The sequence below is a fragment of the Haliotis rufescens genome, unplaced genomic scaffold, assembly GCF_023055435.1.
Source record: "Haliotis rufescens isolate VD_foot unplaced genomic scaffold, xgHalRufe1.0.p SCAF_6, whole genome shotgun sequence".
In the NCBI taxonomy this organism is placed as follows: Eukaryota; Metazoa; Mollusca; class Gastropoda; order Lepetellida; family Haliotidae; genus Haliotis; species Haliotis rufescens.
This window is the reverse complement of record NW_025964334.1, coordinates 16,926,500-16,989,817: the sequence shown is the minus strand read 5'-3', so window position 1 is coordinate 16,989,817 and position 63,318 is coordinate 16,926,500. Positions and strand designations below refer to the sequence as shown.

Genomic DNA, 63,318 nt, shown 5'->3' with positions numbered 1-63,318 from the left:
AAATTACAAAACACAACCAGTCAACCAGAAGCTTTTACTGACATCACACCGAGTTCCCATAGACTCTGTGATGATGGATGAAGCCTACATTTAGATTTCTACTAGATCAGGTAGATGAACCCGTCACTTAAAACAACTGCGTCTAGTATGGACATAGAGCACCACTGCATACACTGTGCCTACTCAACCCATACTCAGTAATGTTGAAGGCTACTGAGGAGTGGAATGGAATGCGAACAGTCTTTGTGAACTGTTACCTTTAGTACTGTTTTAATTGGAATTACTTTCTACGCTACTTCCGCCAAAATACTCATACACACATCTTTCATTTCCATGAAGTGCCTGGTAATGACCTTATAACGTTAATGTTCCCTTTCGTTGACATGAAGTATCCCTAGTAATAAACTTCGTCAAAAAATCTCCTGATGCATGAAACTATTGCACATGGTTATCGAACTCATGGTCACCCAATCATGACCAGATATGAATAATCAATACATTTAAACCCACATAGCTGTCGTGTAGAGGACGGTTACATGTTTTTACTGCACGGCTGTAGTCTAATATTTAAAGGATACACAAGTGGCGGAGTCAGGGTAGGTTGGGGTGTAATTTGACACAACTCCCATACCAATCACCTATTCCACTGGACTGAGCACTTTAGAACATATATGGCTTTAGGTAAACTCAGTAACCATCAGGAGGCATATGTATGTATGCTAAGATATTACCCTGTTGAAGGACTGTTTAGGTACGTTCTGAGGTGCCGCTGCAGTATGGATGAACAATACAGACATGTTAAGCCCACGATGTATATTCCCTGAGACAGAAAGCCTGTTGAGCACATTGACGTTTTCAGCGGCGTCGCTTCCCGTTGGACTGATGACCGCAGATAATTAAATTAGTCACCGATGGTCAACTCTGGCGATTCTATCTCCGTTAGTCCATCGTTTTCAATGTATCGCCTCAATCTCTAATAGACGGGAACACATTTTCGCCGCTTCCGCTTTGATATTTCTTCACGGGTAACAAATCATTCTGGGCGTCAAGTCGATGATTTGAACCCACGGCAAAGCAACACTTAACTCGGACCGTGTTGACCTTTGAGTGTAGTGAATCACCCACGGGGATGCTGATTATGGTGTTACACTTTAATATACGCTCGATCAAATGGAGTGAAGCTGTGCTAAGTGACTTAATGACACAAATATTTACAATAGTGATTTGTTTTTCATATGCTTTAGATTTATTTTAAAGTCTACACAACTTTGTTTTTGTTTTATAATATTATTTTCTAATTTCCTATTTTTTCTTGAATCACATATTGGAGAGCAATTTTGAAGTTTAAGTTGTTTGGCGTCTTTTAATGTTTTATTTTTACAACTTCACTTTTTCTACCAGATATTGAGGTAGGGAGTTTGAAGTTGATGTTATTGGATACTGGTGGTCATGGACGAGAAGAAAGGACATGTTAACCATTTCGGGGATCGAACCTGCCCTTTCATCGTTTCGAGTGAACGCTATAAGTACTAAGCTACCCAATCGCGGATTTTGACGACTCACATCTACCTCTTGGTTCTTGTGCAGATAATTCTAGCTGTTGACTTGATATAATAGCTTCATCAATCTGACGACCGAGAAAACTGAGGACAAGCATCATGTTGTTATGGTCAATTTAAAAATAAGCTTCTAATGGGAAACAGTTCAGCGGTCTTATGTCTCAATAGGGACATGGTAGGATTGAGTGATTACTGCTTTGGATCTCAGTGAATGAGTATGTTCGGATGTCGGGGGTATTGCATGATATAACTGAAATGCTATTCAAAATGCCATTAATCCGAACTCGCTCATTTATCAGCCATTTTAATTATTTTCAATATTTTCGCGTTTATATTTCTGAAATAAAAAGTATTGAAAATTAGATGCCGCTTAAAGGTGTTTAGATGTCGATAGAGAGAGAGAGAGAGATAATATTGCCGTTTGGGTCCTGAACCAGCAGGCACTCCCTAATTGTTTCATTAACCGACCAAAGGTATATGTCACACATCTGGTTTCTATCAATCATTGACGACTTTCTACTGTTAATTATTATGAATTTGAGACAGGGCTTTCACTTTGAGTGAGATCGTTAGAGTTTGGCCCGGTGAGAATGCCGCAGTTTAACATGAATACCCCCCTCAGACACAGTATACTGTCTACCATACCATACAAGTCTTTCGGTATGACGGGCCTTCCGCTGTACTGTAGCGGAAGTGATTGAATGAACAAGAACAGAATATTCATGAAGCTACCAGTTACACAATCACTCTTTTCTTGTTTTTCTTTCATTTCATTCTGACTGTGACATGACTACACGTGACTTAATTCGCATTCTTTGAACATCGCCGCACGATTCATTTCTTTGAACTCTCTAATCATAACGTTTGGCTTATATGCATAGTATGTTCAAACAAGTTGTATTCAGTTCGCTTGAGTTATTGTATCTTTTGGCCACAAAGAACAAACTAATTAGGCTTGCTATTTGGGTTTTTTCGCGTCTATATTCAACCATGTTTTGATCCGATTGAGAGAGTCGTATTAGTAGATTTATTCTGCTGTGGTGTGTCCATCCTCTGATTTGCACTGAAAAAAAGGTATATAAGAATAAGTAATTCACTATCACTTGATTGATCCTTTTCAGTAAATGAGGTACACAGTTATCTTGTTACCAGAGTTGGTTGGATGTTTGATTAACAGGATCCTTCATTTTAGGATCGAACAGCTGTAGGATGGTTTCAGATGATGCAAAACTGTTAAAACAAGTTAACCTGGACTCTGGCGGCCACACTGAAATCGTCAGGATTAACTCATTTCCGTATTAACAAACCACGGTTACAGGGGAATATTAGTATTGTGGATGTATGTATTAATGCTCGAAACTTGGGGACTAACTCATCTGAGTGAATACACCGGAGGTTAATGGTCAAACGCAGAGTTAATTGTTGTAATTTTTCACCAACAATAACTAACATTTCTCATGTATCGTTTCTGGACATATTATTACGAGGTCCAGACGATGGAGGTTTGAGTCCAATACATTCTTCCACTCATTCACACACTCATTCCAAACAACCACTCGGCCTTATGGATGACAACTTCTGGTTATTGCACACAGGGACGTTCCCATGTAGAGTCTTACACCTTATCAAGCTGGAGTGACAAGAACCAAGATGTACATCTGGCTTCATTACCCATGTGCTTCATTACATGTGTGCTATTTGTTATTCTTACTGTAAAGTTGGCTTCATTGAATTATCTGTAGGCTACTTGTTGTCTTGATGTTGTCAATGTCACTCTGCTGCCTATCACAACTTGTAAAGCATATATATCTCCCATCACTTGGTTGTTGTCACTCCAGCTTGATAACGGTGTGAGCATCTACATCGAAACGTCGCTAAATGCAACAACCAGAAGCTGTTATCCATGAAGTTGTACGTTTTCTTACCTACTTCTAGAATGCCAATCAAACGGTAAACCACTCATTCACTCACTCACCCACTCGGAGCAGAGTCATAAAACGAACCAACAAGCATCACGTTCCCAACCAGTAACTATCTTTACCAGTCTAAACTCTTTCTTACAATCTATTTCAGAGTGAAACAGACAATATTCCATTTCATGCACAAAATATACCAGACACGAATGCTGTATGTTTGTCAACAAACAGAGAAGGTTCTCTGTTATAATGACAGCTGTTTGTGGCCTGCGTCGGTAATCTGTTGAATGATGACGCCATCCAGTTATTCTGAAGCCTCCATGCACACAAGTAGTCATGCTCATCGGTAGCTGAAAAGGGATCACTCAGTGGGAGGAGAAATATAAACATTGCCATCTTCCATGATTCAAGTGCTGTGATAGGCCAAGTCTGGGACCGAAACTAAAGGTCAGCTTTCCTGTCTCTCTTCATTTTCAGAGATCAAAAATAGACGTGGCAGTTTTGTTCCCCATTGTATTATGACCTCAGGTCAAGAGGTCAAGAACTGTATCAATATTCATGAGGTACGGAGCCTGTTCGACGTCGCCACCCCCTCTGATTTAGGTCACGTGGCCTCTTGTATAGAACATTTGCCACTTTTGCTTTTAATTCGTGTTTTTAACATATACACCGGTTTCTTTAGTCGCTCGTGGCGAGAGTACACTGACCATGAAACTGTTACTGCCAGCTAATTTGTCGCACATTTGATTTATCGGTGAACGTGATGAAGAAATGAATGCGTTTAGGACATTGATCATGTCAGGGGCGCATGATGTTTCAATATCTTGCATTATTTAAGCCATAAACAACACGAGTTTTTTTCTTCTGAATGACCCTCTTGCTTGACACACTTACAAGTCGACCGAGGAGGCTTTTATCTAAATGGAAAGCTTCTTGACAAGTCACAACGCGCTTAATTGGCTCCTCTCATGCTGAGAAAATTTAAATGTGAAAGTTATTAATGTGTGAGTGAACTCTCATTCTCTGTCAGACAATGATGGCAGCCAGGCCAGGTTTTACCCCCGGCGTTTCTCGAGTATCTAAATGAAATTGTTGAATGTTTTAATTCACTGTAGATATTTGACACTTTTATACACATTTTAAGATCACATTCCATTTCTTCTGATTTTGACTGAGGGATTTACAAATAAATGTAGATTTTAAGGGCTTCTTTTTTATGAAAGTTCCCAGGCAGCAACGATTTTGGTTGAATATTACATGACATAAGGACCAATGACAAATGTACACTATATTGAATCGAAACATTGCATCGAAACACGTGGGCTATTAAAGTGACATTCAATACTATAACATCGAGATATAAAACAATGACCAGGCTTTCAGACACCTCTATCTGGTTTACATCAGTAAACATTAAATGTGCAGCTTGGCTGTATGATAGTGATGGATGTAGAATGTTTACCGACAGTGTTTGGTGGAGGTGATGTATGTGGTAGAGATATGGGCGATGGTGTGGATTGCAGTGATCCGGAGAGGAAAGTAGAGATGCTGATGATGGGAATGGAAGTGATGGAACAGTGGAGGTAGTTGTGGTGGTGATGATGGTGGAATGGAGGTGTGATGTGGGTAATATTTATTGTGATTATGACGACAGTAAGTAATAGTAGTGAAAGTCGTGATTCCGGTGATGGTGGTGATAGTTGGGTACGAGGCTACGAGTGCAATGAATGACGGCAACCTTATAATTGGACGAATCGGAATTTAAACGGACATCTAATCCCATATTCCACTGATTGTGTAACCAAGGTTTCAGTGGTGTCGCGGAATACCCACAATCTCCTAATGGAAACTTAAGTGAACCGGACACGTTACATCCTTATAATTGACAGTGCTACGCATTACATATGCAGCTGTAAGTTCATCTGGACTATACTCCTTGCTAATGAACTGATTAATAGAAAGGCGTAATGCGACATACTGATTCGGTTTGACCGTAATTGAAAGCCTGTTGTGTTTCCGGCTGTACTGATACCCCCAACTTTGTAAACAGTGCTCGGACCAAATATCTTTTTATTCGTGTTCATGTTCTTCGTGTCCTGTTCTCAAGCACAACTACGTCAAAGGCCTCAATCAATGACAACGACAAAGAACATTTTCAACTTTCAAAACGACACCACAAACGTATTCTCTAATAGAAGTAACCAATTATTTGTTATAAACATCAGTATTTCCATTTCAAATGAACGAGAGTTATTTTAAGGAAAAGGCGAAAGCGAATGTGGTACAACATGTTGACTTTATAATTATGTCGTTACACCCGCAGAAGGAACAAAGTCGATAGAATAACCACGGGAGAGGCACAAGTCGCGAATGGGGGTTTGTCCCAAATTTACAATCCAAGGTCACGAATCCGTTTGATGTTTCTTAAGATCTAAACGTAACTAGGTGTTACACTGTGTCGACTTTTTGCCCAGTATTTGATGATGTTGGGTTCACAGCGATTTCACTAATAGTTAAAGCGTTGGCTCGGCACGCCCGGATTCGTTTTCCCACATTGGTACAAAGTGTAAAGCCCATTTCTTGGTGTCCCCCGCCGTGATATTTCTGGAATATTTCTAAAATTGGCGTAAAACCAAAGTTTTAACTCACTTACTCACAACGTTCAATAGCCATCCACTGGAGCTAGTGAATACAAAAGGTCACCTGAAGCAGACCTGATGTCTGGTTTGTCAGGTTCTGTTCTTCCCCTTGACATTTTCCTTGCTAATACGTTACATTGATAGGTTTGCAAGCATCTAAGATTTCGATGAATTTAGCCAGTCAAGTCCTATATTAACGCTCAACTTCCTACCGTTTGAACGACCAAATAATACTTTACTAAATAATAATGTGGTGAACTTCACGCAGGGTTATGCGTGTAGTCTGACTGTCCCGTGTGGCTGACCTTTCTTCTATCATAGATTCACCTTCAAAGAATTAATTTGTGTTCTTGTCTCCTCGTATTCGGATCACATTCCCGCGATTCCTTCTGACTTGAATCGAAGAGTTTGTTCTCTAAATATCGCTTTTCCCTTTAGCATTGTGTTAGTTGGAAGACAAATACGATGTCAGCTAGCTGTGCAAAACACTACCCCCAATCGATTGCCTTTTCGTTTCAGAAAGTTTGTTTCAGTTACTAGCTAATTACTGTCCGATGGGGAGAATTGAATGTGTTATTCAAGGCAAAGCGCAATGAGGGTAATCTGCACGATATGACTGACTGAAATATTTACGGAGCATAGTTTCCAACGGAGATTGGAAGAGAAAGAACGTAGGGAAGATACGTCGTTGTGATCTAAACACAGCTTACAAGTATTTCTCAAAATAGATCACTGAATCACTGAGTTCGGATCTATACTTTGTTAAGAAGCACATCAGTGTTAGAATGATATTTCTTTTCGACATATTTAGACATCTGGATGTTGAGCATAGACGTTCAGTCTTTGTTAGAAAGTAGAGGAAGATAAACTATCAACATCGCGAGCTTGTAGTAAGTGATGAAAAGGAGGATGTGAATAGTCAGCAAATATAATGGTATGGGTTCCAACAATACTGACAAGCAATTGGAGGCATAGGCAAACAGGTATTGGTTACTTGTACTTGTTTAGTTTTATCATTTCAAACTTGTATTGACACACACCGGGTTCAGGTGGATAGTGTGTCTGTACGGAGAGCGGAAGGTCGGTGGTTCGGTCCACTGGACTAAGCACACAAGATGTTGGAAGATATCAATGCACTGGATAAAACACGTAGCCTTTCTGAAAGACCTATTGCACTAGAGTGAGTGAGTGAGTATGGTTTTAAGTCGCTTTTAGCAATATTCCAGCAATATCAAGGCGGGGGACACCAGAAATGGGCTTCACACATTGTACCAATGTCGGGAATCGAACCCGGGTCTTCGGCGTGACGAGCGAACGCATTAACCACTAGGCTACCCGACCGCCCACTATTGCACTAGATAAAACACGGAAACTGTTAGAAGACCTATTGCACCGGATAAAACACGCAAAATGTCTGAAAACATATTGCACTGAACTAAGCACACAACATGTTGGAACACCGTTTGCTTTGGGTCAACTCAGTATGCTAAGGCAAATGTATGCTAAGATATAGACGTCAGAGCTGTTTGATTCGTTTAACCGCTGTCAGCACCTAGTTCATTTAACACAATATCAAAAGCATGTATGATAAAAAAATTAACGAATGATCTTATCCGACACAACGGGCTTCACAGAGGTAATACCTGAGTTTTACCGGTTAAACATACTTTACGCCAAGCATCAAAAGAATTTCACTTGTGAAGAACAATAAATAGTACTGGTTTGTCTTTCCCACACAAGGATTCACATGAAAATTGAAACAAGGTAGAAAGAATACTCCGCATGCAAAGGCCGTATTGACTGAATTAGACAGATATTGTTTTTCACAAATGCAAAGTATTATCAAAAGGATGAATATAAATTGTGAGAAGAACGACGGTAGATCATCAAACTTTGCTAATTATGCTTTTCGGTAAGAACACGTTACATACAACGGTTGTCGTAATGATAGCAGCTTCGTCACGTTCGGCAAAGATGGCGACCACGACCGTGAGTGGGCATAGAACATTCGGGACTTCTGTTCAGACATATGTGTGCAGTTCATGAGGTCCGCTCTATCATTGTCTCTCAAATCATTGTACATTGACTGTTTCTTAATTGCATGTGTGAGTCCTTCATGAACACTCCCAACTTCGTCTTATTAGATCAACATTGTCCTAAGTGTTATCCAATTGTTATTCAAAGTGAAACATGTTCACACATACAAATGTAAGCTAAGCAGAAAAAAGGTCAACATTTTTCAGGTTGTTTGATTTGCCTGAGGCTACGACTGAGAAATTGATAATGGTAGAAAGGATCCTCTTATGAGTGAGTGAGTGAGTGAGTGAGTGAGTGAGTGAGTTTGATCTAATGCCGATTTAACAGCATTCAGTTGTATCACAGCGTGTCAGCTTCATGTGGGATGAAAGCCCAAGTGGCATTGGTCTTAGACTATTTCCAGCCACAGACAATGTAAAACATGTGTTAAGATTCTAAAGCTAAACCTAAACAGTCATTTATTGATGGGAACAAATCATTCCGTAATTGTACAGTAAACGGACAAGAAGTAAGTTCCCGTTAAATTCCCCAGAACGTGCACCATCTCTGTTCTACCCTTGTAGGAGATGGCTACCCACATCTTCACACTACCACCACCAAATCTTTCCATTTCCTGTATGCAGTTTCGTATATAATGTTGCCCGCGACGCTTTTAAACACGACGTCTACCTTCTGCACGGCGAAGCATGAAACGTGACTCCTTACTAAACCAAACTTGTCTCCATCGCAGTTGTGGCCACACTCTATGACCTTGACACCATTGTCGGAACAGCCGACGATGCAGGTCCGTCAAAATGACACCTCGAACTGTTCATCTAGCACGAATACCTTCAGCGCGCGAAGTCACTGACTGGGCACGCCGCGATATTAATGGAATAGTGTTAAAAGTGGCGTTAAACCCAACTCACTCACTGTCTGGGATGATACCCTACGCAATCATGGTATTGCAGTAGTTGTAGATGCGGCCGAGGTGGTTCTTTCACGTAAGTAATCTGTCCTCTGCTATAGTAGTGATACGTAGTCGACCGGATCTGCGAAGGCCAGTCTTGTATTGGTTTTTGGTACCACGTGGAAAAACCTGGCTACAGCTGGATGATTCCCCTGTTTACAGTCAGCCGATGGCGTTGTTGCGTTCGGCTTCCGTCAGTCGTGGAATGTCTTTGTTCACTTGCTATTAGATTGCGATGACATACAAATGAAAACCAAACGTTTGATTATTGCCTAACAAGTGATTGAGCACGTGCTTGTCATGTTGATGAGTTTCGGCGCCAGGCTCTCACGTGGTTGTGTTTTTTGCGATTTTGACATCGTTTCAACAAATTTATGCAGAACCTCATTCTTTTCTCAAAAATCAGATTGTCAAATATTTACGTTTTCACCACTTTTGCGTTTTGTTTGTTGCAGAGTATACATCCCGTATATTTGTAGAGCGCCTTCTCTTCGCACACGTTGCTTTGATGTTTGTTCACGGGTAGTGTCAAGGGATTCCTGTACTCCTCGGACTGACAAATCATTCTGGGCATCTGTCGATGACTTGAACCCACAGCAAAGCAACATATAATTCGAACCGTGTTGACTTCTGAGTGTGGTGAAACACCAACTGGGATGCTGATTAATGGTGTTACACTTTAATATACGCTCATTCAAACGAACTAAAGCTGTGACTTATCGACACAGCTACATACAATCGTGATTGTATGTTTTAGATTTATTTTAAACACTACAATACTTTGCTTTGGAATTATTACATCATCTCTAGTTTCCTATGTTTTCTTTTATTTCGTATTAACTAACCAGGGTTACATTGGAATGTGACTATTGTGGATATATGCATAAATGCGCGAAAGTGGGGTTCACCTCTTTGTGCAGAGGTTCTAGGTTCTACTACACCAAATCAGAACCAGTTTGGACAGTGCGGTTTTCGTAGCCTTCAGTGCAGATCGAGAGATATCTGCAGGCTGTGATTGGAGGGTATTCTGTAAGATTTTTATGTCTTTCAAATGTACATCCATCCAGTTATTAAAACTGACCATGTTTTTCTATTATTTTCAACATGATGACTTATGCTGAATGTGACCACAGCTATTTTCAAGTAGGTGACATTTGGTGCGAAACTGGGGGTGGTGTGTTTAGCTTCCGGTACTCGGAAAAGGAGCAGGAGTCATTTTTATTTTTTTTATTGCTGCTCTAAGGCCAAACTGTGCACACACGTACAGGTAATAGCTGTTGAATGCTTAGTTACTTAAAACAAAATCATAACGTTACTATAGAAGTCTATGGGAAAACATTTGGTTGTGTGTAACCTGTACTGTAAATTATACCCAAAGTACACGAGAACACAAGATCTGAGTGAATAAAACGGAATTTAATACTCAACACTAACATACGGCATGTAACGTTGTGAAATATGTATTATAAATCTCCATTTTCCCCATGTTAACACATTAACAGTAACCCCATGTTAACACATTAACAGTAACTGCCCGGTAGGGGACGGTTTCGGACTAAGGGGGTCCTGACTGAGGAGGTTTTACGTTATATTTCTTGAAAGCCCAATACATTCATACACACACACACACACACACACACACACACACACACACACACACACACACACACACACAGCAGCCATGCTCCTCGGTAGCTGAAACGGTAGCACTCTGTGAGACAGTAATACAAACATTGTCATGTTCCTTGATTCAAGTCTTGTAATAGGCCAAGTCTCGGACCGAAACCAGAAAATCAGCTTTTCTATCTCTCTTCATTTTCAGAGATCAAAAATAGACGTGACAATTTCGTACCCCATTTGAATACGACCTCAGGTCAAGAGGTCAAGAACTGTATCAATATTCACGAGATACGGAACCTATTTGACGCCGCCAATCCCTATGATTTAGGTCACGTGGTCACTTATGTAGAAGATTCCACACTTTCGCTATTAATTTGTGTTTTAACGTATACACCGGTTTCTTTAATCTCTCGTAGACGGAGGTGTTCTAGCGATGAAACAGTTACCAGCAGCTAATTTGTCGCAAATTTGATTTATGGGTGAACAGGACATAACTAAGGAAAAACAGGTCGTGGTTGATAAGAGACAGGACATTTAGGACATTGATCATGTCAGGGGCGTATCACGTTTCAATATCTTGCATTATGCCATAAACAACACAGGCTTTTTCTTCTGAATGACTCACTAATTTGTTTGACACGCTTACAAGCCGGCTTAGCAGTCTTTTACCTAAAGGTAAAGTTTCTTGTCAAGCCATAAGGCGCTTAATTGACTTCTTTCATGCTGAGAAAATTTAAATGTGAAAGTTATTAATGTGTGAGTGAGGCCCCGTTCTCTGTCAGACAATTATCGGAGACAGGTCAGGTTTTACCCCCGGCGTTTCTCGAATTTCTAAGGGAATCTGTTGAATTTGTTTTTCGATGTAAATATTTAACGCTTTTTACACATTTTAAGATTCACACCCTATTTCTTCTTATGTTGACTGAGGGTTTCACAAGTAAATGTAGGTTAAATGGCTACGTGTTTACAATAATTCCCAGGCAGCACTGCTTTTGGTTCAATTTTAGTTGTAATATAGGCCTGAACGAAATAAGGCCCCAAAACGAAATTACTTTTTTATGAATCGAAACCTTGCATCGAAACACGTTGGCTAAAAGGACATTCAGTACTAGAGCATCTACATACTCAGGCTTTCAGATACCTTTATCAGTTTTAAATTAGTAAACATTAAATTGAAGTTGGGCTGTATGCTGGTGTGTGAATGTTTTCTGACAGTTGTTGTGATGGTGATGTCTCTGATGGCGGTAGAGATAGTGGTGATGTATGGATTGTGGGGATCTGATCGGGAGAGTGGCGATAGTGGTGATGTCTGTGATTGCGGTAGAGATAGTGCTGAAGTGTGGATTGTGGGGATCTGGTCGGGAGAGTGGCGATAGTGGTGATGTCTGTGATTGCGGTAGAGATAGTGGTGATGTCTGTGATTGCGGTAGAGATAGTGCTGAAGTGTGGATTGTGGGGATCTGGTCGGGAGAGTGGAGATAGTGGTGATGATGGGATGAAAGTGATGGTGGTTATTCCTAGGAATGGTGGAAATAGCTATGATGGTGGAGTGGAGGTGTGGTGTGGATAATGTTTTTTTGTGATTCTGGCGATAGTGATGAAAGTCGTGATTGCGATGATGATGGTAATGGTGGTGATATGAGTGCAATGACGGCAAACTGACCATGAGACGAATTGGAATTCAAACCATGTACATGTAATCCCGAATACCACAGATAGTGTAACCAAGGTTCACGGTGTCGCGGAATACCAACATTCTCTTAATGGGAACTTAAGGGAACCAGACATGTTACTTCCTTATAACTGACAATGCTACGCATTACATCTGCAAGAGCAATCTGCTCGATACTCCATGCCAATGGGCTGATTAACAGAAAGGCGTAATGCGATATACCGTTTCTGCGTGCACGTAATTGACTACCTGTTGTGTTTAGGTAGTACTGATACCTCCAACGAAGTAAACAGTCCTCGGACCAATGTCTATTGGATCGACCTTATTTAGGTATCTAGGTCAATCAATATATTTTTCATAAGCCACAATAAACGCATCGTTGAAAATTTAAAATCTATTTTTTTACATCCGGCAAGTTTAAGAATGCCTGTTGCGCAGTGGCTGGAAAGCTTATCGGTAAGTTGTCTTAAGAGGGAAATCTGCACATTCCATATCACCATCAATTTGTCGTCTTCATGACTGTATGGGTGGATTCCACTGCAGTCTTCATCTGCTAGACATTCAGTCATAAAGAGTTATGGCATAAACGCGAAATCTATTTGACCTTTACGGCTTCTAAAACATGCACCTTCGTCAACACATACCGGCAACGCCTAATCCATAGTTCTACGAGATCGTGTCCTCTGGAATGTTAAAATTATATCCTGGCGAGAGATAGCATAGTTGTTAGCATTCGTCAAACACTTACCGGCTACTTTATCAAAACCATCAGGCACAGACAGACGCTTGATCATACATCTATATTACATATTGCAAGAGCATGCTTTATGTATGGAACTGTAAACATTGTCTGCCAAGTCTCTTAATTCTAACTCTTTGCTCTCCAAATATTCCCGTGTGCCCTTATAACCCCCTCTCAAGTGAACAATATGTCGGTCGGTCTTGAAACAACAGACAGAGAGGAGAACACACACTACAAGGGCCATGGGCGCCGTCTGCTGAGGATGCACGGTCATGGTCGCCAAACATCGGATCCGAATTCTCCATAGTTGTAACTTGCATCAGCTTCACATTAACGCAACCTGTCAACTTTGACGTTATTTTGAGATTGGCTTTAAATAGTTTGTAGACGAAAGGAGAGCAGTCGTGTTCTATGTGTCCTGATCTCAAACACAACCAAGTCAAAAGCCTCATTGAATGACAAAGACAAAGAACACTTCAACTTGCAAAACGACAATACAGACGTAAAACCTGTTCTATCTCGAAAGTAACGAATTTGTCAATTCCTTTTTTACAAACAGCAGAATTTCCATTTCCAATGGCCGAGATACCGATTTTATTATTATCCATGTAAGGAACCAAGGCAAAAGCGGACTTGGGACAACATGTTGAGTGATGTGTTCGTTAAGAAACGAAGTTGATCAAATTAACCACGAGATGGGCACAAGTCGGCAATCAGATTGTCACGAAATGACACGAGTGGTCACGAATCCGTTTGATATGTTGTTAGCTCTAAACGTCACTCGGTGTTAGCGATGTCGTCTTTTTGTTCATTTAATGTTACGTTCACCGTGATTTAACTAACAGTTACAACATTCAATAGCCATCCGCTGGAGCATGTAAATACAAAAGGTCACCTAATGAAGACCTGATGTCTGGTTTCTCTGGTTCTGTTCCTCCCCTTGAACTTTTCCTTGCCAACACAGACGTTACCTTGCTCGTTTTGCAACCAAGTGCAAGGCCATATTGTATTTAGACTTACATGGATTTAGCGTGTATGCATCATTTAATGCGGATAAATGTTCTTCTTCTATCAAGTTGGACGAAAAATAACCACAGTTGAGTGAACAGCTACAAAGTTTGTACTTGAGAGCCAGTCAAGTTCTATATTAACGTCCATTTGAAAAACTTACAATCGTATGAGCGACCAATTAATACTTAACTAAATAATAATGTGGTTAACTCTGAACACTGTCCCGCGTGGCTAACCTTTCTTCTACAATAGATTCTCGTTCAAATAATTCATTTATGTTCCAGTCATTTTAGAGGCATCAGGTCTCCTCGTATTTGGATCACATTCCCGCGATTACTTCTGACTTGAATCGAATACTTTGTTCTCTAAATATCGGTTTTCCCTTCAGCACTGTGTCACTGGAAGACAAATCCGATTCTACAAATACTACCTCCATTCGATTGCCTTTTCGTATCAGGAAATTTGTTTTAGTTACGTCACTAGCTGATTACTGTCCTATGGGAAAAACTGAATGTGTTATTCAAGTCAAAGATCAATGGGGTAATATGTACGATATGACGGGCGTGGTTTGTTGACGGATTGGGGTATTCAATGAACATGGATTCCAAAGGAGATGGGAAGAGCAAGAACATCGAGGAGATAACTCTATTCGATGTGATGTAAACAGCTTACAAGTATGTCTAAAAACAGATAGCTTAAACACTGAGTTCGGATGAATACTTTGTTAAGAAGCACATCGTTGTTTGAGAAAAATATTGAGACATTTGGGTTTTTGACCATAGAGGAGCATAAAGGAGCATACAAATAACCAGCAAATAAAATGGTGAGGACTCTTTCATTACTGACTGGCAATTAGAGGCTACCAGTATTTGGTACTTGTACTAGTTTTGTTTTATAATTTCAAACATGTATTGACACACTCCGTTGTCAAGTAGATAAAGCATCTGCCCGGAGAGCGGAAGGTCGATGGTTCGATCAACTGGCCGATCAACAAGCGTTCAGTGATGGTACCTACTCGTACCCCGACTGGCGTCCGGCATTAACGTGATGAAACAAGGACTGGACGGCCAGTCGGCACAGTAGGTATACTGTGTCCGAGTGGGTATCTGTGTTAAACTGCGGTTATGTTATCTCAGTGGGCTGTCACTATAAAACTGGCATGATTCCTGACAAGTACAAGCAGACACAAACACACGTGCATGCATGTTGCTATATAAGTTAAATAATCTTAAAGGCGACGTAAACCCCATTTCACCTCACCTAACTTCGCCTCACCTCACCTCACATCAAACATGGTTTATTTATCTATGTTGTTTTTGACATTTTGACTCATTCATTTTTTTTTTGTCTTAACTCATGAACAGTTCATGAACGCAATGTCTTTTTGAGAAAATGGGTTTCAAGAATACATATAAAAATTGTAGATTTCATCCTGGAACCAGGACACGCTATTGCTATCTTAATATACCTTATTACCTATTTTCTGTGGGCAATTCAGCATGGAAACCTAGATGTCATGACATAATGTTTCAACAGAGATTGTAAAGAAGTTCTTTTTAGAGGTTGTCAGAAAGTAGAACTTAAATAGCTGATATTGCAATCTGTTTATGAAATTAATACATTTCTAGATAGATCACTAAAAGATAAAGGAAGAGATGTATTTTGTGAAGTCGTTAAATAACAAAGAAGTGTTTCATTTTTAATGAATATGAGTGTTTCCGTTTTATGTCGCCCAAATTCTGGTTTTCATCGAACGAGTAAGTTGTTCCAGGGACTGAACTACCAAAGGTCAGACGATTTAGCGATAAAGCAGATCTTGAACTGATAGGTTTTCTAGACTTGAAATTTATTTCGTTAGCCTATCTTATGTTCACCGTGTCATATATATCTTATCAAAGACGGTCAAGACACGTCAGTAGATATTTCTTAGATACCTTATGCTCAACACGGCAGAACATACTAATTGGCCATGAAAGTACTTCAGTGAGGTTGCGAGTGCTGGAGTGTATTTACACTGCATGACATGGCCAAAGCGCACTACAAATAGTTTAACCCATTAACTATAGTAACCGAGTTGGGTTGTTAAGCCGTTTAATATCTTATGTGAGGTCATCATGCGAATGCGTATGACTGTCCATGTGGGTTCTCACTTGTGTAAAACACAAGTTGATGAAGCTATGCATCACCTTGACGAACCCCTGCGTGCAAGGCCAGTGCGCTTCTCCCTCTGACTATCTGGACTTGACCAGCACGCGGACATGTGCACAAATTAACGTGGCCTGGTTGAACACCTTTCGTGTCCGGACATCCATGAAGGAAACAAGACACGTGTTTGTGCCTAGTTTACTTCATTATATGATTTGTGTTTGAATTATGACAGCCACTAACATGCTCTGCATTCTGATTAATAGGTTGGATACGTGCGCGTGATTCATCTCCATCATCAAGCCTGACAGATTAGCGGGTGGCATATATCTCACTGAAGATTATCCTGCATATGGTATCCAAGCTGGTATGGCTGTGAGATTGGCAATTATGATCAAAGAGACGGCATATGGGAACCTTTACAGAACTGAAAACATAGCTATGAATGTCTAGGGAGACAATTGGACCATCTGGATCGCAAATGGAAAAAACGTTCAAACAGACAGACTAATTAATTTCACTTAAAAAGGTTATGTCAAAGACAGAGAGTTCGACCCAGACTGAAACATAGCCTTAAAACCTGACGTTGTCTGTAGGTATTATGTCATCCTAGGAGGTTGTGATTGTTCTTGTTTATTTTTATTCATTCACACATGTACCTTTTTCTTTTCTCTCAAAAGCATGTGGATGTGGTGAGCCAATTTACTCGAATCAGGAGATATACATGTAGGTCACATCTATAGGTCACGCTCGTGATTCTTTGAAGGAAATTGCCCTTTTCTTGTAATTCGAATGGTGTCTTAGCCAACCCTCTGTTGAGTGAATGCGGTTTTATGCCGCTTTTAGCAATATTCCAGCAATATCACTGCGAGGGACACCAGAAAAGGGCTTCACACATTGTACCCATGTCGGGGATCGAACCGGATTTTCGGCGTGACGAGCGAAGCTTTAACCACAAGGCTACCCGACCGACAAGCATATTGATTAATGCTGTCGTTATGCCCGAAGACGGAATCAAGTTGATAAAATAATCACGAGAGGGGCACAAGTCGCCAATCGGTTTGTCCCGGTTTGACACGAGTGGTCACGAATCCGTTTAATATTTTATTAGCTCTAAACCTCACTAGGTGTTCCCCTGTGTCGTTTTTTGTATTTGTATTTGATGTTAGTTCCACTGTGTTATTCACCAATAGTTACAACATTCAATAGCCATCCGCTGGAGAATGTAAATACAAAAGGTCACCTAATGAAGACCTGATGTCTGTTCCTCCCCTTAAACTTTTCTTTGCCAACACAGACGTTGCCTTGCTCGTTTTGCAACCAAGTGCAAGGCCATATTGTATTAGACTTACATGAATTTAGCGTTTTTGCATCATTTAATGCGGATAAATGTTCTTCGGCTATCAAGCTGGACGACCTGCTGGAGCAGAGGAATACAAGAAGTCCCCTGATGCAGACCTGATGTCTATTTTCTCTGGATCTGTTCCTCCCATTGAACATATCCCTGCCACCACAAACGTTGTATTTTGATGAATTTGTCGTTTTGCATCATTTATTGCTGATAAATGTTCTTGGGCTATAACTTTAGGCGAAAACAAACCACAGTCGAGTGAACAGCTACAATTATGTACTTGTATGCCAGTTAAGTCCTATATTAACGTTCAGTTGAAAAACTCTCAACCATTTGAGCGACCAATTTATACTTTGCTAAATAATAATGTGGTGAACTGCACACAGGGTTATGCATGGAATCTGACTGTCTCGCGTGGCTTACCTTTCATCTGCCATAGATTGTTGTTCAACGACTTTAATTCTGTTCCTGGCTGGGGTTTTTTGTTTTCATTTTGAATCATAAAAAAATATTAATGAATAATTTAGACATTTTATTGGAATTAAATTAAATGAGAAGATGCATTGGTGCTTTGCTGTTTCTCAGAAATATGCGCACAAGTTCCAAGATCGTAAAATGAAACGTAAACAAACTGCAGCCCAATGAACATATACGAGTTTTGTTTTTATAAGCCAGTGGCGTCTCTCTTTAACGTTTGATAGGAAAGTGTCTATCAGTTGGAGCGATCAATTAATACTTTACTAAAATATAATGTGGTGAACTCCACACAGGGTTACGTGTGTAGTCTCACTGTCCCGTGTGGATAACCTTTCTTTCACCATAGATTCTCTGTCCAAGACTTCATTTATGTTCCAGTTATCTTGTTAGTTCCCGAAGCATCGAGTTGTCGCCTCGTATTCGGATCACATTTTCGTCGATTTCTTATTGGAATTGAATAACATTGGTGTTTTTGCATGAAACGACTCCGTGAGAAATGTGCCCAAGATCCAAGATCGTAAAATAAAACGAAACAAACCACAGTCAATCTGACAGTCACAATCCAATGACATCTACGAAGTTTGAATTTGTATGTCAGTGGTGTCACTGTAAAAGGTTTGATTGGAAAATTTCTAACAATTTTAACGACGAAATTAATACTTAACTAAATAATAATGTGGTGAGTTAGTGGGTGGGTGAGTTGGGTTTAACGCCGCTTTTGACAGTATTCCAGTTATATCACGGCGTGTCAGCTTAATGTGGGAGGAAAGCCCGAAGTGATGCAGGTCTCAGACGTTTACCACTTCGGTGAAACCCACGAGCACGGGTATGGTGCTAACAAACCTTGAAACATAATCGGGGTGAACCGGGATTCGAACCCACAATCATAGGTTTCTGGCGTGCCCAAGGGACGCAACTCTGCACAGCGAATCACGGCGCCTTAGACGACTGGGCCACCCGTGCCCTCAATAAGGTGGTGAACGCCAGCTAATTTGTCTTCTACCTTAGCTTTTGTTCAAAGAATTCGTTTGTGTTCCTGTCTCAGTGTTAGTTTTCGAGGCATCGGGCTGTCTCCTCAAGTTCGGATAACATTATCGGCGATTCTTTTGAAGTGTTTGTTCTCTAAATACCACTTTTCCCCTTACCATTGTGTCGGTTGTTAGACAAAAGCCAATGCCAGCTAGCGGTGTAAATTCTACAAATACTACCCCAATCGATTGCCTTTTCGTATCAGAAAGTTTGTTTTAGTTACGTGACTAGCTGATAACTGTCCGATGAGAAGAACGGAATGTGTTATTAAAGTCAAAGCTCAATGGGGGTAATCTGCACGATGTGTCGGGCGCGTTATGTTGAGAGACTGAAGTAGTCAATGAACATGGATTCCAACGGAGATGGGAAGAGCAAGAACATAGGGGAGATAACTCTAGTCGTTGTGATGTAAACACAGCTTACAAGTATTTCTTAAAATAGATAACTGAATCACTGAGTTCCGATGTATACTTTGTTAAGAAGAACATGGTTGTTAGAAAAAATATTTTTTATCGAAATATTTAGACGTCTGGGTGTTTACCATGGAGGGTTGCTGTTGGTTAGAAACAAGACGAAGATGAACTAACAAAATCGCTAGCTTGTCGTTATTGATGGAAAGGCAGGATACAAAAAGATAGCAAATATAAGAGACCTCTTACAATTCTGACAAGCAAGTAGAGTCAAAGGCAAACAGGTATTGATTGCTTGTACTTATTTTGGTTTATAATTTCAAGCATGTATTGACACGCTCCGTTGTCTTGTGGATAGTGGATTCCGGTGTCCTCATCCCTGTTTGCCAACAAATAAAGATATTGATTCAGTTAAGGGAGGGTATTTTCCTTACCTCCCAAGTGCAATAACGTCCCCAAAACCTCATCTAATCTGTAGCCAACAATACATCCTAAACCCCAATACCCTACACCATAAGCAACGCCAAGGCACCCAGATGCACAGTTCAATTCGTCCTTCCACGCGGTATTTCTATAATTTAACCTTCACGAAACCTGCTATTCATCACTCTGTCCCAGAGATAACAGCAGTGTTACATATGACACATCAATCTCTTGATGAAGAGTTAAGTGCCTTTGGCACTAAATAAATATCCTTAAAACGAAGTCAGGCCATATGCTTACACTGCAACATAAACGATGCTATGACAGTAACAGAGAATACAGAAAGCTATGTATCACTTACTAGGCAGACATGGCGGAAGTATCGAGGACCAATGAATTCAGGAACATTTATTAGATGGATATATTTCGTCGCTTGATGAACGTGATACTTTTGTCTGTCATTACTTACTGTGACACATTTATCTCTAATCACACCGCAAACCGGTCATTATCATATCATCATTTCTTCGATGAATCATAAATTTTCCAAATGGGCGGGTTCTGAATGAAAGGTTTGTCATGCCTCCTCAATCAGAACAGTGCTATATATTTAACCAGATTGCTGGACGATAGGACGTCACAGAACACACAGCAGGGGATATGTCCTTTTTAACGAGAAATGCTGCTCTGGTGAACGATGATTAGAGTTTTGAACTTGCAATGATTGATATACTTTAGAAGCACGTGCACAACACGTAATTGTCACTGTGCTGATATCAATATTAATCATAATGAGGACGACGAGTGGTGATCTGTTCTAATTGCAGTAATAATAACGGGTATCGTATAGCCAGATAAATCTAACAGATCAGGAAGATGAACCGGTCAATAAACAAACCTTAGTCCTCTACGGACATATAGCACAACTGCATACATTGTGCCGATTCAACCCCGATCTCAGCCATGTTAAAGGCCACTGAGGAGTAGAATGGAACAGGCTTTTTTAACAGTTACATTTAGTACTGTTTTGATGGGAGTTATTTCATAGGCTCCATCCGCCAAAGTTATCATAGACACATCTTTTATTACCATGAAGTGCCTGGCAATGGTCTCTTAACGATAATGTTCTCTTTCGTTGCCATGAAGTATTCCCAGTTTAAGACTTCGTAAAACAATTTCCTGATGCATGAAACGATTTCAGATGGTAATCTAACTCATTGTCATCCAACCGTGGCCAGATATGAATAATCAATACATTTAAACCCATATGGATGTTGTTTAGAAGGCAGTTTCGTGTTGTTTTTCACTACACGTCTTGCTCAATCAGACAGATCTTGAACTGCGTCATTGTCCATCGTAGCCAGGATACACCATTGGCGGGTCAGGGTGGGTGGGCACCTGATTTTACTCCTCGACCCATCTCCAGATGTAATGTACCGATAGCAAATATCGCGTGCGAGGTCAATAGTTCTTATTTGATACGCAAAAACGAAGAGTAGCAATGTCGTTAACATTGACCCTCGTGGGTATCTAGTTCACGTTAGGTCAATAGAACCCCATTGATGGTCGTAAGAGGTGACTAAATGTATCGAGAAGTGAAGGTTTATCAATATAAGATAATAATCACTTGTTGGTTGCGATTGCTGAGCCAAACATCAAATACTATTCTTAAGCATGCGTACCACTTCGAGTTCAGTAAGGCCAAAATGGGGGAAAATGCTGGGCTGATGATGTTAAAAACTTGTTATATAAGTATGGCTTTGGAGAAGTTAGGCTCCATCAAGGGGTTGGCTATGTTGATTTATGTATTGACCAATTTGTAAAACGATTTAAAGATATTGATGTTCAGATATGGAAAGATAATATCACAGCTCCTCCAAAGTTTGACTTTTGCATACATGTTAAAATAGAATATGGTTTGGAAGATAATACTTTTTGTATTCACAAAATGATCTATCTTAAAGCTTTAGCTGAATTTAGATGTTCTAGTCATGCTTAAATGATAGAAATAGGTCGACAGTACACTATTAACAGAAATTTAAGATTCTGTCCATTTTGCATAGTCTTAATAGTAGAACCAGAATACCATTTCTGCCTCCAATGTCCATTCTGTGCAGATTTAAGAGACCGCATTTTACCAAAGTATTATTGTGACCATCCAAACCAGCAAAAACTTATAATGCTATTCTTAAGCTCGAATCCGCCTTTGCGTAACAGTCTAGGGAAATATATTTTCTGAGCACTTAAGAAAAGCAAAAGATATTTTAAAGATGTGATGAGTTATACTAAGTAGTAATACTGTCCCCTATTGTACATCATAAGGCGAGGAGATCCGGGGTAGAATAGGTCTTCAGCAAGCCATGCGACCATGCTTGTCGTACTAGCGACTAACGGGATCGGGCGGTCAGGTTCGCTGACTTGGTTGATCGTATGCCAATTGCGTGGATTGATGGTCATGATTTCAATCACTGATGTATGACGCCACACTCAGCGATATTCCACTCAGCGGTGGTCTGTAAATAATCGAGTCTGGACGAAGCATTCCAGTAATTGACATCATGAGCATCGATCCACGCAACTGGGATACGATGACATGCATCAACCAATCGCGATCCCGTAAGTCGCCTCTTACGACAAGCATATTCACCTTTTATGGCAAGCATGGGTTGCTGAAGACCTATTCTTCTCCGGATCTTCACGGGTCCACGGGTATCCACGGGTGTCGCTATATGAACGAAATATAACGGGGATCAGGTGGACATATTCGGTAACTATTTCTAGCGGCAGAATGCCACAACGTAGTTTACTTAAGATGCTTCTATGTTTTCTTTCTTTTGGAGCAGAAACATAACTCTCTACGTTAAAAGAAGTGCGAAGTTTATTTCCATTTATTTGACCTTTATCACTCCAAATTTGGTTAAGCCAAATTTGCAAATCTAAATTTTTTAACCATAGTTTACAGTTAACAAAATCTGAAGTTGATATATTGCAAATGTCTGCCCCCGGTAATTGCCATGAGTTAATAGCTGTACAGACATTATACCAGGATTTTCTAAATTTTGGTGACCATTTACTTATAGAACGGACAATTTTACAGGAATTTGCATGGTGAAGGTGACGGCAGAGGCATACAATTTCAATGTTGTGTTTACAGCGTGTTGAAGACCAACCCATTTCCCCCAATTATAACCAAATTAGGGGTTTTACTACCAACTGACAAAAAATATCTACAGGCTTTATTTTGTACAGCATTAACGCAACTAAATTCTTTAAGACCTCAAATAGCGGAACCATACGTCAAACTAGGTTGCACTAAATTTTAATAAAGCGTGTTAAAAACGTCATATGCAAACCCCCCTACAGCTTTGGACTTACATATTTTAACACTAAGGGCACGGCTAGCAGATTTAGCAATCTCACTTGCTGTAAACTTTAAATCTATATTTCTCATGAAACTATAATCCAAGATATTTATAGGATACTGAATATTCAACAGTATCATTTCCAATCATAAACACAAAATCTGAAATTTGTTTACAACAAGGTCTGAAATGTACAACTTTAGTCTTTCAATATTTACTTGTAGGCGCCATTTCTTACACCAATCTGACACACAGTTCAACATAGCTTGAAGACAACATTCATCCGGCGCAATAAGAGCAATATCATCGGCATACAATAAACAGTTCAACTTATTTCCATCCATTAGTATACCACAATTAAGATCATTTAACTCTTTCATAAGGTCATTTATATAAATGGAAAACAAAGTGGACCCTAATTAATTTATGATGGTTGGGTCTCTTTGTCTCAGCTCCATAGCCGTGACGCTGGGAAATTGATTAATGAGAGTTATATCATGGATTATACACTTGGGGGAGAAGGCTCTACAAAGAAGAAAGACATATAACATGGATTTTTCATTCAACCCAACCTACCTCGTCGACGAAATACAGGACTGTATACAAGTCAACGTAAAACCTATAATTGATGATGATAATATATGAATGTTAATGCAGCAAGCGCTGTGTGTGAAGATAAATTTAAATATGTTTGACACATTACATTAACATATTTCATCACCCTTTTTAACGGTAAAATCTAATACATTTAAAAGTTATTAGCAGATAACACACGAAATTGATTTTTGTACAAAAAGATGTAATTCTTTTAGTAGAAGGTCCATAAGGGTATTTAGAAAAGTATCGTAACTCGTTACGAAAAAATAGTTATCTTCATATTCAATACTGGACATTTCCCCACACCCCACTTTTTGTGTGAAAGTGTGAATAAAGGACTGTCATGTTGTCTGACTACAGATAGGATTCGTTATTTTAACAATCACTGGGGGTTTCACATTAGGGGTTGTGATTTTTACAATTGCCCAAAATTGTCTGGCTGAGTATCGGTGCTTGGTGATGACAAAGGTAACATTTTATTATTAGAGGAAATGGCTGAATCTGTAGATATCATCAAATCCGTGATAGATGTGACAGATCTAACAGGGTAACATTCAACAGGCTCATTACCTTGTGATCATGTTAATGCTATTCTTAATAGTTTAGAAAAAGTGAAGACATTTGAAGTGAACTACATTGGAAAATGAGATAAGAAATTAAAAGTCAATGTTTTTATCATAAATAAACTCTCTGTTCAGTAAACAACAGTTGTTATTTTAGTAGTTCCAAGAGAAATTTTAAACCTTCTCTTACTCTGTTATGATATGGTATGCCAAAGTGAAAACAAAAAACATTTACGTGCAACAAAGCATTTTCCATGGACTTGTTAATTTGCTTATTGTTCATATACACGTGTTCAGATTATTAAACACTATACCATATCAACTATTATTTCCTTCCGTGGGTGAATGCGTGTAATACTTGCATGCTGGCCCCCCAGTTCTCATAATGCTGTATATGAAAGCACAATTTTGTGTTTTTATTAGCCTAATCTCTCATGTCAGTGACTGCTTTCTAACCGCATGGTTGGTGTTACACATTCAGTGTCCCAACTTTCGTGTATCTACTTTAATGTTCTGGATCTTCCAGTTAGCTGACGTACCGTTGTTAATATCAGTTTTCTTTTAGCAAATAACAGGATAGTTAGTAAAAAAAATATACGGCATACAGCGAATTTCTCACAACTATAACCAAATCATTCGACACTGACAATGCATCAAACCCCTTGGTAGACTGGACACAAGTTTTTGCGAAACGAAAGCGAAACGAACAACCCTGTCTGTTGTCTTGTGTGTTTTATACTTGCCAAAGTCTGCTTTTTAATTCTTAATCGTAATCGTAATCTTTTATATGGATAACACTTTACTATATCATCTTTATATCATTTATGTATAAACTTTATGATAATTTGTCTCTCATAAATCTATTTAATGGTTCTGTACATTCTATCTATGTCAAGTTATACAATGCTGTTTTATGTATGTACAGAAGTGAGACACTAATAAATTATTGTCTGTCTGTCTGTCTAATTAATACTGGGCGGTGCCTTTGATCTTGTCTCCAAACATGCATGTAGTAGAAGTAATCGATGATTAGGATAACCTGGAAATACACAAGATTCTTTTTTGTTGCATAACAAGGCACCAATTCATCTGTCATGGGGTTTTGTTATGTATGTGTCGCCCAGTGTCTGCACAATTAACTAGAATGTTTCACACCTACAAAAATATATACAAACTAGATATTTGCCCACACCAAATATATATTCATTTGATAATCATTTTAGTTCGATTCAAAATAAGATCGCAAACATTACAAATGACCGGATACTTGATACCACTGACCTGGATCTTCCACCAATTACACGTGCGGACGTCGAGCGAGCTATTGCAACGTGGAAAGGCAGTCGGCCTTGACCTTCTCCCAGTTGAGGTGCTTAAGAACAGCACTTGTACCGACTTTCTTTTCAGGCTTTTTACTTTTTGCTTCGAAAACAATACATGTCCAGAACCCTGGCGCACTAGTGTTATTAACCCGATTTAAAAAAACTGATACCAATCCACGTGATCCGTTAAGTTATCGAGGTATTTCTTTAATTTCGGTCCCATGTAAGCTGTACGCCGATGTGTGAAACACTCGTTTAAGCCGCTGGTTAGAAACTAATAACGTTCTTGCTGATGAACAAAACGGTTTTCGTTCTAAGCTAAGTACTCAAGAACATATGTTTAGTATATTTTCCGTTATCAATAATAGAAAGTTGTCTAGACAATCCACATATGTTTGTATCATTGACGCGATGAAGGCGTTTGACAAAGTGAATCGTTCGTGTTTATGGTATAAACTTCGTCGGCTTGGCGTCAAAGGTTTCTTCATGCCGTACAAGCAATGTATGATAACACCTGGTGACGTGTAAGGATAAATAATTGCTTAACAGATCCGTTTCCAGTAACTTATGGAGTTCGACAAGGATGTGTGTTATCTCCGGCATTGTTTTCGGTATTTATTAATGATTTCGCATAGGAAATTAATAAACTTAAATGTGGTATTCAGGTAGACGATAATATGTCAAATATTTTACTGTACGAGTACGACGTAGCTTTGATTGCTCCAGACGAAATTTCCTTACAGCGTATGTTAGACTGTGTCTCTCGCTGGGCAGCACAATGGCGTTTAAAAGTAAATGTGAAAAAAACTAAGGTTGTTCATTTCAGATGGGAATTTTTCTTTACTATTGGCTCTTCTCACATTGACGTTATTAATGCCTATAAAAAATTAGGATTTTGGCTACATGAGCATTTGGATATTACTTATTCTGTTAAGGAATTGGCAAAATCAGCAAATAGAGCTCTTGGTGTTCTTATCTGTAAATTTAAATTAGCGGGTGGTATGTCATTTTCAGTTTGTAATAAACTGTATGATAATCTTGTTCAGACTATACTTTCGTTCGTTTCGGCTATCTGGGGCCTCAGGCAATTCATCTGTATTAATCCTGTTCAAAGCAGAGCCGCTCGTTTCTTCCTTGCGGTTAATAACAAAACTCAAAATGTATCTGCCCCTGGCGAATTGGGATGGACAAGCCCACTTACAAAACAGCATATTGAAATATTTCGTTTTTGGCAGCGAATTCAAGCGGTCGATCCCAATAGACTTCTTTCTTGGATTAGTAAATGGTCTACAAAGTTCCGTAAATCCTGGATAAACAATGTTTTGGATTTGCTTAATGTTTTACATCTAACTGTCTCTGGCGGTCTGCATTTTACCCAATCCGATTTTACCCGTCTAAAATATATTAAGCTATTAGCGTTAGATGAGCATAATTTGTATTCAGAATTGTGGAATGATAGAGGTTATAAAATGGAAATAAGCTTTGTACTTATCGATTGTTCAAACACTCGCTGTCTGCTGAACCCTGTGTTACATGTATTATGAAGAGGTCTCATCGTAGTATCCTAAGCAAGTTACGCTGCGGCACATTACCCTTACAAGTTGAAATTGGTAGATTTGCTAAACCTATCACGCCTTTACAGGATAGAATTTGTAAATTATGTAATAATATAGCTGTAGAAGATGAGATACATTTTCTTATTAACTGTCCATTTTATTCTGACTTAAGATATGATTTATGGTCGAGAATTATAAAGTCTGATCCCATATTTATTTCATTCTCTCCTGTGGACCAGTCGGTGTTCTTAATGAACTCTAACACGTATATAAAACCTCTTGCCGCACTTATTTAAAAAATGTTTGCACGAAGGCAGCATTTCCTTATCGGGTTTTGCGATCCTAAAAGTTATAATTCTTTTATATAAATAATGTTTTTCATTGTCCACTGTGTCTCATATACATATATATACATATATATATGTGTGTGTGTGTGTGTGTGTGTGTGTGTGTGTGTGTGTGTGTGTGTGTATTAGATTATTTACAGCACTACCGTGCAAATATTGTGCTCAATAAAAGAAAACGTTGATAGTATTGATTATTATTGTACTATTGAACATACTGTGGACTTTCTGGATATTTCGCTTATTGTAATAATAAGGACCATAACTTTGGTGATATATCAATTCCCTGTCTCTATGTCTTAAGTTGTAAATCGGTAACTGCGGTCCAAAAGTATCAAACGTTTCATCTAAAAACTGATTTGTTTACACAATTAAAAATCTAACTTATCTTGAACTACTGAGGCAGTCAAGCAGCAATATTACATGTAGTCCCAAAAGCTGGCAATTATTTCGTCGCAATATAACTTACAATGCTGGTGTGACGTGACATATAAACAATATTCTTTTCGCGAAAGTGTAGCACAATTTTATTAAAGGATTTTTTGTTTACAATTTGATAAAACTTTACTAACATAAATATCAAAATTCATCGTCACTTGTCAAGTTTATTAAAATGTCGCCAGTTGGAAGATGTCCCAGCTACATGTAAACAAGGATTCAAACTAAATTTGATCAGAATATGTCCCCTATCCACAAACAATCCCTTCATTAATGGCGACCATTTACCAACCCGCGACAATCGTGTCAACTCGGGGGCTACCCCAGCAATAAACTCGCCTTAACATCCATTACTGTTCTACTGTGGGCTAGCCACAATGGCTAGACTGGACCCTCGTGGAATGGTTCATGCCATACAAGTCCAGCAACTGAACACTAATTAAGCCGGGCCGACCTTGTGTTTATGGTCGGGTGAACACAGGTCAATGGCCGCTCATTAACTCAAGATTCACATCTCACTGTTTTGATTTATCTCACTATTCATTCGTGTGTGCAACGAGTGACCCACGCGTGTTCAACGGGTTGCGCACGCGCTGCACACCCGTTGCTCAACCCGTGTGCAACCCGTTGAGCACCCGTGTCATATGTGTGTTACACGCATTCTCAACGCGTGTTATGGGAATGATGTTCTTGACAGTAGTGTTTAGTCGAGGAGCTTATACACGTCAGTGCCCTTTCATTCGTTGTGACTTGCTAATTCACTTTCAACGATATCAAAAACATTTCTTATCAGACCCAACGGGCTTCACAGGGATAATACCTCATTTTACCGGTTTACCACACTTTAAGCCAGTGCGATAAAAACATGATTAACAAGCATCCAAAGTATTCCGTTTGAGAAGAACAATAAATTGCACTGGTTTGTCCTTCCCACACAAGGATTCACATGAAAATTGAAACAAGGTTAGAAAGAAAACTCCGTTTGCGAAGGGCTTTTGTTCTACCGATTTTGTTTTTCACAAATGCAAACGATTATGAAATAGTTATATATGAATAGTTAGAAAGAATATTCTGTATGCGAAGGTTGTATAGATTGAACAAGTGATTTTGTTCTTCCAATTTTGTTTTTCACAAATACAAAGAATTATCAAATAGGTATATATACGTTGTTGCTAGAACGACGGTAGATCATCAAACTTTGCTAATTACGCTTTTCGGTAAAAACAAGTTACATATAAGAGTTGTCTTAATGATAACAGTATCGTCACGATCGGCAAAGATGGCGACCACGACCGTGTGTGGGCATAGAACATTCGGGACTTTTATTCAGACATATGTGTGCAGTTCCTGATGTCCGCTCTATCATTGTCTCTCAAATCATTGTATATTGACTGTTTTTTAATTGCATGTGTGAGTCCTTCATGAATACTCCCAATATCGTCTTATTAGATCAACATTGTCCCTAAGTGATGTCCCATTGTTATTTAAAGTGAAACACGTTCACTCATACAAATGTAAGCTCAGCAGAAAAAAGGAGTCAACATTTTTCAGGCTGCTTGAAGCGCGAGAAATTTGATAGTGACAGAAAGTATCCTCTTATGAGTGAGTTTGATTTAACTCCGCTTTAACAGTATTTCAGCTACATAACAGTGTGTCAGTTTGCTGTGGCCGGAAAGTCCTTGAGATGCTTGTTTTGGACTATTGCAACTTTTATGAAAACCAAAACAAAGTAACAAATGTGTTTAGATCCAATACACTCACCTAACCATGTCCCTTGGTCTCTAATTGTGACATGTTTAGGATTGTGTTTAACAGCTTAACGTGTTTAGGGTCTAAATGTGGGGTTGTGGGGTAATTATAAATGGATTGAGGGTATCTTGTATGACTGAGGAATAATCGGTATCACTTTCGGTTTCCAATATGAGAGAAATACATAAAGTCATAAAGGAACAACACATTTATGTATACCACACTTTGGATATATCGGTGGGTTATGAACCTACATCCTCTTGATTTGTAGTTCTTCACTCCACCAGTGCACGTGGCAACACTGCCAACACGAACATAGCCAACATAAGTTCTGTAATACTTGCTGGCCCGACATGGCGGAAATAACAAGACAAGACAAGAGAGTTGACGGAGTAAAGTGCGAAGACATATATCACAAGGACATATTTCGCCTTGTGTCCGTGGCGTTATCTATCTATGTCAGTAGTTATTATACAGCAAACAGATCATTACAATATCCCCATTGATCAACGCAAGAGCATCCTTCTACAGTATCCAACTTTGACATATCTAATCCCCCCTGGTCATTGGGTTAGAGCGTCATATATTGTCTGGGAATGACTTCGTCAAAACGAGATGCAAGGTATCAGACCGATACAGTACAAAGCATTTTGGTTCAACGCAATAGCGTAATTGATGAAGAACAATTTTGAAAGTACATTAAGGGATGCTTATGAGACTGTATCAGAACCAGTAACTTGTTATGGTAGTCGTTAAGACAGCAATATCGACACGTTTGAGCCTTAGAGTGACGACAGCGATATATAGAAGTTCACACTCTGGATCATGCGGACACCAGAGAGATTCCGGACCAGACCAGGTCCACAACATGCCATGCTTGTTGCAAGAGCTGACTAAACAGCCCGTCGTGTGTTGAAGGCTTTGATCGTCGTTTATGTATTCAGTTACAGGTTTGTTTGGTACCAATCTCATTAAAGTCAGATTGTAGTGACTGATACCGCTAAACAAAGATCTGAGGACATCACATTACGGGTTCAGTCAGAACGACCTTTTATCCGACCAATCAGATCGTGGCTTTAAAGGTCGCGACACTGGCAGTCGGAATGTGTTTTCTGATCATGCAACCTCGTAAAGGTTAACACGGGGCATTCTGAACAACGGTTACGGGTTGTACGAGGCAGCCATTGTGGATCCAGTTCAGACGGAAAGAATTAATTATTACGAATAATTAGACATGTTTTCATCCCTGGAAATAACAAGTCACGAACCATGTCCGTTGAAGCAAAAACGTGTATACTGCCGAACAAAAACAAGTAATTTAAAATCACAGACTTTGTGAAAATATTATGCAAAGCGAAGTCCTGAATGGAAGTCACCATTTTGAAACAAGTGTCGTAACGCTTTCTCATTGGCCAATGTCGATGTTCCATGTTGCAAAGGTTGTTCTGACGTGACCTGTAATATAATGTCCTCAGACCTCTGTGTAGGGACAGCGATCCCTGAGATCTTAGGATATCGACCGGAGAGCGGAAGGTTGGGTGTTCGATCCGTGTCATACCAATATATGTTAAAAGATGCTACTTGTTGTTACCCTGCCTAGCGCTAGGTATTAAGGAGCTAAAACAAGGACTGGTCGGCTCGGTATTCATGCTAAACTGCGGCATGGTATCTCAGCGGGCTAGAACTATAAAACACAGGCATTAGTACGCTCTAATACAAGCAGCCACACACACACATGTGCATGCACGTTGGAGGCACGTGCCTGTGGGAAGGAAGAATGTTGGTAAGATGAAGAAGAACGGGTTACAGTCGACGTATAAACGTTCATACTCAAGGCGACTATAGGATTCGAACTCAGCCTCAGCGAATCTTTTTCACGGTATAGGACAAGGGACATAACGTTGCTTGTTGCTCAACCATGCCCAGCATGTAGCAGCACTGGTGTCATACTGTCTCATACTGTGCCATACTATTTTACACTGTCTCATACTATCTCAGACTGTCTCTTACTGTCTCATACTGTCTCTTACTGTCTCTTACTGTCTCATACTGTGTCATATTGTGTCATACTGTGTCATATTGTTTCACACTGCCCCTTACTGTCTCATACTGTGTCATGCTATTTCACACTGTCTCATACCGTCTCATACTTTCGCACACTGTCTTATACAGTCTAATAATGTTTCACACTGCCTCATACTGCCTAAAAATGTCTCATACTGTCTCATACTGTCTCATACTGGTTTCATCACTGATTTTCAGATGTCTCATACTGTCTCATACTGTTTCATACTGGTTTATTCACTGATTTTCAGATGTCTCATACTGTCTCATACTGTTTCATACTGTTTTTTTCACTGATTTTCAGTGATTTAGTAATATTGTGTCACCTTTTCATCTACGCCCTTTATGCCCAATGGAATCTGTTTCGTCCGATATCCGACACTGACGTTTTATATTTACGGGAAACTGACCCCACGCTAAGTAAGGCCGTGAAATGATCATATGCTGAGTACGTTCTAGAACATAATTGTTCAAACGTAATAGGGCTATCCCTTTTAAGGGCAACGCTAATACCTGGCCCAGTTAACTGGCACAAACCCAATAACCATTCTAATTCAAATATACTGGAGATGGTGGACGCATTTGATACTTGTATTAATCTTCGTCTACGTCTTCTTTGTTTTGTTTCGTAATTCAGCCTAATTAAATACTTAATAATTATACGGCCGTATAAATGAAGAATGACATTGTACATATTATATCGTCGGCATGATATATGTAGGAACCTCTGACAAAAAGCACAGCATATGTACGTAAAAAAGCATATGCCGTATAGCCCTTGGCTTGTTATCCATAGCGACATTGAACTTTGTTTGGATGAAAAAACAATGTTGTTTCTTTCAAATTGATCAGCCACCGGCAAAACTGGTGCCTTTTTGCTTATACCTTTTTTTTCAAAATCAGGAATTATTTTGTTTCAACTACCTTTATGCGTACTTATATGCACTGAAGGATTTAAAAACCAAACTGAAATTGAACCTTTCACAATGATAATTGTCAAATTCCCTCTGTGAGGTCTCAATAAGTGTAGTGGCGACTACATTATGAGTGTATGTAATCAGTATTGTCAGGACAACATAAAGCAAATGTTAAATCTCTATATATTAATATGACATCCCTAATTATAATCTGCTGGAATTAGTTATTGGACAGAATCATGCGTGTCTGTCCTACTCTATTATATCAGTCAGACCAAAAATGGATTAATGTTTTTCCTATAGCAGAAGAAAAGCGACAAAAGATCACATGTGTATGCTGAGTTCTAGTCAGTAGGTCATCTTACAACAATGACATGTGGCGGATACGTGGACTCAGCAGCACCACACCTACTCCACTCTCACGTGGGGAACGGAATTGTCGCACAAAGAGACGTGATATACATACAGATGGGACTAACAATGAAAATAGTCATTACTAGTGCTGTATGAAATTAAACAGTAAGTCTCAGATAAAGTAAAACATGCCATCGATGACTTGAACTAAATCTGACAGACATGGTCATACACAGAGCTATCCATTAATTGCGACATGGTCATACCCACAGATAGCCATTAATTGAGACATGGTCATACACACAGCTGTCCATTAGTTGAGGCATGGTCATACCCACATATATCCATTAATTGAGACATGGTAATGCAAACAACTATCCATTAGTTGAGGCATGGTCATACCCACATATATCCATTAATTGAGACATGGTCATGCACACAGCTGCCCATTAGTTGCGACATGGTCATACACACAGCTGTCCAATGGTTGAGGCACGGTCATACGCACAGATATCCATTAATTGATATATGTTCATACACACATATACCTATAAGGCGAGGCATGTCCATGCGCACAGATGTCCACATTTGTTTCTTAACTCTGCAATATTGCAGCTATATGACGGCCGGATGTAAATTATCGAATCTGATAATCCAGTGATTGATGTCATGAGCATTGATCCACGCAATAGGGATACGATGACGTGCATCAACCAACCACCCGATCCCGTTAGTCGGCTCTTAGGACAAGCATGGCTTGCTGAAGACCTATTCTAGCCCGAGCCTTCATGGGTCTTCACATTTGAAACATTGTCATACACACAGGTGTTCAGTAAACGAGGCATGGTCATACACACAGATGCCCTCATTTGAGACATGGCCATACACACAGATGCCCTCATTTGAGACATGGTCACACATACAGATGTCCACATTTGAGACATGGTCATACACACAAATGCCCACGTCTGGGACATGGTCATACACACAGATGCCCTCATTTGAGACATGTTCACACACACAGATGTCCACATTTGAGACATGGTCATACACACATATGCCAACGTCTGAGACATGGCCATACACACAGGTGTTCACATTTGAGACATGGTCAAACACACAGATGCTCACATTTGAGATATGGTCATACACACAGATGTCCACATTTAAGGCATGGCCATACACACAGACATCCACATTTGGGGATACGTCATACACACGCTTTTCCACAAAGTGAGGCATGGCCTCAGACTCAGATGTCCCATAAATTAAGGCATTAACATACGCAGAGATGGCCCACATGTTTATGTTCGACCAGTCGGAGAGAATACACATCGGTGGTTAATGTGTTCCGTGGAACCTAATGGAACACAACTGTCAACTGCCCGTATTTAAAAATAAAGTCATCATGGTCCAAACATTTGCCATCAAAAGAAAATATGTGACGTAGTTCTTCAATAATTGAAAATGTCTTTTGAATCCAATAGTTCAGTGTGATGGGAATGATGGTGTCTGTCTTGGAATCTTTGTCCTGCTTCTTACAATCCAATACTCTACGGCGGTCGACATCGGAAGTCAAATATTTTCTTAACAAGGAAGTACTCCCTATCGCAACATTGACCCGAGCTCTATGTTTAATGAACTGTTTTCAAAAGGACATATAGGCTTATTGTCAAAGCAACTATTCCTGGTATCTCCCCTAGATACTGATATCATTTGAAACAGTTGGAAGCCAAGGTTGTCGAAGTATTCATTTCGACAACAAACCGTGTCCACATTACCGACATTGATCTCTAACTTTAATAACAGATTCCACTCTTCTCAATCACGCTCTCATCAGATAGTCACGAAAGTAAAACAATCTTTCTGATACTACTAGGCGATTGACAGGGGTAGTATTTGCAGTGTTTACATCGCGATCCGACTCCGATTTGTGTCTTTTGAATTCTTCTATTCCAGTTTGAAGAACACGCTAAAAGAAGTTTATACTAAGAGGATTGGCCATCTCCCTGGTGTAGTGGTAGAGCGTCCGCCTGGAGAGCGGAAGGTCCGGGTTCGATTCCCGCCGACGTCAAAAGATGGTACTTGTTTTTACCCTACCTGGCGCTCGGCATTAAGGGGCTTAAAAACAAGGACTGGTCGGCTCGGGGTCAGTGTGCTCTGAGTGGGGTGTTCATGTTTAAACGGCGGCAAAGTATCTCAGTTGGCTAGCACAATAATATGTACATTAGTCCGGATTCGTACAACCACACACGTCATAATATATAAGTGCAATAAAATTGGACGCGACGTTAAACCCAAATTCACCTCCCCTAATAGGACGATACAAGCTCATGCCTTTAAAATTATAACTATCACGAGACTCTCAGCAGCATTGATAGCCTCAATATATGCCAGTCACCATAGTAATCATAATTTAGTTAATAATCAATTGCTAACGTATAGATCGAATCTTCGAATTAACTATCTGAATCTGAAAATGTGAACATCCCCGAATCGCTCCGGTTATGATCCTTGGTTTATCAAGCACAATATCCGTGTGCTTTGAAAGTCTCATGAAGGGCTAAAATGTCTACCAGCTGTATCAGTGTTGGCTTTCTACTGCTACACGTTGACATATACATGTACAGTCAGACGCAGCTCACTCACTTACATCACAGCCAAGTGGTCCTGTTGATAGAGCGTTCCCCGGGGAGACAAAAGTTGGTTGATCGATCTGGCTGCGTCTTGCTAAAGACGGTAAACGATGGTGCTTGCTGTTTCTTGCTCGTAATTCTGGTCTTTCGTCTTTTGAAAACCTTCCACTCACATTACGGCTGGCGAATAACAATGCGAACCTTTTCGCGGACAAGTAACAAGAAACGAAAAAAAAGCTCCCAAAATATGTGTTTTAAGTACATTTAACGAACGCATTATGAATGTCAACAACGAAGACAAAGCATTGTAAAGATATTGGAAACATATTGCAATATATTGCCATTTTGAAACAAATCGATAGTTCCCATTTGAGTGAGTTACTCTTTGTTTCAAAGAGCAACAGATGCACCAAGGCACATCTCCCCTCTGTAAACAAATCACATCACTTCTACCCATACCCTGCCGCTCCTGAACGTGATGGTACCATTATCTCCCCGACATCGTCCATTGTAACGTGTCCTCATATCGCTGGGTCAGTGTAATTAGTATTGTTTGATGTTATCCCGTCTTTAATCTTTGCACTATTATCAGCCTTTCATTTTATTTTGTACTGAAATAATGTAAAATAAAACAGTCGATGACCAGATAATGTAATAATGGTTTCAAATTTGTGTCAATATTTACAATTTTATAGTTTCCATTTCTCTTTAACGCTTGTTGAGATTACAGTGAGATCAGCGTATCAATTGTTATACAGCATCAACGGTCTCTTTCATGTTAAATTATCTTTAATACCGGTGTTTGTGAATGTCCTGAAATGAAGCAGATGTGCTGAGAGGGAGAAGGTAAACATCAGCTGGACCATATTGTGTAGTGCAGAAGGAAAGAAATGGGTTAGGTAATATCTTTTGCATCATATTAAACTGCATAGCCAAAGCTATCGGAAAAGATTCAGTGAGTGAGTGAGTGAGTGAGTGAGTATGGTTTTACGCCGCTTTTAGCAATATTCCAGCAATATCACGGCGGGGGACACCAGAAATGGGCTTCACACAATGTACCCGTGTCGGGAATCGAACCCGGGTCTTCGGCGTGACGAGCGAACGCTTTAACCACTAGGCTACCCGACCGCCCGGAAAAGATTCAGAGTGAGTAGATGAGTGAGTGAGGTTGGTTAAACGCCGCTTGTAACCCTCGAGGTTACTGGCTATACCTTGACTCGCGATTTAAATGACGTTGTGGAAATTTCGAGTAAATGAGTGAATGTTTCCGGCTACTACTCTATCGCGGCCTTTATGGACACAGACCTCGTGATTTTCACCAAAGAAGTGACCTGAGATCAGACTCACTTGGGAAGTTCCTCCAACATCAAGCTGACACGCAGTGATATAATTGAAAACAAATGGCATCAGGGCTGTGTTGAACTGAACTCGACTTATCACTCCTTAAAACTATCAGGGCTAGGCAACACACAAAATAAGCGTGATGCGCTGTGATATAACTTTTTAAACACGCAAGAAACTTGAATTATTAGCTCCAATTCTCCATGTCACTTGACCTGCCGGATCACCAATGAGCTCTCATCTGCAGTCCAATAGACCTAAGTATTGGGTTCCTCTATAAATCTTTACACAATAATTACCACTGTTCCTATTAACGCAAAACACACAATTCTGAAACTACATTAAAACCACCCAGCGTATCATAGCCTAACAAAGACCGGCAAATTAGACGTACTGTAAATAGAATGCAGACATGGATATATACTAGACTCCACTCTCTAACTTCCTGCAGAGTTCTCACAGATTTAGACTATTGCGTAATAAAACGCCCCCTTGTGTCAGCAGGCAACATTATATGACCTTTCCTTCCATGTATTTCATGCAGATTGTGTGCCCGTCGCACGACATCGCACTTAAAGCCCTCTTGAATCGGCGCCCGTGTTGCATATATGGGCACCGGTCTGCGCGTGATGGCCTACCCTCTCACAGGCGGACATTATCCCTTGCCGAAATCCGAATCGACTTCAATGGGTCCACGTGCCTTTAACACGTCGCTTGTATTTTCACCAGAATAAATCAGAGAACTGGTTAGAATTGATGTCTTTTTTCAGGCCTGGTCATCAATACGTCCTCAAATAAATCTTCTATAAACCATTTTCACAAATATTCCCAGCGGCCATTGGTGAGAAGCATAGTTTAAGACCTTGCCTTTGTTTGTTTACAAAGAAATATGTTCTTTGAAAATAATGTGTCAATGTTTAAAGTGCAAAACTTGTTCAAATATTCCCAGCGGCCATTGGTGAGAAGCATAGTTTAAGACCTTGCCTTTGTTTACAAAGAAATATGTTCTTGGAAAATAATGTGTCAATGTTTAAAGTGCAAAACTTGTTCAGTGTAACAGCATTATCATAATGCACCATACCGTCATTTAAATATTTTTTTCTAATTCAAACATATCTGTTCTGTTCTGTTCGAGTTAGATGGCACACAATTAATAAATGTATGATTGAGTTGAGTTGGTCATGCCAGTTCTTCAGTTATATGAAGGGCAGTCTCCATTTGTTGATTGAGCTTCCGTGAGTAAATTCCATTATGCACGAAGCGAATACAATATTAATGTATTAGGAAAGTCCGAAATGGCGAAGGTCAAAGGTCAGGAGCAAACCAAAGACCAGCGGTTCCTGGCGCCTGACAATGGTTTACTACCGCTTTGAACAACACCATGACCCGTCAAATTGCAACTGGCAATGGTTAGCTGCTGCCTTCAACAACAACACATCGTGTCAACTGGCATCTGACCATGGTTAACCGCTGCCTTCAACAACGTCATGGCCCGTCAAATGGCAGTTGACAATGGTTTACTGCTGCCTGGAACAGCAACACAACGTGTCTACTGGCAGCTAACAATTGTTGACCGCTGCCTTCAACAACGTCATGGCCTGTCAAATGGTTGTCGACAATGGTTAACCGTGCCTTCAACAACGTCATGGCCCGTCAAATGGTAGTCGACAATGGTTAACCGTGCCTTCAACGTCATGGTCCGTCAAATGGCAGTCGACAATGGTTAACCGCTGCCTGAAAAAAACATCATGGCCCGTCAAATGGCAGTTGACAATGGTTAACCGTGCCTTCAACAACGTCATGGCCCGTCAAATGGTAGTCGACAATGGTTAACCGCTGCCTGAAACGTCATGGTCCGTCAAATGGCAGTCGACAATGGTTAACCGCTGCCTTCAACAACGTCATTGCCCGTCAAATGGTAGTCGACAATGGTTAACCGTGCCTTCAACAACGTCATGGCCCGTCAAATGGTAGTCGACAATGGTTAACCGTGCCTTCAACAATGTCATGGCCCGTCAAATGGTAGTTGACAATGGTTTATCGCTGCCTGGAACAACAGCACAACGTGTTAACTGGCAGCTATCAATGATTCACTGCTGAAAAATAAACACATTGTAATGTAATGCTCTCAAAACTTCCAATGTTTATTTAATTGCTGAAAGATACTTACTTAAATTCTTAAGCCGTTCACCTCAAAGGATAATGACTCTAATTAGTTGAATTCGATATCCTATTTGTATAATCTGACCTTTTTGATTGAACGTGACACACGTAAAATGTAAAACCTCACTTAGTTAACTTATGTTTCATGATTCTTTTTTTAACATGATTTCGACTTACACCAGAAACGAACATGTCCTTTGATTGCTTCAGGGAAATTCGAATGCTTTGGCTTTTACGAACGTAAATAATAAATGGGGAAAAAACTGTATATGATGAACATTGTAAATGCAGTAACATATGCACACACACACACACACACACACACACACGCACACGCACACACACACACACACTAAAACGTTTGGTTTTTTATTGAAAAAAGGCATTTGTGATTGGGAGACAAATGGATGTACAGACGGGCGGAATATGTTATATTTCCCTCCCTCTCCGTTCTGAATGTTGATTATATCGTTGTTGTTTTTAATAAATACAATGTATAAACAGTATGTAATGGGATACAGTGTTGTTTCTCTTAACACAATAATTATAACGGCGAGAACGTCAAGAAAAAACTTGTTGATTCCCACAAGTAAAAAATTGAGTTTTCCTTCTGAAATCAATATTTTTCATTTAAAGTTTATTTCCAAAGCTGCTAAAACTTCTGGATGTTTCTTTTGTGAATCGTAACCATGTTTTCTTGTTAAGACCATCAGCGACAATGCTGCTGCGATAAGACGGTTTGGAAATGATTGAACATGAATCAGGCCTGTGTACCTGAACAAACAGGTCTATATAAGATGATGTGATTGCCCATTACGGAGCGGAACTCGGGCACTGTGCACACACCGGAGCGATCAAGACCACCGTGCTCTCACGTCCATTCTCTTCAAAGGTTGCCATCTTTGTTGTACGTGACGATGCTATTGTCTTTACGACAACCCTTGTATGTAACCTGTTCTCGAGTGACCGAGACAGTGTCATTAGAAGCTCTCAATGGTCGGCCAACGTTAATTATTCCAAAGTCATAAGTGTTTGAATTTTTGTTTGTAAAACCTGAAGAACAGTTAAAGACAACACTTGAGGACAGGGTCGATCTAAATGGACATTTTAGATCTGTGTTCAACTTGCATGGGTTTTGTTGACATTTCTCTCAAACCGTTCGAGGAAGTTTACAGATTATGATTGTTTTGTTACATGAAAGTTTGCAGAAAATGAAAAACTATAGTTTTGCAACCATCAAAAGTCTCCGATATTTGTTCATATATCATATCGATCATTAATATGTTTGCTTTAGGTTGGATTGCCAAAATATTTTTGAAGAGAATTTCGTGCTTTGATGATATATTAATGCAGAGCGAATTGATCTTCTGTTATGAACTTTGTCAAAAGGGGTCCAGCAATGCAAACATAAGTTCATTAAAACTTATACCTGGAATATTCTTTTTAATATTTTGAAACAATAGAACAAAATGTTAAGAGAATTTTGCATTTGAATTGGTGTCGATGTCTTATTGTCTTTCAAGGTATACACACACGTGTCTCTCATGTAAACATCAGTAAACATCTGTGCTCATTGGCTGTACAATTTTTGATCGATTAAGATGTATTTAGCGGTTGCGACCGTTGCCAGATCGTGTTGTGTAATGTGATAGTCACATGAACAAATGAAACTAGTCAATCCAGTTGTCTGAGATGACATAGTGAGCAGGGTGGGTCCGTCAACAACAGTAGCTTTAACATTCCCCCTAAGCACATTACTACTGTAGAGGGTATCCTTTTCCCGTGAAGAGTATTGGACACATGTAGAACCATACCAGCAATAACGACATCCTTTTCCCACAAACATGTTCCAGTGATGTTACAAGGGAGTGGTACAGTGACTATGACATCATCAAGCTCCTCACAGCGATAGCCCGTTCGAGGAGCTCTCTAAACTATCGCTGCCACCAGTCAAAACTCCCCATTGTGATGGTCGGCAACAACCATGCTTTGAGCTGAACTCGCAGCCCACTGACACTTATGTTTACAAACAAGAAGTGATGACTATCGTGACGCCGAATACTCTTACCCATGCTAAATTGTTTTCTTTGTTTGTCAGATTGAATTTCGGTTTCATTACAACTATCATGTAATTGGTATAGTAAGAATGTAAGGGAGAAGTTGGTTGTTTTACCGTTCGTCTGTAATCTCAAACTAATCCGATCAAAAAAAATAAAATGTTAAGCCTTTTTTTAAAAACTAGTGAGTGAGTGAGGGTTGGGTTTAACGCCGCTTTTAACAGTATTCCGGTTATATCGCGTAGTGTCAGCTTAACGTGGGAGGAAAGCCCGAAGTGATGTAGGTCTCAGAACCTACTTGCATGGGTTTCTGGCGTGCCCAAGGGACGCAATTCTGCACAGCGAATCGCAGCCCCTTAGATGACTGGGCCACCCGTGCCCCTTTTTAAAAAAATAACTGTATTGGCATTCACATAGACATAAAGAAAAGTATAAAAATTACTACATTGGTGGCAGCGATGTTACCGAGAGTCTAACGAAGGCGTCACGCGCTGGGAAGGAGCTTGTGACATCATACAATAACGTCACAATAGCATATTTCCGCATGATATGGAATTGAGGTTGAGAGCAGTCTACTACATGCTAGTGGCCACGTTTGTATTTGTTACCTATAAGTGATAGCAATACCTAATTAAAGATTCTTCTTAAAGTTAGCAAGTTGCAGTCCTATGTAATCTTATTCAAGTCATTCAGATGTCACTTTCTTTGTCTGGTGACTCAAATTTAATGATTTATATCAATACATTTAACGATAACCCTAATTAAAAGGAGACAGTGTCTCAATTTAACACAAGGCACTAATTGCAATGTCTAGACGTCTAGACTGTGTTGCAGTCTCCCTTAAAGTCAACCACATACAGCGCCAACGACTTAATTAGATACGTACTTCAAGGAAATAACAGATTAACACCACGCAAATCCTGTTATCACCGGTTTAACTTCCAAAAAGGGGGCACTGTATGCCCAATCATCCGGGGCGCCGCAGTTGCAGTGCATCCATCGTAATTGAATGCCATAACCGTGGATTCGAATTCAAGACAGGGAGATGGCGAACATCATACCCGCGCTTTTGTTTTTTTTCTAAAGGTGACACGAAGTGAAATTAGTGACACGATACTGTAAAGACATTTGATTTTTTTTTCTTAAACAACAACCCTTGATAAAGTTATTCTTACGTTTGATCGTGGCCTGATTGTGAATGCCACTGATCTTCATTGTTGTTACAACAATCTTCATATGTTTCATTAATAAACCAAAGGCCACAAAGCCTTTCCCATAATCATACGGAACCTCTGGTAAAAGAGAATTGTACTGTACAGTCTATTGGTCAAAACGTTATGAAATAAAACAGCGTCATAATGTCACATGACAGAAATCAAACATTATACTTGAACTTTTTATAAAGTGTTCGCGCATTGCGTTGCACAATACCATTTTGTGTTACTTTGGAACAGGAAATCCCCGATCTTGAAGAATTATATTCGTTGTCATCAGCAATATTCCAGCTACACGTGAGTTCTATATCACAGATCTCGTAGACACCCAAGGAGGTACAGAGAGATCCACGCTCAAAACTTTAAACCATGTGGTAATAACAGCTTAGACTTTAACAGGTGTGTAAAGCGGGGCGGTGATAAAAGGATGGGGTGGAGTTTCACACAGGTGAAAAGTCAATATATTTGGAAACTTAATTAACTCAACTACAATTTTGAAGTAAATGTTTTAACTATTACTTCAAATAGAATAATTTTTTAACACGGTATAAGCCTAGATATTGCTAGCCGAGAGTGTTTCCGTTTTGCAATTGCCATAAACATATAATGAAAATGTATAATGCCTGTCTTATGATATTTACGATACGCAAAACACAACGAGGTTAAAACGAGGTACGTTTTAGACGTACTTTTACTCATTGAATATCTTTAGAATCCGCGCATGACTTCAATACTGGAGTTACCTACCTTTCCAACTGACTGACTAAACTGTCAGGCAAAGGTTACTCGGCTGAAAACTGTCGCCGAAACACTGTGCAATTACAAAGGCAACAACCAATCCCGGGGAATTGCTTTAGATCAGTGCCCCTTTATGGTCCAAAACACACCCTTGATACCCGCTTCAAAAACTTCATCATCGAATAACTATTTTCGTTTGTATCATTTTTGCCGCCACCATACATGGGTGTCTACTTTCGTTTGCCAGGCAGTTTATGTTTATTTATAGAAACACACACATAAAAACACCCCTATCTATACCGCTGGTGACCGTTAGACAAGGGTTGCAACAGTGAGAGAGAGTCTACGCGTACCCTCCTACGACAGTTGGTATCCTGCCGAGATCCGAAATCCGCAGATGCCATTAGTCCATCAGCTTTCCGTGTCCCACTTTTACAGAGATCCTTCACCAGCTTCACCAGTAACTGTAACGATGGTAATTACACCATAACTGACCACTCGTCATCCGTGCCAGGCAGCGTGATTGACAGAATCACTGATGCTGATGTCAGTACAGCGATAACGACGTGATGAAAAGGCACATAATCACTGTTCAAGATTGAAATGTCTCTCACCACTGCAGCAAAACTGTTTATTAAACCATCATTTAATTATAGATTTTCTATATTAGGATAAACCGTTCTGACGTTACAGCCATTAAGGCTCAAATTAGATTATGATACTGTCAATTTAGTACACAATGAACTGTAACACTGGACAAAAGGTTTCATTCCAAAAGTTTTATACCTGTCCAATCCAATTACGACGTTTTCGTATCTTTCAAATTTAGTTATATCAAACACCAAATTCTAGACATGAATATAACACACTCCAACACATTGCAACACGATTCAACACAATACAACACGATACAACACGATACAACACAATGCAACATATGCAACACGTTAAGGATAAAACACAACTCTGAGGATTTGGTCGGAAATATAAAACCGCGAGCGAGGGAAATGCCCGACTTTGTAAATATTCTTGAAATCAACTAGACCGCTCTTGGAAGCGAAGAAATACACGCTGGTCAAGCAATTAAAAATGGTTCTTTGCGAAACGAACAATCTCGATTGACGAGTTGAATGAGAAATATACAATTTATAACGAAACATGTTCAAGTAAATAACAAACAACAAGAAGCGATAGTAACTCCATAAATGACCATCTGTCATAATTTTGCCTTGTCAATGTGGAACTAACGTAAAAAGGACGTCAACAGTTTGTGTACGAGCTTAACACTTACGACAAAGGGAGATAATTTGAGGGGAGGTAGCTCTTGTATGACAATAGTTCCGGCAAAGTGTTATGTTCAATGCAGTGAAATATCAAGCGCTATGTTCACTGCAGTGAAATATCAAGTGTTATGTTCACTGCAGTGAAATATCAAGTGTTATGTTCACTGCAATGACAATTATAGGAAAGTCACGTCTACGCCCTCGTTGTGAACTTGTTTGCATTAGTGTGTTATGTGTCCGTATGTGAAGGCACCAGGTTTACAGTAATAATCACGGGCTGTAGTTGGAGGCAATGGTTGAAGGTTTGCCTGCTTCCTGTCCACGGCATTGATTACGACTGCTTGGACACCCATCACGTTTGTAGAACAATTCAACACAATTCAACACAAACACATTCTGGCGATTACAGTGGTCAGGGTCGTGAGACTTGACTCTTTCTGTAGCAAACGTGAAAACGGGGATCGTCTTGTTATGTCCCGGCTGTCCACCGGGGCGTTTAATAATGCAGTTGTCTAACGAGGCGAGAACTCTTCAGGAAGTGGATCAATGGAGGCGAGAATTTCCATTGTCTCAGGTCAAATATGCCGCTTTGTTTGGGTTTCGATTTTGATAATATTTCATTATACTATTTGCTCACTTTTTGTGATCTTTCTTAGAATCACGTCGGAGTCATTTACCCGTTTGGATGCCGGGGCTAGCATACGTTCGAAGCATCCTGTGATGCGGAGGTCACTTCACGTCTCTTGACAGTTATGAACGAGAACATCTTGTTAAAATATGGACAATATAAAACGAATTAGTCTTCTTACAAATTGTATCTTTTATGTTAGATGGCTATCACGAGTTCCACTCGCCCCTTACCGTCACCTGCACGACGACGCATGCCGATATCGATAAATGCAATGTGCGAAAATACAACAAGCCAATCAGGATGCGCGTATGATTTCAAGTACTTCGGTCAAAGAATCCCTCAGGAAATGTTTTTGAGTTGACACATGTCTTGCATCTTAAACTTTACCCTAGATACAGATACATCTGTTCAATCATACTGTATAAATAACGCAATTCCCGATGTGTTTTAAATACCATCTCGGTAATATGTGACATGGGAAAATATACGTAAAGCATGACGTCACAATTTGACAATTTTTTTAAGTGTGCCCGTTTGCACTTAGACGGGACCCAGTCGCACAAATGGCCACGACAGGGGTACGAGCGGCTATTCGGCTTGTCCCGGAATAACACGAGTTTGTCACGAATTGTTGTAGTTACCATATCGTGACACTCGGACAGACGTACTAACATTGTTGTAAAGCGTTAAATGTATATGAAACAGTTGCAGTACTGATGTGTTTCAATTTTCGTTGTGTTTCAGTCCTACAATTGTGTGATTGACTGTTCGTGTGACGTTGAAGCGCGACACGTATACACTGTTTTTTTCCGGTCAGGTTAACATTGCCGGTACTATTGAATTCTCATTATTCAAAAAAACTCTTTGATTGTTTTCATTTTAGAACACTATAGTGTAACAAGACGATCCCCGTTTGCACGTTTGCTACAGAAAGAGTCAAGTCTCACGACCCTGACCACTGTGATCGCCAGCATGTGTTTGTGATGAATTGTGTTGAATTGTTCTACAAACGTGATGGGTGTCCAAGCAGTCGTAGTCCATGCCGTGGACAGGAAGCAGGCAAACCTTCAACCATTGCCTCCAACTACAGACCGTCATTATTACTGTAAACCTGATGCCTTCACATACGGACACATAACACACTAATGCAAACAAGTTCACAACGAGGGCGTAGACGTGACTTTCCTATAATTGTGCGTTGTTACCAGGAATAAATCATGAGACTTTGAGATGAGCATATTTTATAAAAGTGTTGGAGATTTTGTGATTGATTCGTTTATCAGTTCAATAAAGGAACAACAAGATAATATTCTTTTTTGTTGTTTTTTTGTTTTTGGTAGACCGCCTCTGTGGTTTAGTGGTAGAGCGTCCGGGGTTCGATCCCCGGCCGCGTCTTACCAAAAGACGTTAAAAGATAGTACTTGTTACCCTGCCTGACGATCGGCATTAAGGGGCTAAAACAACGACTGGTCGGCTCGGAGTCAGTATACTGTGTCTGAGTGGGGTATTCATGTTACACTGCGGCATGGTATATCCGTAGGCTTGTTATATCTATCGGCATGAGTCCGGACTAGTACAAGCAGCCACACACTCACGTGCATGCATATCGCTATATAAGTGCAGTAATCTTGGACGCGATGTTAAACCCTATTTCACTTCTCTTTACTTAAAAAAGGGTTATACATTTCAATCTCTGAAAGGAAGAGTCCATCAATGTTTTTGTGTCCACAACACTTCTTAAAGAAAATCCAGCATTATTGTTTGAAGCATAAACCGGGAACAGGTCGGTCTTAGGACTCTTCCTCAATATACCAGCCAAACCAATGGCGATACAACCAATTGAGAGGCTTCACACACTGTACCATGTATTCGTGGATTCAAGAACGCTTGAAACACAACGACCACAAGAGTTAAAAGTGAGAAAAGCGGATTTACCGTGGTAACGTGATTAATGTTATTTTGACATTTTTCGTTAACAGTTCACATAAACACGGAAAGGACTGAAATTCGAACAAATACCTCCACATTCATCTGTGTGAATCCACGATCAAACATACATTGACGATTTTATAGATAGAAAAATTTATACAGGGGCAAAAGTCAAAAATATTAAAGTTTTCTAAAAAGAACATCTTAGTCTGTGACAACTCTTGCTCGTCGCCTTGAAATCCGAAATCCTCTACTGAAAAGTTGCAAAGCTGTGTTCAACAACCCACGCAGGCAGAAGCCTATCAGATGCTGGCTTACAACGCCTGATCTTGTAGAGATCTCTAACTATACGTTACCCATAGCGACCGTAATCAGGACTGAGATCACAACATCCCCAGCAGCCATGATGACGGATATTGATGACAGCACAGTGACAATTACGTGTCATGCACGTGCTGCACATACACATCAGTATAGTGCGTTTAAAATCGAATTGTCTTTCACGAGTGCAGCTGGAGTGGTAAACGAGCCGCTATTTGAGGATACAAATACCCATCTGACTGCATCGTTAAAACAGGGGCTCGATAATCTATTTGGAAATATACTCTTCTGAATGACTAATCATGACGGGCCATTCAGTTTAAATAAAGTATACTTTGTAATGTTAATACTTAGGTGATGGGTGGGGATCTGATATGCATATGTTTACGGTGATTTTAGATGAATATGTTGCAGTTGGCAACTGACAGACAAATAACTCTTTTTTCAAAGAATGCGATGCGTTTGAATTCATTATGCTGTTGCCAACACAATTGTCCTGAAACTGGTAACTTTTGAAAATGACTCTGCTATTGGCTTAACAGATGACGTTCATTTCGCTTTACTTTGGAAATATCCCAATCGTTGTTCTTGTATATAAGAAGGAAATCGGTATAAGATGTAGTGAGGGAAGTGGTCGTAGATATTGTGGTAGTGGTGGTCGTACATGTAGTGGTTATGGTCGTATCTGTAGAGGTGGTGAAGGTCGTACATATAGTGGTTATGGTCGTATCTGTAGAGGTGGTGATGGTCGTACATGTGGTGGTTATGGTCGTAGCTGTAGAGGTGGAGAAGGTCGTACATGTGGTGGTTATGGTCGTATCTGTAGAGGTAGTGAAGGTCGATTATGTAGTGGTTATGGTCGTATCTGTAGAGGTGGTGAAGGTCGTACATGTAGTAGTTGGTCGAATCTGTAGAGGTGGTGAAGGTCGTACATGTAGTGGGTATGGACGTATCTGTAGAGGTAGTGAAGGTCGTACATGTGGTGGTTGGTCGAATCTGTAGAGGTGGTGAAGGTCGTACATGTAGTGGGTATGGTCGTATCTGTAGAGGTGATGAAGGTCGTACATGTAGTGGTTATGGTCGTATCTGTAGAGGTGATGAAGGTCGTACATGTGGTGGTTATGGTCGTATCTGCAGAGGTGGTGAAGGTCGTACATGTGGTGGTTATGGTCGTATCTGTGGAGGTGGTGAAGGTCGTACATGTGGTGGTTATGGTCGTATCTGTAGAGGTGGTGAAGGTCGTACATGTGGTGGTTATGGTCGTATCTGTAGAGGTGGTGAAGGTCGTACATGTGGTGGTTATGGTCGTATCTGCAGAGGTGGTGAAGGTCGTACATGTGGTGGTTATGGTCGTATCTGTAGAGGTGGTGATGGTCGTACATGTGGTGGTTATGGTCGCATCTGTAGAGGTGGTGATGGTCGTACATGTGGTGGTTATGGTCGCATCTGTAGAGGTGGTGATGGTCGTACATGTGGTGGTTATGGTCGCATCTGTAGAGGTGGTGATGGTCGTACATGTGGTGGTTATGGTCGCATCTGTAGAGGTGGTGATGGTCGTACATGTGGTGGTTATGGTCGCATCTGTAGAGGTGGTGATGGTCGTACGTGTGGTGGTTATGGTCGCATCTGTAGAGGTGGTGATGGTCGTACATGTGGTGGTTATGGTCGTACTGTAGTGGTGGTGATGGTCGTACATGTAGTGGTTATGGTCGTATCTGTAGAGGTGTTGATGATCGTACATGTGGTAGTTGGTCGAATCTGTAGAGGTGGTGAAGGTCGTACATGTAGTGGGTATGGTCGTATCTGTAGAGGTGGTGAAGGTCGTACATGTGGTGGTTGGTCGAATCTGTAGAGGTAGTGAAGGTCGTACATGTGGTGGTTATTGTCGTATCTGTAGAGGTGGTGAAGGTCGTACATGTGGTGGTTATGGTCGTATATGAAGAGGTGGTGAAGGTCGTACATGTGGTGGTTATTGTCGTATCTGTAGAGGTTGTGAAGGTCGTACATGTAGTGGTTATGGTCGTATCTGTAGAGGTGGTGAAGGTCGTACATGTGGTGGTTATTGTCGTATCTGTAGAGGTAGTGATGGTCGTACATGTGGTGGTTATGGTCGTATCTGTAGAGGTGGTGAAGGTCGTATATGTAGTGGTTATGGTCGTATCAGTAGAGGTGGTGAAGGTCGTACATGTAGTGGTTATGGTCGTATCTGTAGAGGTGGTGAAGGTCGTACATGTGGTGGTTATGGTTGCATCTGTAGAGGTGGTGATGGTCGTACATGTGGTGGTTATGGTCGTATCTGTAGAGGTGGTGAAGGTCGTATATGTAGTGGTTATGGTCGTACATGTGGTGGTTATGGTCGTATCTGTGGAGGTGGTGATGGTCGTACATGTGGTGGTTATGGTCGTATCTCTAGAGGTTGTGAATGTCGTATATGTAGTGGTTATGGTCGTACATGTGGTGGTTATAGTCGTATCTGTGGAGGTGGTGATGGTCGTACATGTGGTGGTTATGGTCGTATCTCTAGAGGTGGTGAAGGTCGTACATGTGGTGGCTATTGTCGTATCTGTGGAGGTGGTGAAGGTCGTCCATGTACTTGTGGTGATGTGCGGATATCTACTGGACGTGATGGTGGTACGCGTCGTGATAATGGTAGTCGTACACGTAGTGGTGGAAGATGTAGTTGGAGTAGAGGCAGTGCAGCAGACATTGTGATTATCGTAACATTTGTAATGAAAGCATCAATTTTATGACAGTAATCGCGGTGTGTGTCAAATGCCATTAGTCGATATGGAGATATGTGACCATGACCAATTTGCAGCGTTAGATGTACGTAGATGCGTGATATAGAACATCCAACCGTTCCAGTAAACTGTTTTGACAGTAAGATAACGGCATGCATGTGAAATGAGTGTACTTGCCTTCGTGCACTCACAGTACACACGTCACAGTTACTGCAGGGTCTGTGATACAGTCTTTCGCAATTTAATCTATCGAACCAAGGCAGGGATGCTAGCACACAGAGGATTTCGTCACATGCTTACAAATGTCAAACGCATTGTCTACACCATATACTTTAGAAGTGTACACAATTTGTTAATAATAGAAAAGAAAAGTAATAGGAAAAAGGGAAATCCGTTATAAGGAGGTATATTTCCATGAACTTTATCACACGGACTCTCTTTGGGCCATCCTTTTTTTCATTAACATTAAATGCCATTTTTGAAATAATTTGTGTTGCATTTTAAAAATAATTTCACCTATCCTGATAGATAGAATCACTTCTATTCGTTCAAGTTTCAAGTACATTCACACACTCATAGTATTACAATTTGCGAAACACTACACAACACTATTTGATGCGGTTGGGTTATTTCTACCATATGGAAGTAAATACGGTGTCATATATCCCTAACACCTGGACACAGAACATGGATACAGACACTGGACATAGACACTGCACACAGACACTGGACATCGACACTGGATGTAGATACCTGACACACGCACTGACACAGACCCTGGGCACAGACACTGGACATCGACACTGCACACAGACACTGAGCACCTGACACTGGATGTAGATACCTGACACACGCACTGACGCAGACACTGGACACAGACACTGCACACAGACACTGGATGTAGATACCTGACACACGCACTGACGCAGACACTGGACACAGACACTGCACACAGACACTGGATGTAGATACCTGACACACGCACAGACACAGACCCTGGGCACAGACACTGGACATCGACACTACATGTAGATACCTGACACATGCACTGACGCAGATCCTGGGCACAGACACTGCACACAGACACTGGATGTAGATACCTGACACACGCACTGACACAGATCCTGGGCACAGACACTGCACACAGACACTACATGTAGATACCTGACACACGCACTGACACAGACCCTGGGCACAGACACTGGACATCGACACTACATGTAGATACCTGACACATGCACTGACGCAGATCCTGGGCACAGACACTGCACACAGACACTGGATGTAGATACCTGACACATGCACTGACACAGACCCTGGGCACAGACACTGGACATCGACACTACATGTAGATACCTGACACATGCACTGACGCAGATCCTGGGCACAGACACTGCACACAGACACTGGATGTAGATACCTGACACATGCACTGACACAGACCCGGGGCACAGACACTGCACACAGACACTGGATGTAGATACCTGACACATGCACTGACACAGACCCTGGGCACAGACACTGGACATCGACACCACATGTAGATACCTGACACATGCACTGACGCAGATCCTGGGCACAGACACTGCACACAGACACTGGATGTAGATACCTGACACATGCACTGACGCAGACACTGGGCACAGACACTGGACACAGACACTGGATGTAGATACCTGACACATGCACTGACGCAGATCCTGGGCACAAACACTGCACACAGACACTGGATGTAGATACCTGACACACGCACTGACGCAGACCCTGGGCACAGACACTGGACATCGACACTACATGTAGATACCTGACACATGCACTGACGCAGATCCTGGGCACAGACACTGCACACAGACACTGGATGTAGATACCTGACACATGCACTGACGCAGACACTGGGCACAGACACTGGACATCGACACTGGATGTAGATACCTGACACATGCACTGACACAGACCCTGGGCACAGACACTGCACACAGACACTGGATGTAGATACCTGACACATGCACTGACGCAGACACTGGGCACAGACACTGCACACAGACACTGGATGTAGATACCTGACACATGCACTGACACAGACCCTGGGCACAGACACTGCACACAGACACTGGATGTAGATACCTGACACACGCACTGACGCAGACCCTGGGCACAGACACTGCACACAGACACTGGATGTAGATACCTGACAAAGACACTGACACAGACCCTGGGCACAGACCCTGGACGCAGACCCTGGACGCAGACACTAGATGTAGATACCTGACACATCTACTGACATCGACACTGTGCACAGACACTGGACACAGACGCTGGACACATCCACTGACACAGACCCTGGGCACAGACTCTGGGCACAGACACTGGACGCAGACACTAGATGTAGATACCTGACACATCTACTGACATCGACACTGTGCACAGACACTGGACACAGACGCTGGACACATCCACTGACACATCCACTGACACAGACACTGGGCACAGACACTGAGCACCTGACACTGGATGTAGATACCTGACACATGCACTGACGCAGATCCTGGGCACAGACACTGGACATCGACACTGGATGTAGATACCTGACACATGCACTGACGCAGATCCTGGGCACAGACACTGCACACAGACACTGGATGTAGATACCTGACACATGCACTGACGCAGACACTGGGCACAGACACTGGACATAGACACTGGATGTAGATACCTGACACACGCACTGACGCAGACCCGGGGCACAGACACTGCACACAGACACTGGATGTAGATACCTGACACATCCACTGACATCGACACTGGGCACAGACACTCGACACAGACGCTGGACACAGACACTGCACACAGACACTGGATGTAGTACCTGACACATCCACTGACACAGACCCTGGGCACAGACACTGGACACAGACGCTGGACACAGACACTGCACACAGACACTGGATGTAGATACCTGACAAAGACACTGACACAGACCCTGGGCACAGACCCTGGACGCAGACCCTGGACGCAGACACTAGATGTAGATACCTGACACATCTACTGACATCGACACTGTGCACAGATACTGGACACAGACGCTGGACACATCCACTGACACAGACCCTGGGCACAGACTCTGGGCACAGACTCTGGACGCAGACACTAGATGTAGATACCTGACACATCTACTGACATCGACACTGTGCACAGACACTGGACACAGACGCTGGACACATCCACTGACACATCCACTGACACAGACACTGGGCACAGACACTGAGCACAGACACTGGGCACAGGCACTGGGCACAGACACTGAACACAGACACTGGGCACAGACACTGCACACAGACACTGCACACAGACACTGGATTATATACCTGACAAATGCACTGACACATCCACTGACTCAGACCCTGGGCACAGACACTGGGCACAGACACTGAACACAGACACTGGGTACAGACACTGGGCACAGACACTGGGCACAGACACTGAACACAGACACTGGGCACAGACACTGAACACAGACACTGAACACAGACACTGCACACAGACACTGGATTATATACCTGACAAATGCACTGACACATCCACTGACACAGACCCTGGGCACAGACCCTGGGCACAGACACTGGACACAGACACTGGGCACATACACTGGACACAGACGCTGGACACAGAGATGCCGGACACCGACACCGACACTGACAATGGACATAGATACTGGAGACAGACACAGAAGACAGATACCAGAAATGAGGCAGCGGACAGAGGCTTCAGGACACAGACATTGCACACGGACACTAGAAACAGACAGTCGACACTTACTCTGGAAGAAGACACCCTGACACAGAGAACACGACTTGTACCTCTTTGCTCGTGTACCAGAATACATCTTCGGAACAGATCTCGTGTACAATGTGTTTGGAGGTTGAAGATTTCGTAGGGAATGAAATGCGAAGTTTAATGTTAAAAATAGGTGTTGTGTATGTTTGAATATATCTCTGCTTCATTTCCCGCAACGTATATTTATTGTGTCTGTCATCAGAACATTATCTTGTACTTGTTTTGACCAGCTACAGAAAACGATTTTTATGACCAGGGTGCCGTTGTACAAAGAGATCTTAGGGCCAAGGTTACCGTAAAACCCATACCTTAACACAGACTTACGACCGTCGTAGCCCTAAGTTTGTATATTGTACAACGGTACCCATTTCTGTGAACTGCGAACTCCTCCTTCCCCGAGGAACAAGATACGACATGTAGTATCGGCTTCTTCTCAGCCAGATTTAACAAAAAAATAATTGATAATATGCCGTAGACACTCAATGTTTTAGCAGGTACCCAAACTCAAATATTCCGCAATCAGTAATTGTTGCAGATAACCTGTGTATGTTTACTTTGTTTGGGGAGACCAGACTTTCGTGCACTTTGTTTCGGCACTGGGGACCTGCTCAAGATTACAAATGTTCCAGTTGTCTGTTTTCCTTCCTTTTCCACGGTCTATGGCTTTTTTTCGTGTCCCTTGTGTGAATCTCAACACGCAGCGCATCCCCTGTGTAAATCACAACAAGCAGACATCATTTATCTTTCGTAGAATAAGATCTGATAAGACTGAAACATATTCAGCTATTTTAGGCTATTAATCTTTAACACCAGGATACTTTTTGTAAGTAACAGTGGATTCACCTGTGTACAGACCGTATCAGGGGGCGTGGGTGGGCCAGTCGTCTAAGGCGCCGCAGTTCGCTGTGCAGAGTGGCATCCCTTGGGCACGCCAGAAATCGATGATTGTGGGTTCGAATCCCGGTTCGCCCTGATTTTGTTCCTCGGTATATCATCACCATACCGGTACTTGTGGGTTTTATCCAAGTGGTAAACGATTTGCATTAATTACGACATTCCTCCAACTTTGGTTTCAATGCATTGGGTGGTGTATGATTTCACTGTCACTGATGTATGTTTAATTGCATTGACTAATGAGTGGTTTAAATGCATTTACTGTTGTATGGTATCATGGCATTGACTAATGTATGGTTTCACTGCTTTGACTGAAGTGTGGTTTCACTACCTCCCTTGTAGGGGTTACAATTTGTAGAAATAGTTTTAAAAATACTGAACTAATTCACTTGTCCGATAAACTTTAATAAATAACAGGAGTTTAGTTATTCTGAAGCTGTACTAATGTAGCAGTTGATTTGAAATAACTCTCCAACAGTGATACATGTTAAGACTGTCCTCTATCCCCCACACCGAACTTTGACCTGGCTGAATTTGACTCACATGCCTTCCTCTTCACTACATGGACGCGCTGACCGTGCTATTGAAGAACCGAGAGGATGAGCAGTTATGTTCACATTAACGTGATGATATACTGTTGGAAGTGAGCCTGCTGGCACAAACACATTGAACCACCCTAAAGTGTAGTCGAATACCGCCGATCTTATCTGCAGACAACACGACACATGATCGTGTGGTCATTGGTTGATGTATGTTTTACTTCATTGTGGGTATTCTGAAACAAATTAATGGGTTATCGGCAGCTATTAAGGTATGTAACAATACGTATGCTGTCAATAGCTCGATGTTTTCATTCGCAAGATTTTTGTGTGAAAAGACATGATTTTAAAGTAATCAAGTGGAATTAGATTCACAATTCTGATCAATCAGTATCAAGCATTCTTCAATGTCATTGTAGAATATTTATTTTATGCAAACAGTTTATTCGCTCATGTTGAATAATTTAGATTGCAGTGTGTTTTTTTCTATGCACATGCCAAGGTTATCATTAAAATGAGCTGGAAAAAGAATACGTACAGTCATGGTTCTCTGATGGTCAATTCATATCCAGAACAAAAAAAGATAAAGAATTATAAATTTGAAAATTTCTTAACGATTATGCCTGACAATAGTCAGAAATCATTCAATATTACTTTTATGAAAAGCCAAAGGCCGTAAATGTATGTCAATTGTTACGGAACTGTCGGCCTTGGTGTAATGAAAACATGTCCCAAGCTGTGTAGAAATATATTGATGTGCTGTGAACCCTCTGTGAAAACTGTCAATGGGTCAATAAAATGTACAATGACATTTTGAAGCTTGAGGCAATGTCGCAAAACCAGGTAAATGTATAATGCATAGTTGCTCTTCCTGAACAATGGTATCACACTGTTCTACTTTTACACATTCTTGAGACAGTAGAACTGTAGAGCTTTAAAGAACGTTTACTTGCTTTTGTATCGAAAAAAAATAGATCTGAAGGTTTTGTTTTGTGTACATGATACCGTGAATGGGTGAGTATGGTTTTACGCCACTATAGCAATATTCCAGCAATATCACGGCGGGAACACCGGAAAAGGGGTTCACACATTGCACCCACGTGGAGAGTCGAACCCGGGTCTTCGGCGCGACGACGAACGCTTTAACCACTAGGCTATCCCACCGCACCCGTTGTCCTTCTGTAAAGTTTGCAGGAAACTATGCGCCATCTTTCTCGCCCTCTTTTACATCCTCTTTTATACACTAACTGAAGTCCAGAACCAGTTCCAAATTACGCGGACCGCCTGCAAACCATTTGCTGGAAAGTTCTTAAGTCAAATTCAAGGCAAAATGTATAATATCGAAAATATGTGTAGGCAGTGCATGTTAAACGTATATCTTTATTACTTCTCATAGTATTGTTCATGTCAGTACATCAGTCGTGTAAAGAGTAAGAGGTTGTGTAGCAGGGTGGTGGTTGTAGTCTAGAGGTTATGTAGCATGATGGTGGTTGTAGTCTAGAGGTTATGTAGCATGTGGTGGTTGTAGTCTAGAGGTTATTTAGCAGGGTGGTGGTTGTAGTCTAGAGGTTATGTAGCATGGTGGTGGTTGTAGTCTAGAGGTTATGTAGCATGGTGGTGGTTGTAGTCTAGAGGTTATGCAGCATGATGGTGGTTGTAGTCTAGAGGTTATGTAACATGATGGTGGTTGTAGTCTAGAGGTTATGTAGCATGGTGGTGGTTGTAGTCTAGAGGTTATGTAGCAGGGTGGTGGTTGTAGTCTAGAGGTTATGTAGCATGGTGGTGGTTGTAGTCTAGAGGTTATGTAGCATGGTGGTGGTTTTAGTCTAGAGGTTATGTGGCATGATGGTGGTTGTAGTCTAGAGGTTATGTAGCATGATGATGGTTGTAGTCTAGAGGTTATGTGGCATGATGGTGGTTGTAGTCTAGAGGTTATGCAGCATGACGGTGGTTTTAGTCTAGAGGTTATGTAGCATGGTGGTGGTTGTAGTCTAGATGTTATGTAGCATGGTGGTGGTTGTAGTCTAGAGGTTATGTAGCATGATGGTGGTTGTAGTCTAGAGGTTATGTGGCATGGTGGTGGTCGAGTCTAAGGGTTATGCAGCATGGTCGTGGTTGTATTCTAGAGGTTATGTAGCATGGTGGTGGCTGTAGTCTAGAGGTTATGTAGCACGGTGGTGATTGTTGTCTAGAGGTTGTGTAGTATGATGGTGGTTATAGTCTAGAGATTATGTAGCATCATGGCTGTAGTCTGGAGATTATGTAGCATGATGGTGGTTTTTAGTCTAGAGGTTATGTAGCATGATGGTGGTTATAGTCTAGAGATTATGTAGCATCATGGCTGTAGTCTGGAGATTATGGAGTATGATGGTGGTTGTAGTCTAGAAGTCATGTAGCATAGTGTTTGTTAGAGGTGGTGTAGCATTGGGGTGGTTGTAGTCTAGATGTTATGTAGCATGGTGGCATGATGGTGGTTGTAGTCTAGAGGTTATGTAGCATGATGGTGGTTGTAGTCTAGAGGTTATGTAGCATGATGGTGGTTATAGTCTAGAGATTATGTAGCATCATGGCTGTAGTCTGGAGATTATTGAGTATGATGGTGGTTGTAGTCTAGAAGTCATGTAGCATAGTGTTTGTTAGAGGTGGTGTAGCATTGGGGTGGTTGTAGTCTAGATGTTATGTAGCATGGTGGCATGATGGTGGTTGTAGTCTAGAGGTTATGGAGTGTGATAGTGGTTGTAGTCTAGAGGTTATGTGGGATGCTGGTGGTTGTAGTCTAGAGGTTATGTAGCATAGTGGTGGCTGCAGTCTAGAAGTGGTGTAGCATGGTGGTGGCTGTAGTCAAGAAGTCATGTCGCATGATGGTGATTGTAGTCTAGAGGTTATGTAGCATGATGGTTTTTGTCGTCTAGAGGTTATGTAGCATGATGGTGGTTATAGTCTAGAGGTTATGTAGCATCTTGGCTGTAGTCTAGAGGGTACGTAGCATGGTGGTGGCTGTAGTTGTAGTAGAAGAATAAAAAATGTACTTTTTGTTGCTGACGATTTCTATTTTGGGTAAATTTCGCTCTTTTCGATAAAGTACTTGTATCTACAAATCCAAAACAATTTAATTTTACTTGTTATTTGTTTCAAATCTTCTTTAGAAATAAAGTTTAATTTCTTATTTTCATGAACGTTTAAGTTTTTCTGGAAAATGTTTCAATATGCCTTTACTTTCATGTTCCTGTTTAATCAGGGGGCGGTCGGGTAGCCTAGTGGTTAAAGCGTTCGCTCGTCACGCCGAAGACCCGGGTTCGATTCCCGACATGGGTACAATGTGTGAAGCCCATTTCTGGTGTCCCCTGCCTTGATATTGCTGGAATATTGCTAAAAGCGGCGTAACACCATACTCACTCACTCACTCACTGTTTAATCAGGTTCCTGATACTGTTTGATCTTAAGAAGAGATAAAGGCACACTGCATGCGTATGCTGGGTGCTTTCAAACACCTGTTCTCAGTTTTCCTTCGTAATACATTGAAAATACAATAATGTAAGATATTGCTTTTGATGTATTGATTCCCTATATGGACAACGCCATTCAGAATTGTATGACTATATTATAGGTATAATAGGATGGATACTTTATTGATAGGGTTTTTCGGTTAACTTGTGTATCAAGTGCACCTACTGGCGATGCTGTAGCCTATGCATGTAGCCGTAGTGTTCCATTGTGTGATTCCTCGTCTTCTCGATCACTCCATACAGCGAAACAAGGTTAATCCGAACGGAACCGTTATCTGTTAGTTGGTGAAGATTTAGGAATATTGACTTCTGGCCTAACAATAGTGATCGCCCGGAAAGCAGGGTATCCGTTATAACGGGGGCCGGAGTAAGGGATATGACAACTAAGAGTCGAACTAAACTGATTATTTGATCATGGCCTGAGTGAAGCTTTCATAAAGCTGTATGGTTGTCATGTGGAGCATATTTACAAATGTTATCATGTAATTGACTAAACATGATACATGTATATTCCAGTGTTTGTTTTCAGGTGGACACTTGACTTGCCTTTGCATGAGTTTGTGACGGATAAACGCTCACCTTCTCACGAACACATGAACACATGTTTATGCTACAGTTCGAATGGTAAAATGTGCTTTTAACAGAGATTTCTTTTGATTATGGGATTTGTTTTATCGCTTTTTTAATAGTATTAAATTGAGCAGTCGTTGTTTGCAGGGACAATTTCAGCAGCGTCCTTCAATGGTTGGCCCAGTCGTCTGAGGTGCCGCGACTCGCTGTGTAGAGTTGCGTCCCTTGGGCACGCCAGAAACCTATGATTGTGGGTTCGAATCCCGTTGCACCCCTATTATGTTTCTAGGTTTGTCGGCACCATACCCGTGTTCGTGGGTTTCACCGAAGTGATAAACGTCTGAGACCTGTATCACTTCGGGCTTTCCTCCCACATGAAGCTGACACGCCGCGATATAACTGAAATACCGTTAAAAGCGGCGTTGAACCCAACTCACTCACTCACTCACTCACTCACTCACTCACTCACTCAGTGGTTGAGATTACATTGATTTACAGATGCACATTTCTCGACAGGATCTCGTCTGAAAACATTTTGCTGATCATTTTACGTACGCATCTATAGATTTCATGGTTGACAATCATCTGTCAAATCAGCTTTCTGATGCACCATAACGGAATCTTTAATGTTTAATTTCGCACGATTGAACAGTTTATGTTATCGAGTATGTTTGTGGGTTAGACATGAATATGTTTCTAGGTTTATCCCGTGTGTTCAACAAAGTGGTGAACGTCTGAGACCTGCTTCGGATTTACCTCCATCAAGCTGACACGCTGTGATATAACTGGCATGGTGTCCAAAGCGGCGTTAAACAAGATTCACTCACTCCAAGAGAGGTCGAAGCTTCCCCTGTGAGTGATGTATGCAGTACGTCACCCAGCGGCTGTCAGTGGCTTGGTTCAGATCCGCTGTGTCAGCCTCCACGGACTCTGTGATACGGTCTCGTCTTTAGGATTATATGGACGTTTCCTTTTAGAAAGTAGTACGTGTTTTCACAAAAGAATAACAACGTGACATTTTGATAAAAAGGTTCATTCTCTGCATACATTAATATCACTCTTGAGGATTCTGATACCGCATATACACATAAATGACATAACAACTTAACAGTGCGAATAACCTAAATCCATTCTATTCACATACTAATATAACACCATTACCCATACTATTCACAGTTTAAATCGTCATTGTATTATAAACCTGTCGCTCACTCTTTAAGGTCATTTATATTTTTTCACAACTCTTTCTTTACCAACGTCATCCATACTATTCACACAATCACTCTAAAGGGGCATTCACACGGTACAACTAGTTGTATACAATTTGTTGCATGCAGCACATTGCATTGTGTGAACAGGCAAGTCGGTCTAACTTTTGACGTATGCAACTTGTTGGGTGTGAGTTGCACGACATGCTATATTTTCATGCGACAGTTTGTATGAACTCAGACAATCAAAACGCGTATAAAAATCACGTGATATTTACACGTCAATTTGTAAACAAAAATGGCGACTCCAATTCACGTCGGTAAATTCTGCTTGTCGGTATCGAAAGTGTCACCACTCAATAACGGACCTAAAGTAGGTATGTGGAATGACCCTTTAACAAGTTATATATTTTGACATTTGCGTGGGTCTAATTCTCTAGGTTAAACTGATAATAGTGTTTTTTGAAACGACATGCTATGTGACAGTACACTGTAGTGTAGAATAGATAAGATTAGATTCATAATACGTTTCTAAAACTTAAAATACATCATACACACAAAGACACGTCACAGTGTTGAATTCTGCGGGAAGGTATCTATAACGTGATTCCATTAACAACATTTTTAGGCAAAGCATATGTACAAAAACGACATATGAAAATATCTCATTTTCGCATTTTACCAATTCCCTCTTCTAAATGTAATTATTATTCAAATTACTGATGGCTACATGGGAAATCCAATTACAAGACTATCAGGTGTCTGCTCTTTTTCGAAACACCAATGATCATTCCGAAAAGACTCCAATAACCCTATATTCATGTTGAATAGTGTTGCAAAATCACGATTCTGTTCGCGTCAGTTTGTTTGTTTGTTGATTAACGCCGCACTCAGCAATATGACAGCTATATGACGTCGGTCTGTACATAATCGAGTCTGGAACAGACAATCCAGTGAGTAATATCATGAGGATCGATCCACACAATTGGGATACGATGACATGCATGAACCAAGTCAGCGCGCCGGACCACCCGATCCCGTTCGTCGCCTCTTACGACAAGCATAGTCGCCTTTTCATTGGTTCCTGAAGACCTATTCTACACAGATCTTCACAGGTCCATTTCATGAAGTAGATTACAGTTTCAATTTGTGAATAATAATTTCAGTATTTCTTGAATATCTTTTCACCCAGTAAAAACAGTTACTGCTGCAAAACAAGTACGTGTATGTATTACCGTTCCTCATATTCAAAATGCCATAGACCTTATGAAACTTTCAATAATCAGTTGCTTGTTTGAACATAGAAATTGACATTCATCGTGTTATTCCTCCTGTAGGATGCTTTGCGAATGTAGCACATTACAGCATAGATCTACACATATTTCCTTTGGACAGTCGTGAAATATGTATTGGGGCAAATTTATATAAACTGGTTAAATAAAATAACCACTTCATTTCTAATTTAAAAGTAAATGTATTCCTGAAGGAAATTCGTCACATTTATAAGTTTATTAATGTATACGCAAGTGTGGACAAAACCATTTGGTTACCTTATGTATTTTATCGTTTGCCTGGCGGAACATTGATATCTCAGTATCCCATCAGGTGCGCGTTTAAATACAGGGCCCGACGATTTGAGATTCATTGGTGGAGGCGGGTCTCTGACCTGTAGGTGTTTGGAAGTGCGTTCGTGGTTTGGGTTGGGTTGGGGGGTGGGGTTGGGGTTGGGGTTGGGGAGCTGTTGTATTGATAAAACCTAATATTCTGTCCTTTTTATCTTAATTTTCTATACTATGAAATATATATATATATATATATATATATATATATATATATATATATATATATATATATATAAACTGTTTCTTTTTTGTGGTACCGATTATAACGTTTCTTATCCATTGTAATAAAACATTAAAGAATGTGGCTTCAACTGGCCATACAACACTTTTAGGATTTTTACTGGACATTATTCTATATCATAACAAAATCTGAAATATGGACAGTTTGGATGACAATCATTCAATGCCCTAGAAAAGGAACCGATGTTGTTTTCCCAATCGATAGTTGTGTATTAACTTTGTAGGTACACACAAACAAACATATACTGGAATGTATTGTCCTCAGCCAAAGCAATTGCTCAGCACGGACATGACGGATGATCATTTACAATAGCTCCGCAATGCTTAACTGTATTAAGCATTGCGGAGTTATGCCCCTTTTTGTCTTTGTACATGTAGACCACTCCCTCGAGTCTTGACATCGGGAAACTTAGCGCGAACTATATTTTCGCCAAAGTACAATTCTAATATTTCTGTCATAATGTTGTTCGGATATAAGACATTTCAAATAAAACATTTCGTCGTTGTACGATCAAATGTGGTTGCATATTTTTTAGGGTATTTCGTTAGCTAGCAGAAACGTCGACAACATAAAATTTAGCAGTTTTAGTCTTTAATTTTCCACT

At 40.7% G+C, this 63,318-nt stretch overlaps 1 protein-coding gene across 1 annotated transcript; it reads right to left on the bottom strand.

Moving 5' to 3' along the window:
* Positions 1-38,718: 38,718 nt before the first annotated feature.
* LOC125374800 (histidine-rich glycoprotein-like) lies at positions 38,719-49,656 on the bottom strand. Its single transcript, XM_048386454.1, has 4 exons — positions 49,387-49,656; positions 48,537-49,229; positions 43,757-43,859; positions 38,719-38,750 (listed from the first exon to the last, which is right to left on the bottom strand). Exons 1-4 carry the CDS (start codon positions 49,654-49,656, stop codon positions 38,719-38,721), a joined length of 1,098 nt encoding a protein of 365 aa, XP_048242411.1.
* Between the last annotated feature and the right edge of the window lie 13,662 nt (positions 49,657-63,318).

Coding starts and splice junctions, on each gene's coding strand:
- LOC125374800 (XM_048386454.1), bottom strand. CDS start 49,656: ATGTACGACCATCACTACCTCTACAGATACGACAATAACCACCACATG. Junction 49,230..49,386: donor GATTCGACCAACCACCACAT/GTACGACCTTCA, acceptor CCACCACTACAG/TACGACCATAACCACCACAT. Junction 38,751..43,756: donor TCGGCAGGATACCAACTGTC/GTAGGAGGGTAC, acceptor TTGCTGTTCCAG/GCAGCAGTAAACCATTGTCA.